Consider the following 65,111-nt stretch of genomic DNA (forward strand, 5'->3'; position numbering starts at 1 on the left):
CGGTGGTTCTCCTGCCGCTCCCGGGCATTAATGTAGCCCTGGTCCTTGTGCTGGTTCGCTGTTCGCTCTTCTGGCTTGCGAAGGCCAGGGCGGCGTGATGGACCAGCGGCGGGGGCAGGAGCCGGCGGTGGTGTGGCCGGTGGCAGAGACCGGCGTGGTATGCGCGTCTTCGGTGGACGCGGAGGAGGTGGTGGCCCGTCCGAGTCAGGTGAGGGAGGGCGATTATCTCCCACTGGCTCTGGCGTGGGTGGACGAGGTGCTCCCACTGACCCAGCTGCAGGTGGCTGGGCCGGTGCATCGTCATCGTCATCGTCCTCGCTGTCACTGCCCGCACCTGGTGCAGGAGTGTCCTTGGGCGGCAGACGGAAGTACTTGCCAAAGTCCTCCCACTGCTCGGCGGACACATCGTCCTCGCCCGCGCGCATCTCGTCAGGAGAGGGGGAGGCGTCGTCGAACTTGACGTGCCGGGAGATGATGACCTTCCGAGTGGCGATCTCGAGGAGCTTGTACGCCTTTGTGCCCTCAGACCAAGCGTAGCCTATGAGGATGCACCGGCGGGCGCGGTCGGCGAACTTGCCCTTCCGCTTCTTCTTTGGGATGAGCGGGTAGGCGGGGCAACCGAAGGGGTGCAGGGCGTGGACGTCAAAAGGGCGTTTGACCTTGCGCATGCGGTTGATGGGCAGTTCTCCCTTCTGGCGGCTAGCGGGCGACAGATTGATCATGTCGGTGGCATACTCCATCGCGTACATCCAGTACTTTCGGGGAAGCTTGGCCGCGCAGAGGTTAGCAATCGCCCGGGTGACCAGCGTCTGGTTCATGCGCTCCGCTATGCCGTTCTGCTCAGGTGTGTAGGGCGCCGTCGTCTCGTGGATGATACCGCGTCGCCGGAACTCGGCCTCCATCTTGTTCGAGCAGAACTCGCCACCGCCGTCTGTGCGGGTGAACTCAACCCAGCCGGGGAGCCACTCCCACTGCTCGATAGAGTCGCGGTGCTGATGCTCCATGTCGATGCGCCACTGACGGAGCTTCTTGTAGACCTCCGACTTCTTCTTTGTGAAGAGCGTGTAGACGCCCGAGGAGTAGTGGCAGACAATGACGATCCAGTAGAGATAGCCGCCAATCGCAGCGGGGTTGACGGGGCCACCAACGTCGCAGGAGACGAACTGGAGCGGGCGCGAGGCAGGCGTGGTGCTCCGCTTGAAGGGGAGCTTCTTCATCTTGCCCATGACGCAGGGCTCACAGAAGGACGGGATGCCGGTGAGCGTGTCGACCTCCCCGAGCTGCCCATGTCGGACCATGTTGCGCAGGCTCTCGAAGTTCGTATGGCCCATGATCTGGTGCAGCCGGTTGATGTCGATGGCGGTGAAGGCGCGCTCATCCGTGCCAATGGGCTGGCAGTCGACGTGATAGAGACCGTGTTTGCGCGTTGCGACACAGGCGATATCGCCGGAGGAGTCGCGGATAGTACAGGCGTTGTCCTTAAAGGACACGCGCAGACCACGCTTGGTGATCTGGGGCACCGAGATGAGCGTCAACGCGAGGTCGGGGACATGCAGTGTCTTCCGAATAGTAAGCGCACGCACACCGTCCGGTGTCTTAGAGGCGAAGCAGGCAGTGCCAATGCCTACTGCCTTGATGACGGACTCATTCCCGAGGTAGATGTTGCGTGGCGGGTCGAGGACACGGTAAGTGCTGTCGTCGAAGAGGCGCTCGTCGGGGGTCATGGTCTTTGACGCACCCGAGTCGACGATGTGCGAACCTTGGTGCCGCTGCGGTCGCTTAGGATCAGACTGGACATAGGCGGAGATCTTCTTGTAGGCACGGTGCGAGACGGTTACATGCGTGTCGTCTACGTCCGAATCCGAGTCTGAGTCCGAGTCCGAGTCCGAGTCCTTCACCTTATTCGCCTTCGCCTTCTCCGCCGCCCGCTCCTTCCGCTTCTTCTGCACCTTCTCCTTCTGCCCAATGATCGTCTTGCACTCCTCCGTGGAGTGCCCCTCGCCGTGGATGACGCAGGACGCCTTCGCCTTGGCCTTCTTCTTGCCCTTGTCCTTGGGCTTGCGCGGTGGGGGCGCGCGAGAAGAGGAGGCGGCGTATGCCTGCTCGTCGTCCGAGTCCTCCTTGCTGGTCACCTGCGCCATCAGCTTCGCCTCGACGTAGGAGAGGGTGAGGGGCGCGGCCTTGGAGCTGCCCGCGGAGATGCCGGATGAGACAATCTTCCACTTCTCCGAGCTGGGAAGGGAGGCGAGGAGGATGAGGGGGACGAGGTTGGCGTTGAGGGGGTAGCCAAGGGTGGCGAGCTGGGTGACCGACTGCCGAACGCGGTGGATGTGCGCGCTCATCGCCTCGCGGGAGACATCTCCATCGTCGCCGCCGGCGAGCTTCGCGCGGAAGATCTTGATCAGTTCGGTGACCGCCATCTCGCTGGTGTTGGTCTGCTCGAACTTCTCAATGAGCTTCTCCCAGAGTTCGCTCGCGTGCTGGTACTCGTGGAGCTCGAGGGCGATGTCGTTCGAGAGGTGCTCTCGGATGGTGGAGAGGGCGCGGGCATTCCGCCAAGACCAGGTCTCCCTCCGCGCAACTTGGTGAGTGGTGGAGGAGGAGCCCGATCCCGTGGATGCGGTGGTGGTCGCCGGAGCGCCGGGTGACGTGGACGGGGGAGAGGACGTTGTCGGCGTCGGTGGAGTCACCGCGATCTCAGGGGGAGGGGATTTTTCCGATCCAGTCACCACGGAGGTGAGATCGTCCCTGTTGAGGGCGTCGGTGACCCGGAGGCGCCAGAGCGGCCAGTCCGCCGCATCGGTGAGCGTCGGGACCTTGCTGTCCTTGGGAGCCATGGCGCAGAGTGGGATAGAGTGAGTCGCAGATCGAAGTCTTGCTCGATTTAGGCCACGGGGCTCATAACCTTTCACGAGCTAAATAAGCGCAGAGAGCGCAAGACCTCAGTCTTCCTGCGTATAGGATAGCGACTGAATTCATACCTAAATAAGCGCAGAGAGCGCAAGACTAAAGTACAGTCAGTATAAGTGAGAGTAAAGTAAGTAAAAGACATACCCTCAGTCTTCCTGCGTATAGGATAGCGACTGAGGGAAAAGGAAAGGTAGGTACACGCGTATGTACGGGGCCATCCGGGCAAAGCGTGGGGAAAAGTCATGTGATCTCAACTCTTGGAACTTACATAAGCAGTTCCAAGGGTTGAGGTCACATGACCTGGCTGAAGGTAGACTCGCCACTAAACACCACTTTTGACAGTATGGTCCTCGATGGCATTCGACACCTCAAAACCGGCGTACGGCTCGTGAACGCTGCTGTCTTAGTGACAGTCTTTGCGCAGGCTAGCATCAGCGCGGCGCGTCTGAAGGTCCATCACTTTCCCGCTCTCTTCTTTTTCTCGGGCTCAGCAGACTTGTACGTGCGTAGGGGGAGCGTATAGGCTTTGGGGACCCTTTGAGGTGCGTGGCAATGTCTCAATCGCGCGCTCTGTCATACTGACCGCCCTTCGATTGTGGCAGCATCTAGCGCGCGGTGAAGCGTGGCTGCCTGACCGCCGACCCGCGTGATATTCAAGCTGGACTATCGGCGGTCTCTCTCTTTTCGGTCTGGCTATACAGGATCCCAAATCGCAACTATCCATCGCCCAAGATCACCACGATCGCTTCGCCCATCCCCCCGCCGCTGGCACCATTATGCGGCGCCGCGGCCGTGAACAATCACCAGCGCAGCCCTGCCACCTCCCGTGATCCTGTAGCTGCCGATTCGGCTCGTCTCACGAGCGTCGTCGTTGTCATTAGTCGCGTCGTCGCGCGCTATGAACTCAGGCTCGGCAACATGGGTGCATATATTCGAGTGTACTGTATTGCAAAGGAAGATATAATGAATGCAGCGTGAAGCGTGATTCTATGCCAGAGCAGGGTCCTGTAGGCTACAATCAGGTCTAAGAGCGCGAGAACAGACAGCGATTGAGGCTGACGACGCGTCTGACACGGGTCGTTTGGCGGCGAGAACGCGCAGAATTTCGCTAAGTCGCACAAAATCGTGGGAAAAAGCTCGACTGTCCAAAAAGTGCTCGAGATGTTCCAGTCCCCGCTCCGCTCTTCTAATCGGGCAAGTATCAGCTTGCTTTGACCTCGGCTTCCGCGGAGCGGGGACTGGCTCGAGTCTACCAAAACGGCGAATGATGGCGAATGATGGCGAGACTACGTGCCGCATTTGGAACGGTCACGGTGACCAAGTCTGTTGTCCGGGTGTCTCTCACCGAGGTAACCGGCGCACCGCCGGGTTTATTGATTTCTTTACCGGTTCCTCTGTTATTATGTCAGCTCCTCAATTACATTGCTCTTCATGGGCGGCGTCTGTCCCCTAGCATACAGGACTAGCTACTCGGCGCCTCGTTTGCATGCGTCAATCCAATCCTCGATGCTGCGTGTCCTATTCAAACCCTCTAACACCTGTCCTCCTTTGTTAGCTGGTTTTTGCCAAAGTCAACAGAAGGCGCTTACTTCCTCCTCTCGCACTCTACTTTGCCAACACAGTCTCTGCCAAGCCACCACTCTCACGCAGCACTCCCCGCATACGATCCCAATGAGGTAGGCTTGCTCTAGCAAATGACCCACGGTTTGCTTATTCTGTTGGGCGAAGCCGCTGCTCAGTCACACACACCCATCATCAGACGCTCTCGCTCTTCACCTGGTCAAAGAAGAAGTAAATATCACGATCCTCTTCTCCCGTCATGACAAGGCAGTCTTTGCCCAGCTGCATGTGTTTGCCTCAGTTCCTCCTGTTGAACATTCGGCCTAGTCACGACATGTCACGTTGCGCCACATGCGCATCATATGACTCAGATGGACACACATGGACACATATGCTGGACTTGTCACATGTACGCTTTACTCAGCGTCTGCAGTCCTCTTGACTCATTGTATATTACTACGTATGACATCGTCGCCTCCCTGTACATATATAAGGAGGCTCCTCTGCCCCTGTAATAAAAGGTCTTCACCTACTCTGCGCATAGCCTCTAGCTAAGCTCTCTCTTATATTCAGGTAAGCTGAGTGGTGCGCTTCCCAGCATGCTCAACAGGTTATGAGCCCTGGTGAGCAGTGCCTGCGCCCTTGCTGGCAGCGGCACAGTGTCTGCGCCCTCTGTGGCTGCGACACAAGTCATTAGCGCCGTCACTGGCTGCAATGACGAGCACCCTCATTGCTTGCCGTCACCATGCCGCTCTAAGCGCAGGTGACACCATGCCGGATCGCGTTTACACGCTTGATCCGATGCACCCGTCTCTGAAGGAGACGATGGCCATTGGCATCATGCTCGATTCGCTCATTGGCGCCGTTCCTGGCCGCCACTATGATGTTCGATCTGATGCTGACGATCTATTCAGATCATGTCGAACTCGCTCTACCAGGCCACGTTCCTCTTCGAGGGGAACAACTTCACCCAATGGGTGGATGGCATGTCGTCGTGGCTTGAAGCCCAAGGGCTCGCCTACGTCCTTGAGGAAGAAGCTCCTTCTCCTCGGACGAACGACGCGGGCACAGTCGTCAACCAAGACGACATCACGTCGTGGAAGCGCGACGACGTCAAGGTCAGGGGCAGCATTAAATTGCGCCTCTCGCCTAACGTCAAGAGCAGCATCCCGACGGACAAGATGGAGACCGCAAAGTCGCTGGTTGAATATCTCCAGGAGGAGTATGGCAGCACTCAGATTGCCGACCTCTTCGGGTTCTTCCAGACGGCGTTGAACGCCAAGTTCAATAGCGGTCAGCATCCTGATCCCCAGATCAACGTCGTCACCAACACGTTTGCACGGCTCGCTGCCGACGAGATCGTCATCCCTGAGTTGCTCAAGGCAATGATTCTCCTGCATGTCGCTGGTATACAGTCTATCACCGAGTCTATCCTTCAGCGATATGACAAAAGTGATCTTACTGTTGCTGTGGTCCGAGAGGCGCTTCTTACGCACTACTCCCACAAGCAGACGATGTCTGGCTCTTACGTCCAGAAGTTCTCCAACGTCAAGCGCAAGCGCGATGATCCAAAGTATTCTGATCAGCAACAGAGTGAAAACTCTGCGCCCAATGGTGGCGATAAGGCTGAGAAGAAGAAGAAGGACAAACGCGGCCATCGCGGCGGGAAGAACAAGAAGGACAAGGGGAAGGGGAAGCAGCCTGAGCACGCGCATGCGCATGCCACGATCTCTGAGGTCGTCGGATCTGCTCGCATCTCGGCACTCACTCCATCTGTTGAGAATGTCAAGACGTCTCCCGTCACCCTCATCACTCCCGCCGGGACTAAGGTCCGTCAGGTGGTTGAGAAGCCAGCTGTCGCCGCCGATAAGGCAATCGCCGACACCCCCATCGCGGAAGGCGCGAAGAACGTCTTCGCCACCGCCAAGGAGCTTGACCTTCAAGTCACTCCTGAGATCTATCGCGAGATCGACTCAGTCGTCAACGCTGGTGGTTTCCCCGTCAATATGGACTGTACCGACGATTTTCCCACTCCGCGTGCGTCTTCTTCGAAGATGCAGATCGATGACGAGCCGCACCTTTTGCAGTAAGGTGGATTTAAATCCACCCCAACAATTTACGTACCGTCGATTGTAATCTTTCGCGACGTGAAATCGGCCCGATTCCCGAGCCCGGGCAGCCCAACGCAGGCGCCGGGACGTGCCCTAATAGGGCTCCGGGGCCGTGATGCGCCCCGCGCGTGGCCGCCGCGGCGCGGGAGCATCACGTGCGCGCGCCCGGACGCGTCGGGGACGCGCCGCGTGTCGCCGTCGCCGCCGCTGCGCGTCGTAGCGAGCGCGAAAAGATGTAAAAGCTGTATATTAAAGTCCTATATACTACGAATTGAGAGGGGGAGGGGTAGAAAAAGCAAAAAAGGGGGAAAAAGCGCGAGCGAAAATTTTCGCCCGCGCGCGACGCGCTCCCGCCGCTTGTATAGCGCGCGGGAGCTGTCAGGGGATATCCATGCCACCCACAAGCGCCCACAAGCGTGACTGGTCTTCAATCGGTTTGGTCTTGTTTGGTGTATGGTACTGATGGCATTTGCATGTGTTTACACCCCCATCAGTCATCACCTATGACTCATCCCTGGTGTGTTTCCCTTATATCTCCTTGCGGCGACCGTGCGTCCGCGCGTGGGGTCCTGTGAGCGCGGGCCCGAGCGGCAAGGTGGTTCTCGATGAGAAGGAGCTCGCGTGGCACGAATGCGTGACGCGCGAGTACTCAGCCCAGACGACTGCGTGCAAGGCGGCTCCTCTCGAGTCCTCCTTCGCCCTCGAGCCTCACTCGGCGCGCTTGGGCGACGAGAAGGCGATGAGGTTGTGAAGGTAAGAAAAGAGATGATATTCGTTAGGCGTGAGGCGCCGGTAAGGCGCCTCGCCTCGTGCTGTCTGATATAATGCGTACGTCTAAGGCCGCGAAGCGGCCGCGTAGAATTCGTAGGTACATCGTAGGGCGCGTAAGTATAAGTACATGATCAAAAAGGAATATACGTGAGCTTCTCATACTGACCCAAGGGAGGAACAAGCGAGGTTCGGGGGAAGTACACTCCGCAGCGTCCCTGCAAAGCCCCCCACTCCACCGAGCCTCGCTCCAACTACTGGAAGCGGCGCACGCGCTCCGGTTCAGGCGCGTCCGTCAGCGTCGCGATCTTCCTCGTCTTCAAAGAAAATCCGTAGACCTCCCGCAGCATGCGGCACCATTGCGCGGCTTCTGTCGACCCCGGGCATCTCTTGTCGCGGCCGTTGAGTGAACGATTGCGGGATAGGTTCTTGCGGTACACTCGCATGTGTCCAGCCCACCCTTCCGCCGTCCTCGGGACCTCCTTTCCCAGCTTCCAACGGTTTAGCAAGTCGATGAGGTAGTCTTCCTCCCAGTCCGTCCACTCGCCCGTACCCAAGTCCCAGTACTTGTGCTCAAAGCAGTGTGTCGGCGGGAGCATGTGACGAGGGTTGCCGTTCGCCTCTATAGGCGGCAGAGTCCCGATAGCGAAGCTTCGCTCTTCCGCCCCTACGTCGTCGTGTACGACCTGGAAGGTCTCGACTGAGTCCGGTAGGAAGTCCGAGTTGCGCGCAAAGATCCTCGTCTCCATGCTGACGCCCAAGCCCGCCTCGCGCCTCAGCTTGTTCGTCGCGTAGTGTCGCGCCAAGAAGCCAATCGTTCCACCCTCTTGGATGAATCCGGGGAAGTGAGTCTTCGCCCAGAAGGGTCCGTTCATCGCGTCCTCCCAGGTCTGGAAAAGGGTGTCGCCCGTGAGGCCATGCAGGTGAGAGGCGCGCATCCCGGAAGGGCGAGGTTGGCTGAGCCCGCGTGAGGGCGCCGGAATCGGGTCGCGCGGCAGGAAGATACGGAATTTGATACCGTGCTTGACGATGTAGTTGAGCATTCGCGCTGGAGTGATGATGTCGCGGATGAATAAGGCGTAGAGAAGGACCCGCAGGGCGTCCAGCGGCTCGGGGAAGTGGATGTAGGCCCTCTCGATGACCTCGTTGTCCCAACCAATTCTCGGAGCCCGCTCATCGTCCCCTCGCCTCTTGGCTGGCTCGGCGATTATGCTGAACATGAGGTCGAGTTGGTCGATGAGCTCTGACAGGACATCCTCGAACTCGGGGTCGTTGGGTCGGAAAACCTGCGTCGAGAGGCGGGTTGGATCCGCCAGACGGGTAGGTCCCCTCGAGGGGGAAGCACTGCGACGTGACGCAGTGGCCACGAGACGGCTGGACGTCGAGGAACTGGCGCCTCTTGAGGCGTCCCGCCTGGTAAAGCTGCTCCCGTTGCGCCTCGTCACTCGATCCTCGCTCGGTCCTGTGCGCGCCGCCTTCCAGTTGGGGAAGACCATCCGCCTGAGTAGCTCGGGCATCTCCTGAATATTCGGTGGAGTCGGAGGAGGGATGCACGCCGGGTCCTCCTCCATCACGTTGCCGAGGTGCAGAGGACTCTCCCCAAGAGGGTCGCCGCCCAACCGCGCGATGGTGGCATCCGCGTTCTCCTTGTCGACACGCTGCTTCTCCCTCCAGTCGGCCAGCTCGTACTCGTAGTACTCTCGCAGGTCGGGCGGTCGTTCCTTCCCATCCTCCACCGCCTCTTGGATCACCCGCGCTTCGTACGCCGCGACGAAATCGAACTCGGCGTCGGGGAGGAGCGGGTCTTGCAGACGCGTCCCGTCGGGCATGAAAGCTTCTCCTCGCTCGGGCGCGTAGGCGACCTTGAACAGCTCCCTGAGGACGAGGATGTCGTTGACGAACCATCCGGACTCCTTGTCGAACGCGCGGCCTTGAAAACGAAGCTCCTCCTCATACTCCCACGCTCCGTAGTCCACCGTGTATCCTTCCTCGTCTGGTTGGCCTCGGTACGGCTCGCGCGGGGCCCAACGGATGATGGCGACGGTAGGCGGGGAGGAGTTGGGTAGCGCGATCGCCTCGTAGTGGACAAGGTACCTCTCGATCATCTCGCGGTCACGAAGGCGGATGGGGCGATAGTTCTGGAAGGCCTCCAGGACGTAGGTCGTTCCCTCCTGGTAGGAGCGGGTCTCCATGTTCATGAACAAATTCCTCATCGCCTGATCCTGGAAGAAATTGTCGTACTGCAAGACTCCCGCCCGGTCCGTGCGTAGGAAGTGCGCCTTGGCCTCGGCGTGGAAGGTCTCGTCGTCCTCGATGGCCTGGCGCAGGTCCCAATACTGCTTCAGCACGTCCGGGTTCGCGCGAGAGAATCGCTTGTCGTGATGAAGCGCCTCCGACCACAGAAAATAGATTGGTACTCCATGATCGATCCAGAGCTCGAAGTTGGCCAGCGAGTAGTCCGTCGAAAGGTTCAGGAAGCAGCCCGCCTTTTCTCGGGAGCGGAAGGCGCAGCTGCGGACCATCTCCACCTGCCATTCCTCGAGAGCGGCTTCCCAGCCCTTGAAGGACAATGTCCACCACGCCACGAAGGCCGCGTTGTCCAGAGCTGCGAGCTGGAATTGGGAGATGCGGTCCAGGAGGGATGCCGGTCGACCTTCCCGCGCCAATCCTTCCTTGTCGCAGCGTGCGGGGCGCACTTGCGAGCCGTGGTAGAGGAGGAAGATGGCGGGGGCGGAGTCTCGCAGAGCCTCGACCATGGCTTCGAAGGCATCCGCACAGTAGGTGAGCTTATCGACGTGATCGTCGTCGATCCTGGTCGATCCCCCTTCGTAGACGAGGTTGTTGAGCGAAAAAGACATGAAGAGGATGTCGAGCGGGTCGTCGGAGGAGATCGAGCACATCGCCATGTAGCAGCGCCACACAAAGGGAGCGAACAGCCATCGCGGACCTCTTCCCAGGCGCCTGCTCGCGGCGTCGTCGAGGCGATCCCGCCGCGGTCCTGGTCCCAATAGCTCGATCCGCCCGCCTATGATCACCCAACGCTCTCCGCGGGTGCGTCGTACGTCCAGAGGCTTGGGCAGAGCCCTTGAGTCGTGGTGAAAGATGAAAAGGCTCATAATAACCTGCTCGCAGACGAATACGTGCGACGAGCAGGACTCGAGGGGTGCAAAGTCGAATGCGAGCAATGACCCGTACGAGTGGGGGAACAGTAGGTGAGTGAAAATAGGTATGCACAGAGGAATCGGAGGGCGGAGGAGGGAGGAACGGTTGGAGATGAGCGCGAGAGGCAAGAGTGCGCAGCGGTGAGAACGGCGACCTGGCCGAGCCTTCTCCGCCTTATCGATGCGAATCGGACTAGGGCGTGCGCGGTCTTTACCTCGGTTCGCTTCCCTTGCGCTAGGCCAGGCCGTGATTTCTCTTGTAGCTTCGCAAGTACTCGTCGGCGTTCCGTAGATCCGCCTCGGTCTGCCAAGTATCGTAGAACTCGCCAAAGCCCAGCCATCTCACCTTATACACTCTCTTTTTCTTGCGCTTGTCCCACTTGTGCGCGACTATCTTCTCGACCTCGAACTCGTCGCCGTCCATCGCGTCTCCTCGTGTCTCTGGCAGCTGCGCTCGCTTGACCTGGTCTCCCACCGAGCTCTCGTTGTAGCGCTTGAGGTGTGCGATGTTGAACACGGGGAAGCCGGGGTACTTGTCGCTCATATGAAGTCGGTACGTGTTTGGGCTGATCCTTTGCGCCACTTCAAAGGGTCCTATCCAGCGTTGCTTCAGTTTCGGCTTATTGTCGGACTCGATCCATTCGAGCGAGTGGGGGTTTACCAAATACCCTCTCGCCTGCCTTGAAGAATGGCGCGGGGCGCCGCCCTTTGTTGTAACTCTTCGCTTGCTCGTCCTGTGCTGCCGCGATGGCGTCTCGTGCCGCTTCTCTTGCCCTCTTCAACGTTTCGAGAAAATCCTGCGCGTCCCTATCAATGACTGCCGCTGGCTCGGTACTCGCTTCGAAGGCGGCGTCCAACGGAGAGCGCGGGATCTTGCCGTAGAGGAGTTTGAATGGAGCCTCTCCTGTCGACTTATGCACGCTCGCATTGTAGGCGAACTCCAGTAGATGGAGTATTGCCGCCCATTGCGTTGGGTCGCTGGCCACGTACGCTCTCAGCATAGTCTCCAGCTGCTTGTTGAGGACTTCGGTTTGACCGTCGTGTTGAGGGTGGTGCGCGGAGGAGAGCATCATCTTGGTCTTGAGCTGCTTCGCCAGTTCTTTCCAGAAGTCGGAGACCCATCGCCGGTCCCGGTCAGCGATGATGCTATTAGGCAGCCCGAAGCGCGCTACGACGTTCTTGGCGAATAACTCGGCGGTGATGATGCGGTTGACGTCCGGCGGCGCGGGGATGAACTGAGCGTGTTTAGTGAGGCGGTCGACTACGACGAGGATGGCCGAGAATCCGTGAGAGAGCGGGAGGCCGACTATAAAATCCATCGAGACCGAGTCGTAGGGCGAGAGGGGTATTGGGTTGGGTACTAGCGTTCCGTACTTGGTGAAATTGTCGTATTTTACCTTCTGACAGACATCGCACGAGCGACAAAACTTCTCCACTGCCGGTCCCATCCATTTCCAGTAAAATTTCCTCCTGAGCTTCGCCCACAGTTTGGCTGGCCCTCCGTGTGCGCTCTCCATGGGCTCCTCGTGAGCTATCTTGAGTATCTTTGGTACGAGTCGATCCGGGACGCACAGCCGGGGATGGTAGTCGGCGTCCATAAAGAAGAGCAGGCCGTCGTCCGTGCGGTGATAGCGTCGACCTGGTACTCCTTCGGCGCTCGTGTTGGCCGACTCCCATCTCGTCTTCCAGTAGGTTTCCGTCTTGTACGCGTCCACGAATCCCTGCTTCTCGTCCTCGTCCATGTGCAGCAGGATGGCCGGCAGCTTCTTGTATACTCCTTCGTACCCTTTCCCTGGCACGAAGTCGTCGTCCCCTAAGTCGGTGCCGTCGTCTTTGTCCTCGCTCCTGTTCGCCGTCTGTCCTTGGTCCTCTCCTCGCGGCTCCTTTTCCGCTTCGGCGGCTGGCTCGCGCTCGTCTTGAGGCTGGTCTCTCTGTGACGGGGTAAATTGCTCGTCCGCTCCTTGTGTGGCCTGGACTCCCGCCCCCTCGCGAGCTAGACGTCGAGCGGCCGCCCTTGTCGTCGCGAACGCCTCTGGAGCCCATTCCAAACAGTCCGCTAAATACGCCGCCTCGAAGGCTTTAGGTGCGGGTGCTCGTCGAGCCGCTTCCTCCTTCAATACAGCTGTCGCTTCGTCCGTGGAAAGGGCCGGACCATCTCGTACGACTGGCGATACGCTGGCTGGCGGGTCTCTCGGAATTCGGCTTAAAGGGTCCACGTTAGAATGGGTCCTTCCCGGGCGGTGAATAATCTCGAGCCCGGGCATGTACGCGGAGAGAGCCGTAGCAGGAAATCCGAGGCAAATGCCCATGGCTGCAGCCACTGAGGCCAAATGCATTTGGCATGGCTCTAGCCACTGGTGGCTGCTGCCACTGGCAAATGCATTGCTCCCAACTGCCATATATGGTAACTTGCAACCTATTTAGGCACTGTCTGAGTCATCACTGACAGATTTGTCAGCAGATGCCATCAGAAACTGCTTAAAAATGTTGCAAATCAAGAGCAAACATAGCAGGGTTTGAACTCCAGACCTTGTCCAGTTAGAGTGGTGCTCTAACCAGCTAAGCCATTGGATCTTGTTTAGCTAGCAGATATGTTGCACTATATCACCTTCCCTTAGCCAACCTTTCTAACCTCCCTAACCCTTCCTAACCATCCCCACTCTGAATGAGCCTTATTGGCAAACCCTAACCTCTAACCAACGAGACAACGAGACAGATATGACGTCCCTGGCCCTAACCCAAACTTCTAACCCAAAACCCTAACCCTGAACCCTAACCAAACCTTAACCTCCTAACCTCCCTAACCTTCCTAACCCTCCTAACCTCAAACCCTAACCTCTAACCAACCCAAACCAACCCCTAACCCTCCTAACCTACCCTTCTTCAACTTGAAATTTTTGATCAAAGTCCGAAGTTTTGTGTTTTTGCAGTGGCACCAGCCACCAGTGGCTAGAGCCATGCCAAATGCATTTGGCTTCAGTGGCTGCAGCCATGGCACTTGCGTATTACCTCCTTCTACTGGTGGCGGAGAATACCGCCCCCCATGTCGCTAGCCTCCTGTTGCTATTCTCGTAGGTCTTCGCCCACTGCAGGGCGCTATGGTCCGTAACGAGCAGGATGGACCCGCCTTCGATGTATGGCTGGAATCGTACTAGCCCTTCCTTCGCCGCCAGCGCCTCCCGTTCCGTAGTGCTGTATCGTTCTTCCGCGCCCTTGAAAGTTCGCGACCAGTAAGCGATGACTCTTTCCACGTAGACCTCCGTGTTCTCGAAGGGCGCCGCCCAATTCTGCGCGCACTTTGCGTCATCGACCTTCTCGGATAGCTTTGTGACCAGCCTGGGGGGTGGAAGCCCTTCCTCGTGCGCCTTTTTCAGTTTGTCGTAAAGCTTCGTCCCTTTCAGGTCCTTGATCCGGATCGCCTGTACCTGCTGCAGGGCACAACCCAGCGCTCGGTCTGACGCATCTGTGTATAGGCGGTAGGGCTTCCCCTCTTGCGGATGCCCCAGCACGGGTGCCCGCTGCAGCGCGGTCTTTGCTTGTAGGAACGCGTACTCCTCTTCAGGTCCCCAATCCCACGCGACGCCCTTCCTGAGCAGGCGGTGTAGGGGTGAACAAACATCGGCGTAGTAGGGGATGAACGCGCTAAAGTAAACCGTCATGCCTAGGAAGGTTTGGAGCTCCGACAGTTTGGTCGGCCGCGCCAGTTCAAGCACCGCCTTAACCTTCTCTTGATGAGTCGAGAGCCCCAGTCGCGATACCTTGTGGCCCAGAAGGATAATGGAGTCGTAGAATAGATGGCATTTGGAGGGCGACAGCGTGAGGCCGGCGTTCTCGACTGCTCCCAGTACCTGATCCAAATGGTCGATGTGCTCTTCAAAGGATCTCGAGTACACCACGATGTCGTCGATATAGACCAGCGCGAATAACCATAGGTAAGGCGAGAGGACCGATTGCATTACGCGTTGGAAGATCGAGGGCCCGTTCCGCAAGCCAAAAGGCATTCTCTTGAACTGGAATAGCCCGCGGTGCGTACGGAAGGCTGTCTTTTCCACGTCATTCGGGTCCATTTCCAGCTGGGTGAATCCGGACAGGGCGTCTAGCGAGGAAAGGACCTGTGAACCCGAAAGCGAGGAGAGGATATCCGCTTGCCGTGGAATGGGGAACTCGTCCGGCACCGTGACGGCGTTGAGTCGACGATAATCTACACAGAATCGTGCTTTGCCGTTGCGGTAGGCGATCACTACTGGGGCTCCCCACGGGCTGCGCGAAGGTTCTATGACGCCCTGCTCAAACCACTTGTCAATCTGTTCGTCTATGACTTCCCTCTTGGCTGGCGACGCGCTGTGCATGGGCACCGAGATAGGGGTCTGTCCTTCCTTTAGTCGAATGGTGGCTTTCGCCGGGTAGTTGCCTAGGCGCCCGTCCAGTCCAAAGGCCCCTTTCCTTTTTTCTAGCATGTCCCAGGCGCGCTCTCGCAGATGATCGGGCAGCGCGCCTACGTCCAGTGTGCGGCGGAATTCCTCGCTCGAGATGACTCTCGGATCGGGCATGGCGGCGGTCTTTGGCCCATAATCCTCCGCCTCTGAAGACTCCTCCTCCGCGGTACGTTCTTGCTTCCGTCCAGCCCAAGCTTCGTAACCTGACGCTTCGGGCATGTGGAACTTGCCCTTCGCGGGTTCGGGTCGCGTCCTCCATTCCTCGTAGTGCTCCTTGTCCGGCATGTGCAAGTCGGGAGCGACATCCTTCCTTCCCTGGCTGACCTCACTTTGCAGCGCGCATAGTTGAGCCATAGCCGCTGCATGTCGCGCAAGTTTGTCCCTTTCCGCGGAGTCCTTGGGTCGGTCGAAGAAGTCGCTCGCTTTGGCCGCGCGTCCGAGGACGTCCCCCACTCGAATCATACGCGGCGTGTCCGAGGGGTTCGCCACCGGGATGAACGGCGAGTCGGAGGATAGTATCGTGTTGGGAACCGCGGTAATTTGGTCTTCGCCCGACGCCAACATCAAATTTTCCACCACCCATTCCTCGTCTGCCTTGAACGGCCCGTTCACTCTGACCTTCACTACCGAGTGCGGAGGAAGCCTGACTTGCTGCTCCGACCGTACTAGGGAGTCGGCCAACCTTGCTTGCTCCTTCAGCTTCTTGCGGTGCCGCCGGATCCGTTTGAACTGCCCCCTTCTCGCGAAGCGGGGGGCGAGGAGCTCTCCTACGTATGACTTGGATATTTTCTCGAAGTCCTTGGTGCGCGAGACTCCTACTGCTGTGATGGGGTGCTCCCTGGCGCCGCCGAAGGTCACCACCGTTTGCCCTCCGCCGTCCTGCGAACGGCTGACCGAGATTTCGTACGCTTGCTGAAAGTCCTCTCCTAGGAGGATGTCCACCGTCATCCCGTCCACCACATACATGTCCGTTTCGACTTCGATTTCCGACCCATCGTCGCAGTCGAACGTGACAGGCAGGCGCGTTGTTCCTCGTATCGGCGTGTGGTCGCTAGTCAGCTGGAGCAAGTTCATAGGCTCCCCTTGCTCGATCCGCTTCGGCCCTTGCAGCTTGTCGTAGTAAGACCCGCTGACGAAGGTGGTGCTGGCACACGAGTCCAACCTCAGGTCGATGGTCGCATTCCCGCGCGCGCCTACTCTCCCTCGCACGCTGAGAACCGATATATTCCTGCTCAGTTGACGCGGTAGCGGCTTCCGCGGGCGTAGACGTATGACTGAGGGGTCGTAGGGCTTCGGCAGTACCAGAGCTCGGTTCGTATCCTCTTCCCACTCCCCCTTGAAGGCTTCCGTCGGTGGCGTGTCCTTTATCTCCCGTTCCGCGAGATTAACTTCCTCCCTCACGCCTCTGTCCGCCAGCCCCGCGTCATCTTCGGCTTCCGCGTATATATACTCAAGATCGTACAACGAGTCGACCGGCAGGCATTCACCCTGATGCCAGTACTCCTCGTGGATTTCCTCCACGCGCTGAACAAAGCAGGGCGTGGACGCAATAAATACCTCCCTCCTCGTCGGCTCCTCCGCCCGTAAGTCCTGGGTCTTACTCTCTTCCTCCCTTACCAGGGAGGGTTGAGACGCCCCGTCAAAACCCTGCTCGACGATGAGCACATAGGCGGTGTCATACGCTAGCTGCGAGGTTCGGTCCCACTCCGCTTGGTGTGCTTCCCGCGCATTGCGCTCTTGGTATTCGTCCCAATGCGGACAATCCTTATTCCAATGGTTGGGACTGCCGCACGCGAAGCACGGCCCCGGCGGAGGTTTCTTCCCTTTAGAGCGGACGTGGTTGGCTGGCGGAAACATCGGGGTCGCCTGCCGCCTCAGGACTTGCCGTTTGGCGACTGTGTAGGCGGCCGCGACCAGGTCAGACGATCCGACCGTTGACTTGCTTTCCGCGGCGGGGGCTCGCTCGCTCACATTCGCCGGCGCGGTTTCGCTCTCCTCCCAGCCTCCTTCGTCGTCTGAGTAAGCTTCCGCGTCCATCACTTGCTCTTGCCGAAGGGACGCCGAGTGCGAAGACGACTTCCACGCCGATCTTGCCTTACCCCTTTCTACTTCCGCCTCTGCTGCTCGGTTCTTTCTCCAGACGTCGAGGAGATCACTCGAGAATTCAATGATACGCCCCGAGAGCTCGTCCGTCGACCTCACCGTAGAAAAGGTGAGGACCAACTTCCACCCTTTCGGAGCCTTGCTCATGAGGAGCCGAGCCTCGGCCAACGAATCCTCTTCTGCGTATCCCAGGATCCTCGACAACTGGATGCGACGGTAGAGGTAGTCTTGTGGTGACTCTTTCGGATGTCGCGCGTCTCGGAACCGCTGCGTCATGAAGGTGGTGTCTAGGTCCTCCACCCAGGCGGGGCCCAAGTAGTGGTCGCAGATCGTGTCGATGTAGTTACGATAGCTCAATCTCATGTGGTCTCGACGAGCCTCACTCTGAGAGAGATACCACTGGTGCACCGAAGAAAAAGGGGTCAACCGAGTCCACAGCCATTCACCCAGAGCTCGTGGCAAATGTCCTCCATTACGCGCTAGTTCTACAATCGCTCCAAAGTACGATATGGCCCGATCCTTATTGCCGTCCCAGGACGGCAGGTCGGACGGCTTGATCACCGGATTGACGGAAGGGGCAGTCTCCCCATAGGGGATCCTGAGGCCTCCTGCGCTGCTCCCTCCTCCTCCTGGTGGACCGCCGCCTCCTCCTCCACGGATAGCCCGCGAGCGTCCTGCCCCCCTAGGGCGAAGCTGCCCGCCTGCGTTTGTCGTTGGCGGCGGTGGAGGAGGGGGAGGTGCGCCTGCTCCTCCTGCCTCTCCGTTGACGTCGTCGTCGTCGCCCTCCTCGTCGTCGAGCGCCCGCTGTCCGAGCAGGCCGAAAGCGGAAGGGCGGGAGACCTTCATCTTCTTTCCCGGCTTGGGTACTCTCCGGATCTCGACGAAAGGCGGGTCTTCTTCCCTCTCGACGGGTGGCGGCATAGGATTGAACTCGAGCGGGTTGTTATGCGTGGAGTTCGGTGGGACCGCGTGTCTCCTTCCTACGTCGTCGTAAAAGATGAGGAGGGGATTATCCTCTTCCTCCCTCGGCGGGAAGGCTTCTCGGATGGGGGTATCGACGTGGATGAGGTCGTCCAGGGGCTGGTCGAGGTAGCGACGCGTGTCTGGCACTCCCGTCTGCCGCATCGCCTGAGCGCGCGCGGTGGGTAGGCCCCCTAGCGCGATTCGGAAGCGACGCGCGGGGTCTTCTTCGCGTTCGATCTGTCGGTAGATAGTTGAGGGGGTAGAGGCCGGCTGCGAAATGGCGTCCGCGTTCGAGAGGTCGTAAGCGCGCATGGCTTCGCTCCAATACTTCTCGTACACTCGACGGGAGTTCATGATGCGGTTCGTAATGCCGACCCAGGCGAGCTGCAGGTCCTCGAGGGAGGGAGCTTCTTCCAGTCTCTTGAGGAAGGCGTCGCTGGGGTCGATCTGGTAGGCTCCTTTCTCCGTGGGCACTGCCGATCTCAGAGAGTCCAGCACTAGCTGCATCTTCCGAATCGTCTCCCGCACGGAGCGCAAGACCGAGACGCGGATAGTGAACCGCTGTTCCCCTCCCGGCCCCGATCGTCCGCAGTCCACGATCTCCTCGAGGTGGAGGTTGCCTCTCGTGCCGTAGTGTCGCACTCGTCCCTGCAGTGAGCGCATATCGGGGAGCAGAAGGGGGCTCACGTTCGTCATCTCCTCCTCGTACATGACCCTCACCAACTCCAGTCGTCCTCGAGCCGTGTCCCGCTCCTCGCGCTCCCGATCGTCTTGTGCCCTAACTTGCTGTTCGACTTCCTGCTCGTCCTGCCTTCGATCGTCCTCCTGCGGCATGTCGTCCTCGAGTAGGTTGGGTTGAATCTCGAGGAGGGATTGGTTGGTGATGGGGTCGTCTAAGTGCTCTACGCCGAGGGGATTAGGGTCCGACGAAGAGATTGGTGTCAGAGAAGAGAGTGAGTTGGCGGGGGAAGGGGGAGGTCCAGCGGTACCCGATCGTCCCGCCGCGTTCGGGGCCGGGATGACCGGCGCGGTTACCGCGCGTGTCTTGCTGCCGAGCCTGGTGCTCCTGCGGACTGCGAAGGGATACAGCTTGTATGAGTGAGTATGCGCTTACAGGATCCCACAGTGTCCACTTTGCGGCGACCGTGCGTCCGCGCGTGGGGTCCTGTGAGCGCGGGCCCGAGCGGCAAGGTGGTTCTCGATGAGAAGGAGCTCGCGTGGCACGAATGCGTGACGCGCGAGTACTCAGCCCAGACGACTGCGTGCAAGGCGGCTCCTCTCGAGTCCTCCTTCGCCCTCGAGCCTCACTCGGCGCGCTTGGGCGACGAGAAGGCGATGAGGTTGTGAAGGTAAGAAAAGAGATGATATTCGTTAGGCGCGAGGCGCCGGTAAGGCGCCTCGCCTCGTGCTGTCTGATATAATGTGTACGTCTAAGGCCGCGAAGCGGCCGCGTAGAATTCGTAGGTACATCGTAGGGCGCGTAAGTATAAGTACATGATCAAAAAGGAATATACGTGAGCTTCTCATACTGACCCAAGGGAGGAACGAGCGAGGTTCGGGGGAAGTACACTCCGCAGCGTCCCTGCACTCCTACTTCCCTTCTCCTCCTCTCCCTTTGGTGACCTCCCCCTTTCCCTTTCTCTTATTTATCCCTTCCCCTTCCTGGACATTGCCAGTACTCTACCTGTCCCCCACCACCACCACTGTATGGCGCCTTATTGCACCATCATCACTCACCGATCTTGTGACCTGATGACTGTAGTAGTTATCTCCTATCCCCTTGATTACTATAGCTACAGTATATATACAGGCAGTGGGCATCAGGAGATCCTTTGGGTTTGATCTCCTTGGTTCCCCGCTCGCCTAGGTGTGTTGGTACTTACTGGTTACTGTTCCCTGCTAATATACCTTGGTTCCCCGCTCGCCTAGCTTGCGCCCCTACGCCTGGCTCTTAGTTAACCTCTGGGAGTTCTCTAATCCAGAAACGCTCGTTGTTGGCTACGGTGGGCGTCGCCCATCGATGATCGCCCCATCCCCTCCTTGCCGCCTTGGGCCTGCCATACCCTCGGCTGCCTCCACCGCCTCCTAGCGAGCCCGCCTCCCTTGGTTTGGGTTGCGTCCTCAGGCTTGGTCTACGCCCGCGCCTCTGCAGCGGTTGTGGTGCTAGTACTCCGGGGAACGGCCCTCCCTGTACGCCGTGGCACCCCTCGCCTCTTCGCTCTGGTGTGTTTCCCCTTCGTCCCCCGGTGCGGCTTAGTCGGTCGTCCCCCTGGCAGCAGTGGGAAGTGTACCTTCGGGAGTACCACCCCTCGTCAGGCCTTCCGCTCCCATCGGCCCGTTGTGGGCTCACCTCCCCTCGCCTCGTCGGCCACTCGTCCTGGTCGCACCCCCCTTCCCTGACCGATGCCGCCACCCATCGTGTCATCCCTTCCCCACTGGCTCGGAGCTCATGCTCGCCGTGGTACGTCTGGTCTTAGCGCCGCTCCTTGCGCTTCCTCCGACGTAGGGCATCTCTCGGCGCCCTTCCCAGTGCACCCCCTTCCCACCTCGCCAATCGAGGCTACCCCCCTCGATCCCGGCGTTGCACCGCGCCCCCTCCTCCTTCTGATTGGTGTCGCCCTCCATCGATCACTGCCACCGGTCGCGTCTCTAACCGATACGCCTCTCCCACTCTCCTAGTGACGCCGCCCCCTCGTCACTACCCTCCACCTCGTGTAGGCACTGGCAGCGCTGCCTACTGGGCACCCTACTCGTGGGCACCCCCCATGTATGGTTCACGCATGGGTCCACTGCGTAGTGGTGTTCAGTACGCTTGCCTCCCTCTCTCTACCAAGCTACGCCCTACCCTACTCCCTCTTCTATCGTCGGTCACGACCCGCCATCACCGTCGATCCTCTCCCTCGTCCACCGTGACGCTCTTCACCCTTCTAGGACGTCACGCCTCCCTCTAGGTGGTGTGGCTGTCCGGGGACCATGGCTGCCTAGACGTTAGCCTCGTCTCCGCTACCGTCTCCACTCGGCCACTCCCGGCTGGTCCCCTTACAGGAGCGCAAGTGAATGGTAGGGAGGCAGAGGGGGATATCCCCCCAAGCTACGTGCACCCATTCGCGTCAAAAGACGCGTCCGCGGTGGCCACGTAGCAAAATGGGGGGAGGGAGGGGGTCGTAGTCAGGGTGGTGCTACGCGCTCCCGGCGCTCTCGAAGAGGGCAGGAGCACGCAAGCAGCGCGGGGGCGAGGGCATCACCCGAAGGTGAGCACCCGTTGCAGCCACGCAGGCGCGCTACGACCGCGGGGAGGATGAACTCGCCCGCGATCTGCGCGACTGCGCCTCCTCGGCTGCCCCGCGCGTCGTCAAGGCACGCACGCGGCGCGGGAGGACGTAGCCCCAGTGCCCCATACCCTTCCATCGAAGGATGGGTCGGAGGGGTTGGGCAAGAGGTGCAGGGCGCGCGGCAGGCGACATTTCCACCTTATGCTGTACCGTTATTACAATAGAACCCCGATAATTGTCGTGAACTCTATTGTAAAGATTCCGATAGCTGGTCGGGCGGCTCTATTCTAATAATCCCCGACAGTGGTTGTCGGCAATTCCTGACCCACCCTCGGGCCTCTCGAACAGGCCTGGCTCGCCGGATAGGCCTCCGAGCGGCGCAGGCGGCTCGACCGCGTGCGCATGCGGCGGCCATAGCCCCGCTCGCGGATGCTCCCGTGGCACGCGTCGGCTTTCGGGGTCTTCTCCCGACAGCGCGCCGCCGCCGCCACGTGCCGCCGATCGCTACGCGTGTTGCCGCCACAGTCGCGCTCGTCGCGGCACGCGGCACGCGCGTCGGGGTGGCTTCCTTCAGTACAAAAAGATGAAAAGAAAAAAGGTTCATATTATGTATGTAAGACGACGATGGATATGCTACGTGAGAGCGAGGAATATGCACAGGGCCAAAGCGCTGAGCGCGTGCGCGAGGGGTGGGGGAAGGGGAGGGTATGCGCACCGAGCGCGCACTAAACGTTCTGTACGCGGGAGATTACCCCGCGCATGCGAATCCACAATGAGGGTGAGGGGGTCGCGTAGGGAACGCAAAAAGCAGGGAGCGCGGCGAGCATTTGCTCGGGCGCGCTCTGCTTTGCTTGCCCACCTCTACGCACTCACGCGTCCCCACCTTGCATGCGTGGCACGAAGGGGAAAGGCCTCCGTTCCGCCTTCCGCATGCGCTGACCCGCGATCAGTCTCGCTCGGCCGTCCCCCTGCTCAGCCCGTCATAGACAAGCGAAGCAGTGGGTAGAGGGAGGTCTGACCCGCCCTCTACCATCGCGCGCGCGGAGGGGGAAGACGGCAGGTCGGGCGAGAACGGCTGCGCGCTCGCCGCGACCGCTAGCAACGCCGAGGGCGCAGCTGACTCCTGCACCTCTCGGCAGGCTGTGTCGCGCCCCCTCCCCCCAACAGCAGCCGCATCTGTCACTCCGCATGAAACCGCCAGACCGGCAGGATCAGATGAGTGGCGATGGGGTTGGGCCGAAGTAGGGGAGGGGAGGGGAGGGTGTGAAGTGGGGTGATGGGGGAGGGCAGAGGGCGGTCAGGCAGCCGCCAAGACTAGAGGGGATTTGTCCATGACGCGATATGCGTCCTCGGCGAGCATCCCGCGCCCTCAGACGATGTCTGAGGGTAGATATGGCGGGGGAGGAGTATTGCCGCCGTCGCATATAACGACCGCGCGCTACCCTCCCCTGCTTTTCAGAATGCTATAATACATTTGTTAGTAGTGTTCCAGTACAAGGGGTACGCGTACGCACCTGCTCCCCCCTCCCCCGCGCCTCGCGCCTTCCCGTAGTCGTTCGGCTTGTGCGTCCTTTTTTCGGGCCGCGATCGCAATTTTGATGCCTTATTAGCGTGTTCAGGAGTGTTAGTCGTCGTTATATAAGCGTAGGATGCGACGCGGGGTAGCAGAAGGGGAGATGGTGGGGGTTGTGGTTGAAGGACGCGTGTTCTTGGACGCGTCGGAGAACCGGCCCGGACAGTCGGTCCGATGTCCGAGCGTCGACATCATCGACGTCGACGGCCTCGGATTCATGCCGTCGAAGGTCTGAGGTCGCAGTGAAGGCAGAATATATTTCTAGATTTACTATACGCGCGATCCTGAAAGTTTTGTACCGATACGATTACCACAACCTATCGAACCTGAGTTCGGGGTGGTTTGTGCATGAAGACCTATGCACTCCACTCTGCAATCCTGGCGCTTCGACCTTGTTTCCCTTCCCCCTCCGTCGAACTTTCTCGGATTTCTTTGGAATAAACTGAATAGTGTAGGGGAAAGCTTCTAGTGTAAGCTTCGGTATTTTCAAGACTTTTATACAATGTGGATAAAGTAGAAACAGTGATATACTCTTGTTCAAAGGGTGTCTGGTAACAGGTCATATCTGAGTATGTTGCAATGCCCTCAGAACAGATCTCAGCCCAGATTCTCATTTTATGGTATGTGTACTTTAGCATAAAACGTTGAGGCACGGACAGAAGCTCCGCGATGTAATTATATACTCAATCGCTTCCTGGGGACGTGCCGTGATGCAACGCGCATGTGACGTGACACCTCTGTATTGTTCTTTTCCTCCCACCACCATGACCGCCTCTGCGGGCTCTCCAGGTATCCTGCAATAACGAAAGGAGGACATAAAAGGGCTCTACAGCCGCCTAGGTGCGTGTACTACGTGTTATAGCGCGTTCTCTACTGATCTACCTTCGTTTCTGCTGTTATTCGACCCGGGCGAGCGCGCTGAGACGCGTGTCGCCTGAGGCAATGTAGGGGGGACCCGCCACTGCCACCTCCGCCGTAGCGAGGCTTGGAGGGTCCCCTAGATGTTGTCTCAGGCGACGCGCGCCTACGCGCGCCCGCCACGCGCCGGCTGATCAACATGACCAAACAAAACGGTGATCGGCCGTTTGTGATCGCCCTCGTCGCCCTCGCCCTCTCTCCGCCATTCCCCTTCCCTGGCTGCCATGTCCGCGTCTCGCACGACCACCGACGCACATATCAGGCTGCTGCGCATCTCACAAGAGGCGCCGGATGAAGATGCGGCACACCTGATCGCCCTCGCCCCTCCCCTTCCCTCCCTTCCCCTCGCGTACCCACCACCAGCCGCGCTTTCCATGCGGCGCACGCCCCCCCTCTGTCTCGCCTATGCACCTGACACGTTGCTGCGCGCGCTTACGCGTGCAGGAGGCGCAGGCACAGTGCTCCACACCCCCTCACCCCCTCCCCCTTTCCCCCATCGCGGCGCGCGCTGCTGCTGCTCCGCTGCAGCGCGTTCAAGCGTCGCGAATGGGCGTGCACCTGCACCCGCGGTCAGAGCATACGACGCGCTTTTGCGCTTGCTGCCGCTGACCGCATTTGACGCGCGGTGTGCGACGCTTGACGCGTTGCCTGCCGCGCGTGCCTGGTCTTCCTACCCCCTCCTCGTCCCCCACATCATATATACAATGTATTTACTGATCTTGAATGATATATATATTCACCTGTTCGAAGGACGTGCGCGCTCACGCCAGCACGTGGAACAACGAGCGCTGCCCGCGACGGCGGCGATGATGCCGTCATGCGTCATCATCAAGCGGGGCACGCGACGCGAGCGGCAGAGCGCACGAGGCGTGAGAAGGCGTAACGCGAGCGACCGGCCGCATGCGCGCCTAACCCGGTCCTAGTCACCCCCCTCAGGCAGCTCGGAGACCAACCCGGCGAGCCAGGCCGTCCCGAAATGCCCGAGGGTGGGTCGGGAATTGCCGACAGCCACTGTCGGGGATTATTAGAATAGAGCCGCCCGACCAGCTATCGGAATCTTTACAATAGAGTTCACGATAGTTATCGGGGTTCTATTGTAATAATGGTACAGCATTAGCTGACATTTCGGCACGCCGCACGCGCCGGGTGCAGTCGGCTGCGTGCACGGCGCACCGACATGGTCGCCTAGATGCGCGAGATGCGTCTCCCGCAATGCGGAAGATCGCCGCGAAGGGGATTCTCCGCAATTGCAGGAGAGGGGGAGGGGGAGGTGCATTGTGAGGGTGAGCGGTGCTACCCGTCCGCGCTGGTCGCGATGGACAAGCGCGAGGGCAGCGCGACAGCCATACGGCTGTCGAGGGCTCGCTCACAACGTGTACCGCGTCATAAACGAAGTCCTCGCGCCCTCAGACATGGTCTGAGGGCCAATATGACAGGAAGCGGGGTGATCTTCGCCCCGCTTGTCCTGCTCGCACCCCTCTCCCCTCTCCCCTCTCCGCCCTCCACGCCGCAAGCAAGTATAGGTTAGTAATATAATAGAGAGCGGGGCGCGTTCACGCACCCAAAACCCGCCTCCTCGTCCGGCTCAATGGCCGTTGTCGTTGCCATTTTTGCGTCGGCTTCTGTGATGTGCTTGCCGGTGTGCGCCTCGGGAGCGACTATTCGAGGTGTTTGGAAGGTTTGGGAATGTGGGAGGGGTGCCGGAGAGGGATGGGGCGAATGAGGGGGGGGCGTGGTGGTGGTTGAGGATGAGGAACGCGCGTCCTCCACGCCTCGGATGACCGGACCGGCTTCCCGGCCCGTCTTCTCTGCGGTGGCATCGTCGCTTTCAAGGGCCTCGGATTCAGCCCGAAGGGCAGATACGCACGCAATCTCTTCGAAATATATTGCTAGATTTACAGTAGTCGCGATCCTGTGAGTTTCGTTTGATTAGGAGCATGACAAGGTGTCGAGATCGAGCTCGACGTGGGGGACCCATCAAGGACTAACTGATCCCCCCTCGAGTGTTCTTCGGGCATCGTATTGCCTGCTTATCGCTCATTTTCCCATCGATTTCCCTGGAACAAGCTGGGATGTGTAGGTTATGAGTAGTACTACCATCTTATGTACCCCAAGACTCGGGAAGTTACCTGCATGGAGCCTAAAACGTGCGAAAGCGTTCTAAAGTGCTTGGATTGATGGTATATGCAAGATTTCGAGTGCTTCAAGGTATCTCCTCCCTCTCCAAAGCTCATATATATACTTTGTTCTACTAATGATGTCTTTCTCAAACTTTTTTCGGGTCTTCCGCCTCGTTTGGCCTGTTTCCGAGGCCATTTAAGACGACGAAAAAGAGCCTCGGGTGCTCGGTCCGGCCTCCGCGCGGTCCCGAAAAACAACGGATACGGTCCTGAGGAACAACGTATCGCGCGATCACGACAGCTACCCCTTCCTCCGCCCGCCACCACGCGCCTCGCCACACCCTCCCACATCGCTCCCCTCTCAAGCCCCCTCCCATTCCATTGCCAAAACCACGTGCCCTCCAGATCAAGTCAATCCGAGAAATTCGCCAGAAATATGCCGCACGCGAGGGAGGGAAAATCCAGACGACACCGCGATATGGCGGCGCGCGAGTGGGAGGAAGAGGTGCGTGGGCGCGCACAGCTCTCACTACATTCATTTAATGTATGTCTACCATAGTCAGCGGACAGCGCAGGGGCACATACGACGTGCAAACGCGTCTGCCGCTCCCCTCCTCCTCCTCCTCCCCTCCTCCCTCCACCCCACCGCCCTCGGCCCTCGGTCGAGGGCGTATGAGCTTTGCACTTGACGAAAGGGCGTCATTTGCAAGCCTCACACGCCCTGCAGGCGTTCCCGCCGCTGGCCGACGGCGCTCGCTCGACCCCTCCCTGACAACCACCCTCCCCCTCCTCCCTCCCCCTACGCGTCGCTCTACGCCCTTGGCTGTCTAGCGCACGGCAAGAGCTGCGCTAGGCATTGCTTAGGCATGCTTGAGCGCGCTCGACACGCGCTGTTGTCAAGGGGGATGGGCAACATCCTGACCCCCTCCCCCTTCTCCACCCTCACCCTCCCCTTGCTATGTGACCACCACAGACGCGTCCCTCGACGCGAATGGGTGCACGTAGCTGGGGGGGATATCTCCCTTCCCCTTTCTACCACCCTCCTACGCTCTCGCGTGCTGCACAAGCCGCGGGAGCGCGTCGCGCGCGAGCGAAATTTTTCGCTCGCGCTTTTCCCCCTTTTTCGTTCTCTCCAGCCCGCCCCCTTATAATATGTAGTCTATAGCTCACATACACATTGTTTATATACATTTTCGCACTCGATACAACGCGCGGCGGCGGCGGCGGTGGCACGCGGCGCGTCCCCGACGCGCCCAGGGGCGCGCACGCGACGTTCCCGCGCCGCGGCGGCCACGCGCGGGGCGCATCACGGCCCTGGAGCCCTATAAGGGCAGGTCCCGGCGCCTGCGGCTGGCCGCCCGGGCGGGGGAATCGGGCCGTTTTGACGTCGTGAAAAATTACAATCGACGTTACGTGAATTGTCGGGGTGGATTTAAATCTACCTTACAGCATCAGCTGCCATGCCAGCGTCGGCACCGTCATAGACTAGACACCAGTCGCGCGTCTTCTTGAGGTACCGGAGGACCCGCTTGGCCAGTTCCCAATGGCAAGCCTTGAGGGCGGCGCTATAGCGGCCAAGAACCCCCACCACATAGGCGGTATCCGGTCGGGTGCCCATCATCCCGTACATGAGCGAGCCCACTACGCTCTGGTAGGAGACGACGGGACCCCCGGGGACCAAGGCCATATGAGTGTGCACCTCGTTATCGTTCGGGTCATTGGCGGAGATGCGAGTGCTTGTGGACATGGGAGTGCTGACGCCCGTGCAGTCCGACATGCCATACCGCTCGAGCACGGTGTCGATGTACTTCCTCTGGGAGAGGGAGATCGTGCGCCTGCCCGGGTGCCGGATGATCTCGATGCCCAGGAGGTACTTGGCAGGACCCAAGTCGCGCATCTTGAAGGAAGCAGTGAGCTTCTTCTTGATGCTGTCCATGAAAGGACGCGAGGTAGCGGCGAGGAGGAGGTCGTCGATGTAGACGACGAGGAAGCAGACCTGCTTACCGTCCCGGAAGATGTAGAGGCAAGTCTCTGAGTTGAGGCGCACAAACCCGAGTTTGTCGAGCTTGTTGTGGAGCGTCTGGTTCCACGCGCGACCAGCCTGCTTGAGGCCATAGACCGACTTCTTGAGTCGCCAGCAGTAGCCCTCCCGGATGTCCACACCAGTCGGGGGAAGCATGTAGAGCATCTGTAGCAGCTCACCATTGAGGTAGGAGGTGTTCACGTCCATCTGGTCAGTGTAAAGACCGAGGCGGACGGCGAGGGCAAGGATGATGCGGATGGACTCCAGGCTTGCAACGGGCGCAAAGGTGTCCTGGTAGTCAACTCCTTCCTGCTGAGTGAAGCCGCGCGCCACGATGCGCACCTTGTACCGCTCGATGTTCCCTTGAGCATCCTCCTTCAAGGAGAAGACATGCTTGGAGGTGATCGGCTTGACGCCCTCCGGGATGGGTACCTCCTCGTAGACGTTGTTCAGCTTGAAGCTGTTCAACTCCTCCGACTGCGCGTCCAACCACTTGTCGCGCTCCGGGCTCGCCATGGCTTGCTTCCAAGTGGTGGGAATCTTCCGCGCACCACTGCTCGACCGACCATCAGATGCTGCGCCCGCGAAGAGTTCGTCATTGAGAAAAGCGAAGCTCACTGACTCACCCTCTTCATCGGGTTGGCCCGGGGGATCCCCACCCCCCTGGGTAGGCGCTGGTGCAGGTTCTGGTTCGGGAGCTGGTGCCGGAGGTGGAGGAGGAGCTTCCGCCTGAGGCGGCTGCTCTCGACGTCGGCGATTGTCCTCGAGTTGCTGCTCGCGCGCGCGGATGTTCGCTTCGCGCTGCTTCCACTGCTGGGCAGACACCTTCCGGTGGTTTTCCTGCCGCTCCCGGGCATTGATGTAGCCCTGGTCCTTGTGCTGGTTCGCTGTTCGCTCTTCTGGCTTGCGAAGGCCAGGGCGGCGTGATGGACCAGCGGCGGGGGCAGGAGCCGGCGGTGGCATGGCCGGTGGCAGAGACCGGCGCGGTATGCGCGTCTTAGGTGGACGCGGAGCTGGCGGTGGCCCGTCCGAGTCAGGGGAGTGCGGGCGATTATCTCCCACTGGCTCTGGCGTGGGTGGACGAGGTGCTCCCACTGACCCGGCTGCATGTGGCTGGGCCGGCGCATCATCGTCGTCATTGTCCTCGCTGTCACTGCCTGCATCTGGTGCAGGAGCATCCTTGGGCGGCAGACGGAAGTACTTGCCAAAGTCCTCCCACTGCTCGGCAGACACATCGTCTTCGCCCGCGCGCATCTCGTCAGGAGAGGGGGAGGCGTTGTCGAACTTGACGTGCCGGGAGATGATGACCTTCCGAGTGGCGATCTCAAGGAGCTTGTACGCCTTTGTGCCCTCAGACCAAGCGTAGCCTATGAGGATGCACCGGCGGGCGCGGTCGGCGAACTTGCCCTTCCGCTTCTTCTTTGGGATGAGCGGGTAGGCGTGTTGGAGTTGGTGTGCTTGGACCGGCCCAAAAGGGGATATTTACCTATAGTCACGTATCACGCTGTCACTTAGCCTTGTCTCTGACCGTCATCTTGTGGTCTGTTGTTTGTGTCTGCGCCCTCCCATCTCAACAGGTTATGAGCCCCGCGCTCTAGTCTTTACCCAAAAACCCCCCAGACCTCTCAGAACTCGCTTTTTTCTCCAGAAAAACCCATTCTCTCTGCGGTGACTGCCGACCGCGTGGGGATGCTCGTGAGCGGGAGGTAGGCGACGAAGTGGTTCTCTACTGAGAACGGGCGTGCTACGCTTCGACTCCGAAGCGGGCAGTGCCCAGGCAGACGCGAATCCGCGTCTGCGATCTAGTAGAGGTGGGCCTCTTCGCACCTAAGGCCCCTGCTCGATACGTCGGGGACGTCGAGTAGGGCTGGGTAGGTTGAGTGAAGAAGGTAACGTATATTCGTAGAGGGCGGCCGATCAGCGCCGCCCTCGCCACGTGCGTAAGTACGATTATCTAAGGCGCTACGCGCCGCGTATGTACGAGTCGTATCGAGTCCGTATCCGGTCGTAAGTGAGATGGTCGTAAGTATCCTAAAGTAAGTAAGAGAAAGGTAAAAAGAAAAGATAGCCCCCTGGGTCCATGCCGCGTTGCGGGGGAAGAGTCCCTCCTGTCCGTCCCATTCGCCTCACAAAGCCCCCCACTCTTCGCCTGCGACGCGCCACTCAGCGAAACTGGCGAAGGCTCTTGATCGTCAACGGCTTCGCGAGGTCAGAGATCTTGCGGTACTCCAGCGAGATGCCGTAGGCCTCCTCCAGCTTTGCGCACCACTGCTCGCACTCGCTCTCCATCGGGAGAGCCTCCTTGCGCGCTTCCTGGGGCCGGCGTTGCTTGTAATGGTGAGCCCAGTCGCTGGCGTGGCGATTCCACTGCGCCTGCGTACGGAGGATAGTCTCGCGCCCCGTGCGCCAGCGCTGGATGACCTCGTTCAGGTACTCCTCCTCCGCCGTCAACCATTCGCCGGTGCCGATGTCCCATCCCTTCGAGTCGAACGTGGCCGTCGGAGGCACCACATAGTAGGGGTTGAGCTCGTCGCGCTGGTTCGCGACGCGACCGCCGATGACGGCGAGTTCCGTTTCCCCGGCCTGGTCGCTGACCACGAAGTAGTCGCTGCCGAACTTGCCAGCCGGTAGCGGCCGACTGTTGCGTGCGTAGACTCGAGTCTCGGCGCTCACGCCCGCGCCCGCGACGTCCAGGTACCTCCTCGCGTAGTGGCGCACAACGTAGCTGATCGTGCCCCCTTCCTGCAAGAACGCGGGGAAGTGCGTCTTCGCCCACATTGGCCCGCTGAGGATCGCTTCCCACAACCTGAAGACCTCCGTCGGACTGGAGCCGGCGAGAGGGGTGAAGAGGGTGGTCGAGGGCTCCTCCCGCGAGCCGGCTTGCGCCATCGTCGGTATGGGGTCCCTCGCGATGAGGTAGGTGACCTTCATGCCCTTCTCGAGGACGAAATCGAGGAAGTGGATCGGCGTCCGGAGGGAGCGGTGGAACAGGGCGTAGAGTATGAGTCTGACTCGGTCTTGCCAGCGGTGGACTTGTAGGAATCCCTTCTCGACGAAGTCCTTATCCCAGTCCAATCGAGGGCGCCGGACGTCGTCGCGTACGTACGTGCCTCGCGGAGCAGTCAAGACTTGCCCCAGTTCCTCTAGCTGCGGGTTGAAGGCCTCCAACAGCGCCTCCCAGCGCTTGCTGTCTGGCGAGTAGAGCTTGCTGGAGACGCGTCCGGGGTCCGCCAGGCGCGAGCTTCGCACGGGCGAGGCGCTCCTCCTCGTACCCTGCCACACGCGACCTGATGAGGCGACGCTGCTGGCCGGAGTGCTGGAGCCGCACTCGCTCTCCTCCTCCCAGCGGGTCTGCCGCCCCCGTCGAACCGTGATCGATTCCCGCGCGGCGATGCGCTCCGACAAGGGCTGTCGCCAAGCGGCGGCGGACTCTCCTGTGACGGGGTCAGTGATGCGTTGTTCGAGAGGAGGGCGCGTCGCGGGAGCCGTCGAGTATTCCTCCTCCTCTTCCGAGCCGCTGGTCTCGCTCATCTCGACATCCTCGGTCGCGCCCGTCGATCCCCTTGCCCGACCCGTTCCCGAGCTCTCCGTCAGCCCGCTGATGACTTCCTCGTAGACCCACTCGATCTCTCCGCCCCATCCTACCTCCCAGTCATGATACTCCTGGTACTCGCGCGGGCGAGGCTTCCCTTCGTGCACCGCTCTAGCCACCAGCTCCCTCTCGTACTCCTTGAGCCAGTCGTCCGCCTGTGCGGGGAAGACGACCCTACTTCCATCCAGCGAGTACGACTCGCCCGGCCTGGGGGCGAAGGCCGGCTTGAAGAGCTCGCGTAAGGTGAGGTAGTTGTTGTTGATCCAGCCCGAGTTGATATCGAACGTGTGCTCGTCGAAGAGGTCGTCTGTCGTGGTCGGGTCGTCCAGGCCTCTGTCCATAAGGAACACGTCTCCTGCCGCGCCCCCATCGATGGCCCTCGGTGCCCACCTGGCGATGTCCACTCGAGGGAACTGCCCCCCACGCGAGACGGCCTCGTAGCGCGGCAGCAGTAACTTGATGAGAGGGGGATTGCGAGCGGCGTATGGCCGGTAGCCTTGACAGACCTGGACCGAGTAGGCGGTCTTCGGGTCGTAAATGGGGATGGGCGAGTCGGTGAGGATAGACTGCGCCAACGGACGGCGTATCTGGAAGAAGTCGTCGTAGGCGAGGACCGCGGGCTCGTTGACGCGGTAGTGTTCGATCAGTTCCTCACTGGTAGCGCCCGCCACTGCCCGTTCGCGGTAGTCTAGGAGAACGTCGGGCCGCACGCGCACGAACCGGTCGACGTACGACATGGCCTCCGTGAAGAGGTAGTAGACCGGGACTCGATGCCGTATCCACTGCTCGAGGTTGACGGTCGTGTAGTCGACCAGGAAGTTGAGGAGGCAACCCCTTTTCGGGCGCTTATCGAACTGGCAGAGCTTCACCACCTCGAGTTGCGGCGGGCTGAGCGCATCCTCGTATCCTTTAAAAGAGAGCGTGTACCATGCGACGAACGAGATGTGATCGAGTGCCGCCACGCAGAAGTCGTGAACGCGGTCGATGATCTGACCCGGCCTTCCCTCCTCCTCGATGCGTCGGAAATCGAAGTTGGACGGTCGTATGCGCACGCCGTCCTTGAGGAAGAAGGGAAGGGGGGTGTTGGTCCGGAGGCGCTCGCCGATCTCTGCGAAGGTCTTCGCGCATTCGAGCATTCTTCCCGCCCTTTCCGGCTTGACCCGACAGGCGCCTTCGTCGAACTGCAGCTCCATGACGTCTGGCTTCCATAGGACGGGCGCGACCGGGTCCTTGTCCGAGAGAATCGTGGTCGGGGCGTACGGACACCAGACGAACGGAAGGAGGAGCCACTGTGGTCCTAGCCGGTCCTGGCGCAACGAAGGGATCTGGAAGCGTTCGTAGCGGGGGCTCCTGAGGAGGGCGTCGTAGTCTCCACCTATCGCGACCCAAGTGACGTTGTGCTCGAAGTGGTAGACGGCGATCGGAGGAGCGTCGGCGCCAGGGGGAAAGAAAAGATAGAAGGACATGTTATACCCGCGAAACGCCGAATCCGACGAGAAGCAGGACTCTAAAGGAGGCAGCCGGCTCCGACTACGTCCTCTTCAAGTGGTGGAAGAGAAATGAGAGGAAGAGAAGGAAATTGATCGCGTATTATTCCGAGGCGGGCACGCGCTAGCCTCGCGTGACGCCTCGTGCGGTTCTGGAGCCGCCGGCCCAGGACTCACTGGGTTCGAACCGCTCGATCCTACAATAGATTATAGCGCCTCTTGTACTTCCTGAGGACCTCGTGCGCGTTCTTGAGGTCCTTCGCCGACTGCCAGGTGTCGTAAAAGGGGCCGTATCCTACCCATCTGACTTTATACATCCGCTTCCGCTTCCTCTTGTCCCACTTGTGCTCCACGATCTTGTCGACCTCGTATTCCTCGCTCGCCATTTCCTCCCCCCTCGTCTCGGGTAACGTCGCCCTTGGCTCATCCTTTGGAAGCGGGTTCTCGTGATAACCCTTGAGATGCTGAATATTGAATACGGGGAATCCAGGGTACTTGTCGTTCATGTGGAGTCGGTAAGTGTTAGGGCTGATGCGCTGCGCGACTTCGAAGGGGCCAATCCACCTCTGCTTCAGCTTCGGCTTCCCTTTGGACTCCACCCATTCCAGAGAGTGAGGGTTGACTAGCACGCGCTCGCCCTCCTCGAATATGGGCGCCGGCTTCCTTCCTTTATTGTACGCCTTCGCCTGTTCCTCTTGCGCCATCGCGATCGCGTCCCTCGCCGCCTGTCTCGCGATGTCCAGTTGCTCGAGGTAGTCCTGCAGGTCCTTGTCCGAGTACGGTTCCGTCGGCTCTCTCCTCGCCTGATATACTGCGTCCAAAGGCGACCTTGGGATGCGCCCGAACAGCAGTCGGAAGGGGGCTTCTCCGGTGCTCTTGTGTACCGCCGAGTTGTAGGCGAACTCGAGGAGGTGCAACAGTGAGGCCCACTGAGTCGTATCGCTGGCTACGTACGCCCTCAGCATCGTCTCGATAGTGCGATTGAGCACCTCCGTTTGGCCGTCGTGCTGCGGGTGATGGGCTGACGACAGCATCATCTTGGTTTGTAGTAGCTTCGCCATTTCCTGCCAGAAGTCCGAGACCCACCGAGGATCCCTATCGGCTATGATACTGGAAGGTAAGCCGTATCGGGTGGCGACGTTCCTCACGAAGACTTCCGCGGCTGCTTGCGCGTCGAATTTTGCTGGTATCGGCAAGAACTGGGCGTGTTTCGAGAAACGGTCGACTACTACGAAGATGCCCGTGAATCCTCGCGACTCGGGGAGGCCCGTGATGAAGTCCATTGAGACTGAGTCGTAAGGTTGCGGCGGGATCGGGTTCGGTATGAGCGTCCCATACTTCCTAAAGTTGTCGAACTTGACTTTCTGGCAGACGTCGCAGGACTTGCAGTACGCGTCTATAGTCCTTCGCATGTGCCTCCAGTGGAACTTCGGATGTAGTTTTGCCCAGACCTTCGCGGCTGCTCCGTGGGCGCACTCCATTGGCTCTTCGTGCGCTGTGCGAAGAATACGTGGGACTAGGCTGTCCGGCACGCACAGCCGAGGGAGGAAGTCCGCGTCGAGGAAGAATAGGAGCCCGTCCTCCGATCGGTAGAAGCGGCGCCCCGGCGTGAATGTGGTTGAGTCCGAATTTGCGTTCTTCCATCTCTGTTCCCAGTACGGTTCCTTCTGGTAGGCGTCCGCGAACTCCTTCGCCTCTTCCGGCGCCATTCTGATCAATATTGCGGGTTGCCTCTCGAATACCCCTTCATAGCCTTCGCCTGGCTTGAAGTCCTCCTCGTCGCTCGACTCCTCATCCTCGCGTCCTGGCTCGTTGTCTAGCTCGTGCTCGCTCTTGCTCTCTTGCGCTGCTCTCGCCTTCTCTTCGCTGGCCTCTTTCGGGAGCGGGTTCTCTTTCCCTTCCTCCGCCCCCCCGCGAGCTGGGCGACGAGCTGCCGCTCGAGTTGTTGCCGCATAGGCGCTTGGCAGATCTTGCAGGCAGTCCACCAGGTGTGCGGTCTCGAACATCCGCGCGGCGGGGGCTCTCATCGCTGCCTCCTCCCTCAACTGTGCCGCCGCCTCGTCCGTGGACAGGGCAGGTCCTTCATGCCGGGCTGGAGATGTGTGTGGTGGCGGCGCGCGTGGTATTCGGCTTAGCGGGTCCACGTTCGAATGAACGCGGCCGGGTCGATGTATAATCTCTAGACCTGGCCTATACGCAGAGTACACGGCGCCCCATGAGGCTAGACGCCGGTTATGGTTCTCGTACGTCTTCGCCCACTGCAGCGCGCTGTGGTCGGTCACCAGCAGGATCTTTTCGCCCTCGATGTACGGCTGGAATTTGACGAGCCCTTCCTTCGCGAGCCGTAGCAGGAAATCCAAGGCAAATGTCCATGGCTGCAGCCACTGAGGCCAAATGCATTTGGCATGGCTCTAGCCACTGGTGGCTGGTGCCACTGCAAAAACACAAAATCTCGGACTTTGATCAGAAATTTTCAAGTTGAAGAAGGATATGTTAGGAGGGTTAGGGGTTGGTTTAGGTTGGTTAGAGGTTAGGGTTTGAGGTTAGGAGGGTTAGGAAGGTTAGGGAGGTTAGAAGGTTAGGGTTTGGTTAGGGTTCAGGGTTAGGGTTTTGGGTTAGGGTTAGGGTTAGGGCCAGGGACGTCATATCTGTCTCGTTGTCTCGTTGGTTAGAGGTTAGGGTTTGCCCATAGGGCTCATTCAGAGTGGGGATGGTTAGGAAGGGTTAGGGAGGTTAGAAAGGTTGGGTAAGGGAGGGTGATATAGTGCAACACGTCTGCTAGCTAAACAAGATCCAATGGCTTAGCTGGTTAGAGCACCACTCCAACTGTACAAGGTCTGGAGTTCAAACCCTGCTATATTTGCTCTTGATTTGCAACATTTTTAAGCAGTTTCTGATGGCATCTGCTGACAAATCTGTCAGTGATGACTCAGACAATGCCTAATTAGGTTGCAAGTTACCAGATATAGCAATTGGGAGCCATGCATTTGCCAGTGGCAGCAGCCACCAGTGGCTAGAGCCATGCCAAATGCATTTGGCCTCAGTGGCTGCAGCCATGGACATTTGCCTTGGATTTCCTGCTACGGCTCCCTTCGCGGCCAGCGCTTCGCGCTCCGTGGTGCTGTATCGCGTCTCCGCCCCTTTGAACGTTTGGGACCAGTATGCGATGACGCGCTCTACAAATACCTCGGTTTCCTCGAACGAGTCCGCCCACTTCTCGGCGACGCGGGCGTCGTTGCACTTGTCCGAGAGCTTCGAGACCAGCCTGGGCGGCGGCTTCCCTGCTTTGTACGCTTCCTCGAGCCTGTCGCACAGCTTAGTGCCGGCGAGGTCCTTTACTTTAATGCCTTGCACTTGCTGAAGAGCGCAGCCCAACACGTAGTCCGACGCGTCCGTGTACAGGCGGTAGGGCAGTCCTTCCTGCGGGTGCCCTAGGACCGGCGCCCTTTGTAGAGCGGTCTTCGCCTGTAGGAACGCGTATTCCTCCTCCGGTCCCCACTCCCAAGGTACGTCTTTCCGCAGAAGCCGGTGCAGGGGAGTGCAGATGTTGGCGTAGTATGGAATGAAGGAACTGAAGTACACTGTCATGCCGAGGAAGGTTCGTAGTTCCGACACTTTCGTGGGCCGGGCTAGCTCGAGTACCGCCTTGACTTTTTCCAGATGCGTCGAGAGGCCTAATCGTGACACCCGGTGTCCCAGCAGGATGATTGAGTCGTAGAATAGATGGCACTTCGATGGTGAGAGCGTAATGCCCGATTCTTCCACGGCTCCTAAGACTTGGTCCAGATGATCCAGGTGCTCCTCGAACGATTTGGAGTAGACTACTATGTCGTCTATGTAGACGAGGGCGAACAGCCATAGATAAGGGGCTAGGACGGATTGCATTACCCTCTGGAAGATGGAGGGTCCGTTGCGTAGTCCGAACGGCATCCTCTTGAATTGGTATAGTCCTCGGTGAGTCCGAAACGCTGTCTTCTCCACGTCCTTGGGGTCTAATTCCAGCTGCGTGAAGCCTGACAGCGCGTCCAGCGACGATAGGACTTGCGCTCCTGATAACGACGCCAGTATTTCCGACTGTCTCGGGATGGGGAATTCGTCCGGGGTGGTGACTTCGTTCAGTTTGCGATAGTCCACGCAAAATCTGGCCTTCCCATTGCGATAGGCAATCACCACTGGGGCGCTCCACGGGCTAATCGAGGGCTCAATAACGCCCTGTTCAAACCACACGTCTATTTGCTTGTCGATCACCTCCTTCTTTGCCGGTGAAGCGCTCCTCATCGGTTCTGCTATAGGCGCCTGCCCCTCCTTCGTGCGGATGGTAGCTTTCGCCGGGTGAGCGGTGAGCGTGTCAACCTCCCCAAGCTGACCATGACGGACCATGTTGCACAGGCTCTCGAAGTTCGTATAGCCCATGATCTGGTGCAGCCGGTTGATGTCAATGGCGGTGAAGGCGCGTTCGTCCGTGCCGATGGGCTGGCAATCGACGTGGTAGAGACCATGTTTCCGCGTTGCGACGCAGGCGATATCGCCGGAGGAGTCGCGGATAGTACAGGCGTTGTCCTTGAAGGACACGCGCAGACCACGCTTGGTGATCTGGGGCACCGAGATGAGCGTCAACGCGAGGTCGGGGACATGCAGTGTCTTCCGAATAGTCAGCGCGCGCACACCATCCGGTGTCTTAGAGGCGAAGCAGGCGGTGCCAATGCCTACTGCCTTGATGACGGACTCATTCCCGAGGTAGATGTTGCGCGGCGGGTCAAGGACACGGTAAGTGCTGTCGTCGAAGAGGCGCTCGTTGGGGGTCATGGTCTTGGACGCACCCGAGTCGACAATGTGTGAACCTTGGTGTCGCTGCGGTCGCTCAGGATCAGACTGGACATAGGCGGAAATCTTCTTGTAGGCACGGCGCGAGACGGTTACATGCGTGTCGTCTACGTCTGAATCCGAGTCTGAGTCTGAGTCCGAGTCCGAGTCCGAGTCCGAGTCCTTCACCTTGTTCGCCTTCACCTTCTCCGCCGCCCGCTCCTTCTGCTTCTTCTGCACCTTCTCCTTCTGCCCAATGATCGTCTTGCACTCCTCGGTGGAGTGCCCCTCGCCGTGGATGACGCAGGACGTCTTGGCCTTGGCCTTCTTCTTGCCCTTGTCCTTGGGCTTGCGCGGTGGGGGCGCGCGAGAAGAGGAGGCGGCGTATGCCTGCTGGTCGTCCGAGTCCTCCTTGCTAGTCACCTGCGCCATCAGCTTCGCCTCGACGTAGGAGAGGGTGAGGGGCGCAGCCTTGGAGCTGCCTGCGGAGATGGCGGACAAGACGATCTTCCACTTCTCTGAGCTGGGAAGGGAGGCGAGGAGGATGAGGGGGACGAGGTTGGCGTTGAGGGGGTAGCCAAGAGTGGCGAGCTGGGTGACCGACTGCCGGACGCGGTGGATGTGTGCGCTCATCGCCTCACGGGAGACGTCTCCATCGTCGCCGTCGGCGAGCTTCGCGCGGAAGATCTTGATCAGTTTGGTGACCGCCATCTCACTGGTGTTGGTCTGCTCAAACTTCTCGACGAGTTTCTCCCAGAGTTCGCTCGCGTGCTGGTACTCGTGGAGCTCGAGGGCGATGTCGTTCGAGAGGTGCTCTCGGATGGTGGAGAGGGCGCGGGCATTCCGCCAAGACCAGGTCTCCCTCCGCGCAACTTGGTGAGTGGTGGAGGAGGAGCCCGATCCCGTGGATGTGGTGGTGGTCGCCGGAGCGCCAGGTGACGTGGAGGGGGGAGAGGACGTTGCCGGCGTCGGTGGAGTCACCGCGATCTCAGGGGGAGGGGATTTCTCTGACCCAGTCACCACGGAGGTGAGATCGTCCCTGTTGAGGGCGTCGGTAACCCGGAGGCGCCAAAGCGGCCAGTCTGCTGCGTCGGTGAGCGTCGGGACCTTGCTGTCCTTGGGAGCCATGGCGCAGAGTGGGATAGAGTGAGTCGCAGATCGAAGTCTTGCTCGATTTAGGCCACAGGGCTCATAACCTTTCACGAGCTAAATAAGCGCAGAGAGCGCAAGACTAAAGTACAGTCAGTATAAGTAAGAGTAAAGTAAGTAAAAGACATACCCTCAGTCTTCCTGCGTATAGGATAGCGACTGAGGGAAAAGAAGGAAAGAATACACGCGTATGTATGGGGCCACCGGGGCAAAGCGTGGGGAAAAGTCATGTGATCATGTGACACCAACTCTGGGAATGTGACACAGTGATTCCTGGAGTTGGGACTGGTCATGTGACTCCGGGTGAAGGCAGACTCGCCCTACTGACCACTTTTGACACATCTATCCAACAAATCGAGGAGCTGGAAAACCAGCCGTGGTCTGAAGTGGAGGAGCTTGAGCTTCGTGCGATTGAAGCCACACTCCTTGATTCATTCACGCCTGGAGGTCCCTCCACAAGCTGTACTTACAGCGCTTTGCGCTATTTTGCGGAATCGCACGCAGCGAACTGCAGCGTAACATGTTTGGCGGCCGCCTCCCGGCAAACTCCACCACCCAAGGGGGGTCCGGGATTGCAGAAAATGACCGCGGGTCGACTTTCAGCTTAAGGCCCTTACCCCTCCCCCCCTCCCCCCGCACGTGACCGCCGGCATATGCCGAAATGACGCTCGCGGAGCCTCAGCCCTCCCACCTCCCCAATAATCCGCTAATTCTTCCAATTTCAGTCAGAGTATACATGTATTGACGTTGCTATCGCACTCAAAGCCCTTCTAAACAAAATGACAAAGTTCAATAATCAAAGCACGTGGCTCGTACCCTCAGGCTCAGATGTCCCAGGCCACGTGCCTGTGCCGCCAAGCCTCGCTGGGGTGGTTGGGGAATCCTGAAGAATCAAAAGAAGCGAGAAAATACTTGTATAGGTTGAATAAGGCCTATGGACTCCGTATATGTGCTCAGAAAGGCACGCATCACTAAAACTCTAGGAGGGTTGACTTTTAAATTAGGGCCTCCTCAGACCCCCCCTCCCCCCCCACCCCTGGTGCGCTATTTTTAGTTCTGGACCCCCTTGCCACCACCCGCCCGCGCGCTGTCCCCGCGCGTGCACCGACCTTTTGATCCTCTTTATTGCTACTCCTGTACTCTATAGTCCATCGGTGCCCATCAGTGACCCCAGCCGCCCGAAAACAATGCTACCAAAGAGCCGGTCACTGTGACTGTCAATGTGAAGCTCTATACGTACGCGCCACCAGCAAAAGGCAGCAAAGCAAAGCCGAGGAAGGAATCGAAGAACAAGAAGTTTGATCACCTCTTCGAGAAGGGGGAAAGCGCGCACATGAAGCTCATCAAGGAGATCCTTGCCGTCTTCAAGATCACGCATCTGAATATCAGTGAGAAGCCTTGCATCCTGAAGCTCAGCGCACCGGGAGTTCGCGCGTGCGTATCAAGCATCATCGCCGAGGTTCATACCATCTCAGCATTCTTTTCATAGTGAAGCGTGTGCAATCAGCCTGGAGGATGTCACAGAGTATGACTTGTTCGTGGACAAGATCAACGAGCAGGCCTATCCCCCAAACAACGTTGTGTGAAGTGTTCCCACCATTTCCGCGTTCATCAATATGCATGACCTTGAGAAGAAGTTGAAGAAGGTATGGGAAACACCTCTATCCTTGCATTCCAAGTGGCTGATCTCCCTGAAAGGTCCGCAAAAACAACACTAATACGTCGGATGACAGCAATGCAGACTCGGAAGATGACGTGGATGTGGTATGTCATATTTTGACTCTCTCTTCAGAGTCTGGACGGCCACACTTAGCGGCTGAGCGCTAAGTGTTGAGAAATAATAAACTAGGCACCGGGGAGCGTCCGGCCCCACCGGGTCGAACCAGATCCCGAAGAAACATGATCGCGCGTGATTACAGCTGTGATGTTGGCCGACGGAAGTATCCGACGGCGGTGAACTGTCACACCAGTTTGTGACAAGTCGAACTAACAGGCCGCGCTCAGTCCACAGTCCCTTGTCTTTCGCTTTTTCGTGCACCACTGCCCATAGGGGCCGTTGCCCAGCATGCCTGCCACCTCGCAGTCCAGCTTCACCCGCAATGACAACGATAAGTTCATCAAGTACCTTCGTGATCATAAGGGAGAGGCCGGCGATGGCGGCAACTTCAAGAAGGTGTTCTGGCACTCGATGGTGCCATACATGGAGCAGTACAGGACGCGAGGGGCCCCGAAGTCTGCCACTTCTTTGAAGAACAAGTGGAACTGGGTGCGTTGGCCTCTTTTTCATCTCGCTAGCGTGCGCGGCGCTGATAAAATTCTTTTCCCGTATCCCTAGCACCGCGCGCAGTACAAGGCGATCAAGCTTATCCAGTCGCCGTCGGGCTGGGGGGCATACGATGAAGAGCAGGGCGCCGGCGTGAACGCGGATACTCAAGATTCATGGACCGAGTTCACGGCTCGCCACCCCGAGTGCAAGCCATACGCGCGCACAAGAGGTATCCGTGGTTTGACGAGGTAGATAAGATCATTCCCACCACCGTCCCGGGCGCTCACGTCTTCACGCCTTCCCAGGTGCGTTTTTTTTGCCGTCTTTTGCTGCGATCGATCTGATCAATGTCAACAGGGTGCGAGCTTGGGCGACGATCAGCCCTCGCAGGACGCGGATGCGGATGCCGACGCCACGATGGAGGAGGAGGAGGAGGAGAAGGAGCTGCCGCAGGCGATGGGCGAGGAGGAGGATGATGGGTTCGTGATCATTGAGTCTGATCGCCACAAGCTTTTGGGCTCGCAGGTACGCAGTATGTTCACGCTGTCAGTACACCGCTAACACCCCGCTTAGAACGTCAATACCACGACCTCATCGTCACACAACACTGCCCCCAAGCCCTCGTCATCGGCCGCCACGCATGGCTCCACTGCCGCCGCGGCCACCACCTCTTCGAAGCGCCGCCAGCCCGCGTCGGCCTCCTCGGCCCTCAAGCGCACGTCCCGCGTCCCTCCCAGCGTCACCGTGATGCAGGGGATGGTCGACCAGCTCAGCGCCTTCAACACCACCTTCCGCGACTCGTTTGGGCCGCCCCCGTCATCTGGCCTGCCCCCCACCCCCGTTTGTCGTCGTGACTGTGCAGCATGTGTCGAGGAGGAGGATTGGATGACGGCCGAGGCGCAGGCCTTTTTCTCGATGATCCTCGAGAAGGACACTCCGGCTATGGACACCTACATGGGGAAGAAGGGGGAGGAGTCACGTAAGGCATATGTCAAGCTCAAGCTTCAGGAGCACTCGTACTGGAGCCCTCCGGAGAAGGATGTGATTTCCAATATGTTTTCTTCTGACTTCTAAATAGCTTATAGTAGACATCGTTCGTTGCTTTAGGTACTTGTAGGTCACACTCTTTTAATACTAGTAATCATGTTGGTGTCCTTCAAACATTCTGGTCACATTGGGTGCGAAGATATTCAAGATACGCGTGGTCCCCTCGCGCCCTCAGCTCTGCAATATACCCATCCCACATGTCTTGCGCAATGTGGTCACACTTAGCACGTCTGCCCGCGAAGTGCGTCGATCCGCCAGACGACCATGTTCTTCATTCCCAGCCTCTATCCCTGGCTGCTCGTCTTCGAGGCTGTCGCCTTCGGCCTCCGCTTCCCGAAAGATCCTGTCCAAATCCGATGGGTCCCACTTCATGATGAAGTTATGAAGTGCTGCGGCGGCTGCTGGTATAAGTGCTTGCCAGTCAAGGCTGAACTTGACCGGGCGAGTCAGGACAGCAAAGCGTTTCTTGATGACGCCAAAGATATGTTCGACGATGTTTCAGGCCTGCGCTTGGCGAAGATTGAAGAGCTCTTCCTTGTTCTCGGGCCTGAGTACCATGAGCTCATGCATGTAGGAAGGAGGAAATCATGTACCTTTGACCAACACGGCCCCATTCATGGAGGTGGTACCGAGTTTCTCAATAAGGTATGAGAAGCGAGTCACAAAACCCGAACCCAGCATCAGCCAGGTAGTAATGGCCATTCCGCACAGGTAGGTCGCGAAATCGAGCTTCGTTGTACATCGAGGAGTCAGCGGCAGCACCTTCCCACCCACTCATAATGTAGACAAACCTGAAGTCGAAGGATGTGCATGCAAGGACATTCTGCGAAATTGTTCCTTTCCGATCACGGTGGCTGTGTCTCTCCCTGGCCGTTGGTGCAGAGGCGATGTGGCTGCCATCTACAGCGCTGTCGCAGCCCTCAAAAAAAGGCCAGAAATTCGGATTGTCGTGTAGGTAGCTGTGTGGCTGGTCCCCATCCTTTGGCAGCTGCACGTGCTTCGTGTAGAACGGGGGTGAGGATACGGCATCGAGGACAATGCAGAAGTAGCTTTGTGGTAGTCAGCACGCAGCCAAACGGTCAAGCACAGCTGAGCCTACTAGGAAATCGTAGTATGGGAGTGCTGGAAACGCTCTCCAGTGTGGCGCGTATTCAATCCAGTCACCATCATATACAGGAATATAGCAGCCTGCTCTTCAACGGTGATGCCATAGCGGGAATCCTGCAGGCCACAAGTACGACGCAGTTCATAGACGAACTCGATGAATACTTCCAGCCTCATCCCGAGCTCATTGCGTATGCGATCAGGATGACCTGTCAGTAGCTCTTTCACCCAGGCTGCACCGGTCAGTGCCGAAGTGTGATATGGTTGATTGTAGTACCAATCAGAGGTGAACAGAGCTGTTATCATCGCCACCATCTGCATGTACCACGCTGCAATGACCGCAGGTACCGTGCGAGGGTCGTTCGGAGGCATAGAGCAAAGAACACGGGTGCGCGAGGGGGCGGGAATCGTGTGACAGCACTGTGTGACACGGGTTCGACCGATGTGACAACAAGTCCACAACGGACATCTCCGAACATCACTCGATCACGTTTCTTCGGGATCTGGTGGGACCCGGTGGGGCCGGGCGCTCCCCGGCGCCTAGTTTATTATTTCTCAACACTTAGCGCTCAGCCGCTAAGTGTGGCCGTCCAGACTCTTAGCGATTGCTCATTGGCATTAGGACAAGGTGGGTGCCAAGACTGACGCGGTGACCAGCAAGGCCGAAGCCCTTTGCGCAAAGTATCTGAACCCTCATGACATGGGCTGCACGTTCATCGATGCGAAGGGGGGCGGGGAGGCCTTTGTGCTTACTCCCCAGATGCTCAAGGACTGGGCGACGGAGATTGTACGTGGTGCTATGATGTAATATTTACGTTATTGACTTTGTCTCTTAGAACAATGACTGGGCAACACTGTACCGGCCATCGGACACGCTCCTCCAGTCATGGTACAAGAAGATACGGCCTTCTCTGGACCCAGACCGCGAGGAGGCGGAGCGGCAGGAGGCAGCCGCGCAGCTTGCTGCCCGGCCGCTGACTGTTGCTCGTCAGCACGCTCAGTTGGAGGCGTTACAGACTCTGACGTTGCTTGGCGGTCTGGCTGGTACATCCCCCCGCGGAAAAAATTTGCGGCCCAGTCGGGGACCCTTGACCCAAATTTCGATAGATATTCTGCCTCAGTATATTGAGTGAGTTGGTGGCCTGTTGGGTGTGAGGGTAGTTCCCCTTCGGCCCTATCCCACGCGACGTATACTGTACAGCGGCATCGCAAGGGGGACGCCACACGTGATGATCAAAAGTGACACGTGTGTTTTCTCCCACGGTTCGACTTTCATCGCCGGTGGCTACAATGAGCGAATGTCAGCCATTGTGATCACGCTCGTTCAAGAGCTCATTTACTCTTCTTGTGAATTCCACAATCCACCTGTATGCTGACACCTGTAATAATCTTTTGCATGGCTTTTCATGCCACCTCGGATTTTTCTGGTCGGTGTCATGAAGTAGTCCTCGCTCATTGAGAGGCCCCAGTATCAGATATCCCAGCTCTTAGCGTGTAGTCTATATGCTTATAGTACAGTCCTATAGATTACACGCTTTTTATAGCCATCCCTGTATTGAGGAATGGATAAATCGAGAAAAAGTAGGTTTTTGTTCCTGCCATCATAATGCGGTCATTCCTGATCAGAGATATCTATGAGTACCAACTACACCATCACATCGTACCCATCTATCTACTCCAGTCCTTGGGGAGGTGATGCACTTATTTCTTGGCTCGATACGGCTCGACGAAATCGGGGCTCCCGAGAAGGACGGGTTTTCCCACGCATCTTGAGCCCTTCACTGACACGGGCCCTGTCGCGAGGTACGTTCATAGGTGTACTACCTATTTGTGTAGCAAGCCTCTTCGGGGTCATGACCTTGGCTCTACGAACGGAGAAGGAATCAAGAGCCAGACCGCAAATTTTTTCCGTGGGGGGGTGTAGACTTGGGCTTGCAGGTGCTGCCCAGATCGTCCTTCCACCCACTCCGGCTACACCGGTCAAGCCCAAGCCAGCTCTGCCCATCAATACGCCATTGAAGCTGCGCCGTTTTCTCGCTTATTGCACTGATCACAGGATCCCGCAGGCGCTTGACTACAAGCACGGCCTTGCTGTCTGTCAAAAGTGGTGCGTAGGAGGGCGAGTCTGCCTTCTTTCCAGTGACGCGCCACAAAAGGTGCCCCTATTTGTAGATACAGGCGACGTGGCGCCTCATTCCCAACTTCCCTCAGTCGCTATCTCCCTAGCAGGAAGACTGAGGTCTTGCGCGTCCTGCGCTCTTTTAGCTCGTGAAACTGTCGACCACGTTGGCCCTGATATCCTGCCCAAGGTCCCCAATGAGAAGTTGGTTGGCATACCCTTCCGGGACAAGATTCACGTGAAGGAGCTTGCCGAGCAGTGGTGGGCTAGTCCCGATGCTCAGGATGATGCCCAAGCAAAGCGCGCGTGCGCGGAGACTAATCCCGATGCGGGATGGAGCCGTACTGGCCATCCAAGGCTGGGATCGCTTCAGGGAGATCCTGACAAGAATGTCGCATACCACATTACGTGGTCCGACAAGGAAGGCTCCTGCTGCACGTATGGGCCCATGCTTGCGCGCGCCGATCCTTTCAACGACTGGAACGCAGGAGATCCGATGCGCATTGTCGAGTACCGCAACGAGGCAACAGGTGAATTCGAACTTATTCCTGATGGGTTCAAGCCTGTGTTTGCGGGAGAAGCTGGTACACCCAATGATGACGGTTACTAGATTTCTGTAGCTAGAAGTTGTACCCTGATGCCTTGAAATATCCCTGAGCCTTTTGCCATGTGATGGTTGTTGGAATCGGTGTCTACGCGCTCTCTAGCGCCTATGGTATTTTTCTGCGATTTTACGGACTTTTTCCCGGTACTGTACGCTTACCTACAGTCTTGCTTATGCGCTCGCGCCTTATTGCCGAGCGCTACATATTTCCTCGGCATTTGCCGGTCCCTCCTGCCTAGAGCGGCACATCCGAGTCTTTTCTCTTCCTGACTCGTTTGCTGTCGCTCTAGGTGCGTAGTTATGCGTTCTGTACTGATGAATATACACCTGACTCGTTTGCTGTCGGTCTAGTGTGATCACTGGCTCGATTCTGCCTCGGACAGGTTATGAGCCCCGCGCTCTAGCTGCCCCAACCAGCCAGTTCCACACCCCGACTCAAACTCGCCGCTGTGCGCGCGTACCAGCTGCGATTCCCTCCGCTCGAGCGGCATTCGACGCGCAAGACCCTCCTCTACCTTGTGCCCGAGCCGCGCTCCGCGAAAATCGCCAGTACCGCCGCTATCGCCGTGCGAAGTCCAGCACCTCCGATCACCGCAAATTTACACCCTCCCTCATATTCGCCGTCGCGCACGCAGTTCGCGTCCGTTCCTCTCCAAACAACTTCTAGTCACTCCGCGCCCTTCTCCCCTACACGTCGACCCCACTCTCGTCCATTTTCGCCGGTTCGATCGTCCCCAACAATCGTCTCTTTGCGCCATGTCGAAGCGTGACTCAGACGGCCGCCCCATCCTCACCCGCTTCAACTGGAGCTGGTGGGACAGCGAGATCCAGCCCTGGCTGTCCAGCAAGGGCCTCTGGCGCTATGCCAAGGGCGCTGTCACCAAGCCCAAGCCCAAGGACGCCAGCGCGGTTACTGATGCGGAGTACCGCACCCTGGAGGAGTATGAGCAGCGCTTGGAGAAGGCTGCTGGTGAGCTCTGGCTTGCCATGGAGGAGCCGCTTCGTCCGCAGTTCAAGGACAAGCGCAGCACGCCCAAGGACCTGTACGACACGATGAAGGCCCGCCTTCAACATCCAGGAGGCCGGCACGCGCTTTGCCGCGCTCTGTGACTTCTTCGACGTCAACCTGGGTGACGACGCCGAGGCCACCACCGCCCTCACCGACCTCCTCTCGCGCGTTGACGAGGCCATGACGCGCGTCCAGTCCCTGCGCCCCTCTACCGGCTACGACATCGACAAGATGGACCTCGAGCTGAAGGCGATGGTCACCATGCGCGCGCTCGCCGCCTCCCCCAACCCGCAGCACGCCAACATGTACACCTCCCTCCTGCTCGACAAGGCGCTCACCTACGAGACGGTGAAGGACATGATCGCGCGCGAGTTCGCCTCACACCGGATGACGGCGGACAGCACCCCCTCGCAGCCAACCGCGCCGGGTACACGCCCGAGTGCACCACTGGCAGGACCTATGTAACTACACAGTCCAGCCCGTATGGGCTCCGTGTTCCTACATCTGCCATAGAACGGCTGGCTACAAAGTGCTGAGTTTGTAGCTACACACTGTAGCTACATTTGCCAGGGCCCTTCGTAGGGGTCCTGGCCTACTGTTGCTCGTCGTCGTCGCCTCGGCAAATGCCGGGTCGCGTGACCCGTCGCTCGAATCGCTGCCGCAGCGCCGACCGTCGAGCTGCGCGTTCCCGGCGAATGCCGGGCACGCTCGCGCGCTCGTCGGGTGCGCGGACGCCGTCGACGCGCGATTGCGCCGCGTGCGCGCTCACGCGTCAGCACAGGCGCGTAACCGGCAAATGCCGGAACGGGCCGGCGGTCCGCGCGCGCCCTCGCCGCTGCCGCGCGCGGGCGAGCGTCGTTGCCGCATGTTCTCCCGCCGCCAGCACTGGTCACTGCCGTGCTGGCTGGCCCGGCGCATCGCATCGCAGACGACCGTCCCTCGGCCCACGCACGCGATACGCTCGGTGACGTGGCATCGCCACGTCACCTAGCAACCATGCTGTGCGGGTGGGCGGACGCGTCACGCCGCAGGGCAGGAGCGAAGGCGACGCGTAGAGGGATGCGTCATCTGCGGGAAGGGAGGAGAGGTGGTGGAGGAGGTGGTAGGGGCGGGCAATGCGCGAGGGCCGGCCCTTCCGATCGCACCCGGTGACGCGCTGTTGAGCGCGTGGTGGAGGGGTGTCGTCGTCGGTGGCGCCCGGGTTGAGATGAGAAGGGCGCGCGGCCTGCCGGGCGACGCGCATCGATCGCGGCTGCGGGCGGATGTGTTCCGCCGGGTCACGTGACCACGGAGGTTCGGCGCGTCCAGCCGGCTTTCGCCCTGCTGGTGGCGAGACCGTCTTTGCGAGTGTCTGCGAGTGTCTGTGAGGCTGAAGAGCCCATCAATAATGAAAAATGTGTGTGGTGTATAGTGTATGATTTATAGGCGATCAACAGGCCATAATAATGAACACTGTCACGAAAAATTGAGATATAAGGGTATATATGCGACTTTTATATGATTTCCTTCGTGGCTGGGTATGTATATGCAACGCGAAGGAAGATGATCATCTGGAGGAAGATCCCCTTGCGTCTCCAAAAGCCATGGACAGCACGGTTCACCACGACTTGAGCGTTGCCGCATCGCGTCAGTCGGACCGAGGGCCGGCTCAAGCTCATCTTGGTCGTTGTCAATGTTTATAGCTGCTGCAACGTACGGCACCGCCGAAACAATCCAAGAGACGTTTATAGCGGCCCGAAAAATGGTGGCTCTCAGCCTCATACCATGAAGTCTGTGCATAGAATAACTCAGAATCACGTTGCTCACACTGATTCAGAGCAAATCTATTGCACTTGTGCTGCAGTGCTGCTGTGGTGCCGTTCGAGCAGCCTGTGACCTCCAAGTCCGTGCGGGAAGTCAGGTACATAGTTGATGTCGCCTGAAGTGTGCTTCTACGCAATCATGTGCTCAAAGGAGGGCTTGTGGACATGGTAACCGAGGAATCAATGCAGCTGATATCATGAAGCTCATCACGAGTGGCTGAGATTTAGCTACATAGCAAGGGTCCCCCTGCGGGTTTCGGTACACGGCTCCGTGAATACATTTATATCGGACACATCCCGCGTAAATTTATGGCAATCCCGTACTATGGAGCCCTTGTAACGCTCTCACAGATGTTGAATCACACGCTCAAAACTATAAACTTTGGATATATGCTGCTCTACAGGTGTTTATATAGCACTAAAACTAGCAAGCGCATACAATAGTATCTTCAAGCCATATTATTTGTTTTAGATCTACGTAGCTCACGCAAATGAACAAAAGATGGGTTGCGCGAGCGCGAGGAGGTGCGTTGTCAGCATTTGCCGAGGCACGTGCCGCGGGACGTGAATTCCGTCCGCAGCCGATATCCATCCTTGCCCTCGACCACCACCATCTCCATCGTCGACCCCGTCGACCGCTGCGGGCGCGGCTGGCTTGCGTCGAGCTGGACGCGAGTAGCATGCGCCTGCCCTCCTCACCTCGCCTCGCCGCTTTTCAGCCGCCTCCATGGCCACCGCGCGCTGAACAGCGCCACGGTCCCGGTCCACTCCCCACGCCCCGGACGCCCTCAAGAGCCCTCACCCACCATACCCCATACTCCAAAGCCCCCACCGCCGTCGTCGCTCGCGCCTCGGCCGCGCTGCTGACGTGGTCGCCATGGCAACATGGCGACCATGTCAGCGTCAGCGCGGCGTGTCCACGTTGCACACCCTACCTCGCCGCTCACCCGTGCCGTTCATGATGTCCGTGCGCGTGAGCGGTGATGGGCATACATGCTGGCATGCCGGTCATGCTGTAGTAGCATGCGCCGGCGCGGCGTGAGGAAGCGCGCGGCAGCGGCGAGGGCGCGCGCGGACCGCCGGCCCGTTCCGGCATTTGCCGGTTACGCGCCTGTGCTGACGTGTGAGCGCGCACGCGGCGCAATCGCGCGTCGACGGCGTCCGCGCACCCGACGAGCGCGCGAGCGTGCCCGGCATTCGCCGGGAACGCGCAGCTCGACGGTCGGCGCTGCGGCAGCGATTCGAGCGACGGGTCACGCGTCTCGGCATTTGCCAAGGCGCAAGCGTTCGACCCGGCGATGGCGCGCGCCACGAGGCGCGTCGTACGGCGAGCAGCGACGCGGCGAGGAAGCGTGGGAAAGTACTCGAGCGCGAGGCGGAGGTGGCGGGGCGGGCCGAGGCGGCGGGATGGCGAGCGGTGCGGGCACGTGTCGCGACAGTGAGGAGCGCGCGTCGGGGCGATAGCAGGCGGAGGGCGGGCAACGATGAGCGCGACCCGGCATTTGCCGAGGCGACGACGACGAGCAACAGTAGGCCAGGACCCCTACGAAGGGCCCTGGCAAATGTAGCTACAGTGTGTAGCTACAAACTCAGCACTTTGTAGCCAGCCGTTCTATGGCAGATGTAGGAACACGGAGCCCATACGGGCTGGACTGTGTAGTTACATAGGTCCTGCCAGTGGTGAAGGACAAGCACCGGCGCGCGCTCGAGCCGCACTCGCAGAAGTGCATCTTCTTGGGGTACCCTCCCGGGACCAAGGCCTGGTTGTTCTACAACCCGGCCACCAAGAAGACGGTCATTTCGTCGCATGCGGTGTTTGATGAGCGCTACATGCCGGGGACGTCGCTCAAGAGCCTCAATCTCATCACTGCGGCAATTATAGACCGAGGTGAAGGCCCTCCGGACTTTGGGGATTTTGCTGATCAAGGGGGTGATGTGCCGTCGCCTCCTAGTCATCGTCATAGCGCGGATGACGATGATGTCGTCTCTTATGATGATCAGCCACCTCCCCCGTCCGGACAGCCCGCTCCCGCTGGTCCGCAGCTACAGACACCGCCGCCTACATCGCCGCCGCGCGCCCCCACCACGCCTGAGCAGCCATCCACGCCGCTTCAGCAGCCAGCTGAGCCTACCACGCCGCCTAGTGCGCGTCCGCCGCCGCCATCTGTGTTGAGATGGGAGGGCGCAGACACAAACAACAGACCACAGATGACGGTCAGAGACAAGGCTAAGTGACAGCGTGATACGTGACTATAGGTAAATATCCCCTTTGGGCCGGTCCAAGCACACCAACTCCAACACTCCCACCTGTGCGCCAGACCGCAGAGAGACTCCCACCTAATCCAGCAACTCCCACCTAACCAGCCAAATCCTACCATCACGTGTACAGCCTAGAGACTCCTCCCCACGATCCACCGGCACCGGAAAAGTCGAAGGCATCATCGTCGGCGTCATCGGCAGATGGCAGCGGTGGAGATGGCGAGCGAGAGGCAGCGGGGGAGGGCGAGCGACGAGCTGGGATAGTGTACACACCATAAGCCGACTGGGCGAGGTGCTGGTGTTCGCCCTCTGCCTCCATGACCGCGAGCGAACTGACCATGTTCGCGTTGAGATGCGCGCGGTCCGAAATCTTCTGCCGGATGGCCTCGGGCATGTTGTACATGCAGAAGGCGGCGATATGACCTGCACGCCCGCACCGATGGCAGGCGTCACCATTGACGTTGCACCAGCGGTAGCCCTTGTCGTCCACCCATCCTCCAGTCAGGTCAGCCTGATGACCATCAGGATGCCGCGGTGCACGCGACCCTCGTGCCGCATTTGCGGCCAGCAGCGGGCTGGGAGAGTACTCCTCCTTCTTGACGACGTCAACGTTGAGCGCAGGGGAAGACGTCAGGGTGGAGATAGCGTCGTCGAGCTTGGGCTCGGTGGTCTGCGCGAGGAGGATGGTGGTAGTGGCGATGAAGGCATGGTGGACGTTCATGAGGATGACGTCCAGAATCTCGGTGTCCGAGATGGTGATACCCATATCCTTCAGGACCTGCGCCTTGGCCCTCACCTCGACGATGAACTGCTCAAGCGACTGGGTGGGGAAGTCATGAGAGCACTGGTAAAACGCTTTGCGTGCAGCAACGCGCCGGGCCCTGGTCGAGGCAGTGTACTTCGCCTTCAGCGCCTTGTACAGCGCCTGGCCACCACGTTTCCCTGGCACCCCATCCTTCACATCCTTCTCCAGCATCCCAGAGAGGACATACCCGATGGCGTTGTCCAGTGCTTTCTTGGACGAATCGAGCGAAGAGTCATCCACAATGTGGTCAGCACCAACGCCAGTGCAGAAGTCGATGAAAGCCTCTGCAAACGAGTGCCAGTTGGCCTCGCCTCGCAGCTTCTCCGACTGCTGGAAGATAGTGACAGCATAGGAGGGGAGGGAAGACATGATGAGTGGTGGATGGTGCAGATAAGACCGATCGATCAAGTGAAAATTTTTTGAGAATGAGAGAATGGGTTTTTCTGGAGGAAAAAGCGAGTTCTGAGAGGTCTGGGGGGTTTTTGGGTAAAGACTAGAGCGCGGGGCTCATAACCTGTTGAGATGGGAGGGCGCAGACACAAACAACAGACCACAGATGACGGTCAGAGACAAGGCTAAGTGACAGCGTGATACGTGACTATAGGTAAATATCCCCTTTGGGCCGGTCCAAGCACACCAACTCCAACAATCTGCGCCCCGCCCGTCCCGCACTGCGCCGCCTAGCAAGGCCGCGCTGAGAGGCAGGCAGGAGCGCGCGCAGGAGCAGCAGCCAGCGCCGCGCCCTGAGCGCAGTCCGTCCCCTGCTTGGGAGACAGTTCGGCCGTCTACCTCGAGCGGACCGCCACCGTCGCGTCTGCCTCGGGCAACCAAGCCGACCCATAGCTTATCCGAGCGCGAATTGACGACTCGCGCTTGGCAAAAGCAGCCTGCGCCGCCTTCTACAGGCCGCGCTACATCGTCTACACCCGCGCCGCAGCCGCAGGTGACGTCCCCTAACCGGTTTGCGCCGTTATCCGGCCAGATTGAGGAGGTGGATGAGGAGGAGGAGGAGCAGGAGGAGTGCAGGGAGCAGGCGCAGGATGAGGAGGCGCAGGACAGAGAGCAGGCAAGGAAGGAGATGATGGATTGGGCTGGGAGTGATGATGAGCTCGCTTTGACTGACAGCACGCCTATCCCAGGAGCGCACGTTATGCAGGCCGGCCTCGACTACGTCTTCAGCGGCATCACTGAGGAGGACTGGTCGGTTGAACAAGCCCTCAACTACGCCCTCTCGACCACGGTCGCGTCCGACGCGCAGCAGGGCGAGCCCAAGACGTTTGCAGAGGCGCTGCTACGTCCCGACAAGGCCAAGTGGATCGAGGCTGCGTTTGACGAGGTGCAGGCGCTGGTGGACAACGGCACGTTCGAGGTGGTCGAGCTGCCGCCCGGCAAGCGCGCTATTGGCAGCCGGTGGGTGTTCAAGGTCAAGCGCAATGCTGATGGGTCTATCGAGCGGTACAAGGCGCGCTGCGTTGCGCAGCGCTTCTCGCAGCGCCCCGGCTTCGAGTACACCGAGACGTTCGCCCCTACGCCCAAGTGGGCCGCCATCCGCGCTATCCTCGCCCTCGCCGCCATGGACGACCTCGTCCTCTACTCCATCGACATCAGCAACGCGTTCTTGAATGGCGACCTGGCCGAGGAGATCTACATGCGCCAACCGCCCGGCTTCAAGCTCGGCATTGATCCTGACAAGGACTATGTCTGGCGCTTGAAGAAGTCGCTCTATGGGCTGAAGCAGGCGAGTCATGTCTGGCACGAGACGCTGAACAGGGTGCTTGTAGAGATGGGCTTCACGCGCATCCTCTGCGACCACAGCGTGTGGGTGTACGGTCGCGGCGACGCGCGCATCCTCGTGCCCGTCTTTGTGGACGACATGACGATTGGGTGCAAGACTGACGCGCAGGCGCTCGGTATCATTGGCGAGCTGAAGAAGCACTTCAAGCTGCGCGAGTTGGGTCCTACCACCTGGCTGCTGGGCGTTGCCATTGAGCGCGAGCGCAGCCAGCGCACGCTGTCTCTTTCGCAGCGCCAGTATGCCGTGGACGTCCTAGAGCGGTTTGGCATGGCCGACTGCCACCCGGTCACCACCCCGCTCGACCCCTCGCACAAGCTCAGCGCCGCCGATGCTCCTGTCACGCCGGAGGACGTCGAGTTCATGTCCACCCGCGCTAAGGAGTATGCCTCTGCCGTCGGCGCCATTGCCTGGCTCGCCCTCGCCACTCGTCCCGACCTCGCCTACCCGGTCTCAGTCCTCGCTCGCTTCACCGGCAACCCCGGCCGCTCGCACTGGCGCGCACTGACCCACCTCTTCCGCTACCTCAAGGGCACGCTTGACTACAAGCTGACCTATGACGGCAAGACAATGAACGCGCGCTCCGAGCTCTTCTACACCTACACCGACGCGGACCACGGCGGTAACCCGGACAACGGTCGGTCTACCAGCGGCCAGATCGTCATGATGGCGGGTGGAGCGGTCTCCTGGTCGTCCAAGCTGCAGACTATAGTCGCGCTTTCGACCACTGAGGCAGAGTACGTTGCGGCGTGCTCTGCCGGCCAGGAGATCCTGTGGATGCGCAACTTCCTGACCGAGTGTGGCTACTCGGTCAAGAGCGCACCCTCCACCCTCTACATTGACAACAACTCGGCGCTGCAGGTGGCCAAGAACCCGGAGCATCACGGGCGCATGAAGCACCTGGACCTGCGCTTCTACTGGCTGCGCGATGAGGTGCATCGCGGCAGCGTCCGCCTTGTCCATCTGCAGACAGCGGACATGCCGGCTGACATGATGACCAAGGCCTTAGGCCGGGTCAAACTGCAGCACATGGCAACGCTCTCTGGCCTTGGAGTTGGGCGCTAGGACGTGCTCGATCAAGGGGGTGTGTTGGAATTGGTGTCTACGCGCTCTCTAGCGCCTATGGTATTTTTCTGTGATTTTTCGGACTTTTTCCCGGTACTGTACGCTTACCTACAGTCTTACTTATGCGCTCGCGCCTTATTGCCGAGCGCCACATATTTCCTCGGCATTTGCCGTGCCCTCCTGCCTAGAGCGGCGCATCCGAGTCTTTTCTCTTCCTGACTCGTTTGCTGTCGCTCTAGGTGCGTAGTTATGCGTTGTATCTCGCTACTTATGAATCTGACTCGTTTGCTGTCGCTCTAGTGTGATCACTGGCTCGATTCTACCTCGGACAAGCTCGGGCGACGATGTCAACGACTGGGCGGCGCAGCTGGAGCGCGTGGGTGCCTCACGCGCACGCGCGGGCCTCTTGTCTCCGCTGACTCCCACCAACGACGACTCTCCTGGGGCGGGTCGCGGCCGCCAGTTGTCCAGCCGCGGCGAGCCATCCCTGCAATCAAAGCAGGCGCGGGCCACCAGCTCGCCCAGGACGATGGCAGACAATGAGCTGTATGTCCGCGCTGCCGAGACGGCGGAGGCATATTGGGAGCTAGAGGAGCACTACACGGAGCGGTTTGCGGAGGAGGCCGAGCGCTACCAGCAGGTGGAGTCGGCCCCTGCCGCGAGCAGGGCAAAGGTCAGGGAGTATGAGGCGTGAATTGCAGCGCTGCAAGCTCAATGTGAGTGTTCATTTTCGCTTCTCGGGGTTTCCTCTTGGGTGGGCGGGCGCATATATGCGTGTGTATGCGCTTTCCGACTGCATATATGCGTGTTTTGTCCGAGGTAGAATCGAGCCAGTGATCACACTAGAGCGACAGCAAACGAGTCAGATTCATAAGTAGCGAGATACAACGCATAACTACGCACCTAGAGCGACAGCAAACGAGTCAGGAAGAGAAAAGACTCGGATGCGCCGCTCTAGGCAGGAGGGCACGGCAAATGCCGAGGAAATATGTGGCGCTCGGCAATAAGGCGCGAGCGCATAAGTAAGACTGTAGGTAAGCGTACAGTACCGGGAAAAAGTCCGAAAAATCACAGAAAAATACCATAGGCGCTAGAGAGCGCGTAGACACCAATTCCAACACACCCCCTTGATCGAGCACGTCCTAGCGCCCAACTCCAAGGCCAGAGAGCGTTGCCATGTGCTGCAGTTTGACCCGGCCTAAGGCCTTGGTCATCATGTCAGCCGGCATGTCCGCTGTCTGCAGATGGACAAGGCGGACGCTGCCGCGATGCACCTCATCGCGCAGCCAGTAGAAGCGCAGGTCCAGGTGCTTCATGCGCCCGTGATGCTCCGGGTTCTTGGCCACCTGCAGCGCCGAGTTGTTGTCAATGTAGAGGGTGGAGGGTGCGCTCTTGACCGAGTAGCCACACTCGGTCAGGAAGTTGCGCATCCACAGGATCTCCTGGCCGGCAGAGCACGCCGCAACGTACTCTGCCTCAGTGGTCGAAAGCGCGACTATAGTCTGCAGCTTGGACGACCAGGAGACCGCTCCACCCGCCATCATGACGATCTGGCCGCTGGTAGACCGACCGTTGTCCGGGTTACCGCCGTGGTCCGCGTCGGTGTAGGTGTAGAAGAGCTCGGAGCGCGCGTTCATTGTCTTGCCGTCATAGGTCAGCTTGTAGTCAAGCGTGCCCTTGAGGTAGCGGAAGAGGTGGGTCAGTGCGCGCCAGTGCGAGCGGCCGGGGTTGCCGGTGAAGCGAGCGAGGACTGAGACCGGGTAGGCGAGGTCGGGACGAGTGGCGAGGGCGAGCCAGGCAATGGCGCCGACGGCAGAGGCATACTCCTTAGCGCGGGTGGACATGAACTCGACGTCCTCCGGCGTGACAGGAGCATCGGCGGCGCTGAGCTTGTGCGAGGGGTCGAGCGGGGTGGTGACCGGGTGGCAGTCGGCCATGCCAAACCGCTCTAGGACGTCCACGGCATACTGGCGCTGCGAAAGAGACAGCGTGCGCTGGCTGCGCTCGCGCTCAATGGCAACGCCCAGCAGCCAGGTGGTAGGACCCAACTCGCGCAGCTTGAAGTGCTTCTTCAGCTCGCCAATGATACCGAGCGCCTGCGCGTCAGTCTTGCACCCAATCGTCATGTCGTCCACAAAGACGGGCACGAGGATGCGCGCGTCGCCGCGACCGTACACCCACACGCTGTGGTCGCAGAGGATGCGCGTGAAGCCCATCTCTACAAGCACCCTGTTCAGCGTCTCGTGCCAGACATGACTCGCCTGCTTCAGCCCATAGAGCGACTTCTTCAAGCGCCAGACATAGTCCTTGTCAGGATCAATGCCGAGCTTGAAGCCGGGCGGTTGGCGCATGTAGATCTCCTCGGCCAGGTCGCCATTCAAGAACGCGTTGCTGATGTCGATGGAGTAGAGGACGAGGTCGTCCATGGCGGCGAGGGCGAGGATAGCGCGGATGGCGGCCCACTTGGGCGTAGGGGCGAACGTCTCGGTGTACTCGAAGCCGGGGCGCTGCGAGAAGCGCTGCGCAACGCAGCGCGCCTTGTACCGCTCGATAGACCCATCAGCATTGCGCTTGACCTTGAACACCCACCGGCTGCCAATAGCGCGCTTGCCGGGCGGCAGCTCGACCACCTCGAACGTGCCGTTGTCCACCAGCGCCTGCACCTCGTCAAACGCAGCCTCGATCCACTTGGCCTTGTCGGGACGTAGCAGCGCCTCTGCAAACGTCTTGGGCTCGCCCTGCTGCGCGTCGGACGCGACCGTGGTCGAGAGGGCGTAGTTGAGGGCTTGTTCAACCGACCAGTCCTCCTCAGTGATGCCGCTGAAGACGTAGTCGAGGCCGGCCTGCATAACGTGCGCTCCTGGGATAGGCGTGCTGTCAGTCAAAGCGAGCTCATCATCACTCCCAGCCCAATCCATCATCTCCTTCCTTGCCTGCTCTCTGTCCTGCGCCTCCTCATCCTGCGCCTGCTCCCTGCACTCCTCCTGCTCCTCCTCCTCCTCATCCACCTCCTCAATCTGGCCGGATAACGGCGCAAACCGGTTAGGGGACGTCACCTGCGGCTGCGGCGCGGGTGTAGACGATGTAGCGCGGCCTGTAGAAGGCGGCGCAGGCTGCTTTTGCCAAGCGCGAGTCGTCAATTCGCGCTCGGATAAGCTATGGGTCGGCTTGGTTGCCCGAGGCAGACGCGACGGTGGCGGTCCGCTCGAGGTAGACGGCCGAACTGTCTCCCAAGCAGGGGACGGACTGCGCTCAGGGCGCGGCGCTGGCTGCTGCTCCTGCGCGCGCTCCTGCCTGCCTCTCAGCGCGGCCTTGCTAGGCGGCGCAGTGCGGGACGGGCGGGGCGCAGATGGCGGCGGCGGACGCGCACTAGGCGGCGTGGTAGGCTCAGCTGGCTGCTGAAGCGGCGTGGATGGCTGCTCAGGCGTGGTGGGGGCGCGCGGCGGCGATGTAGGCGGCGGCGTCTGTAGCTGCGGACCAGCGGGAGCGGGCTGTCCGGACGGGGGAGGTGGCTGATCATCATAAGAGACGACATCATCGTCATCCGCGCTATGACGATGACTAGGAGGCGACGGCACATCACCCCCTTGATCAGCAAAATCCCCAAAGTCCGGAGGGCCTTCACCTCGGTCTATAATCTCCGCAGTGATGAGATTGAGGCTCTTGAGCGACGTCCCCGGCATGTAGCGCTCGTCAAAGACCGCATGCGACGAGATGACCGTCTTCTTGGTGGCCGGGTTGTAGAACAACCAGGCCTTGGTCCCGGGAGGGTACCCCAAGAAGATGCACTTCTGAGAGTGCGGCTCGAGCGCGCGCCGGTGCTTGTCCTTCACCAGAACATAGGCCAGACACCCAAAGACGCGGAAGTAGCCAACATCCGGCGTCTTGCCGGTCCAGGCGATGTGTGGGGTGGTGTCGCCAGGCAGAGCGGAGGTAGGAGCGCGGTTGGCGACATGGTTGTAGGCGGCTATAGCGTAGGCCCAGAACGAAGGCGGTAGCTTCGCCTCATAGAGCATCGAGCTAGCGCCATTGGCAAGGGTGAGATTAGCACGCTCAGCAACGCCGTTCTGATGCGGCTCATCTGGCTCTGTGATCTCCAACCGCCACCCCTCCTTCAGCGCCGCGTCCTTCATGACGTTGGAGATGTACTCGCCGCCCCCATCGCAGCGCAGTACCTCCAAGCGCTGTCCGCTCTCCACCTCAGCAGCTGCCTTGAACTGCTGGATAGCAGCCCAAGCGTCGCTCTTGCGCTTCAAGTACGCCACCCAGCGGCGCCGCGTCTTGTCGTCTATGAAGGTGATCCAGTAGAGGTTCGCCCCCTCTCTGGATGCGACCGGCATAGGACCCTTCAAATCGGTGTGAACCAACTCCAGGGGACGCGTAGCGCGCTCTCCTGGACTGCGCGGTACCGCCTTGCGCGTCTGCTTCCCCATGATACATGGCTCGCAGATCGGGTCCGGCGCCTCCTTGCTCTCAAACCGCATGCCCCTCACCAGCTTGCGCTGCCGCCGCTTTGCGATGTCTCCATGATTGACGTGCGCAAAGCGGCAGTGCCAGAGCGCAGCGTCGAGCGGGAGCGTGGTAGAGGTGGCGCGCTGCGCGCTGTGCGCAGGAGGAACGACGACGTAGCCGTCCAAGTAGCCCGTGTTCGAGTCATCCACTGTAGCGGTGCAGACGAGCACCCCAGCGCGGTAGACTTGCAACGCGCTTGTCCTTGATGCTGACCTCGTACCCCTTGTGCGCAGTGAGGTGGTAGATGGATAGTAGATTCGAGGTAAGCAAAGGAACATGAAGGACGTCAAAGAACACGATAGGTGTAAGCAACTTCTCCCCATCCACCGGCTGGTACTCCACCGACCCGATGCCCGCCGAGTAGACGATCGCGCCGTTCGCTAGGCGAACAGGAACACGATGCGGCGAGTAGGTGACGAACCAATCTCGCCGCGGCGTCATGTGTAGAGACGCACCTGTGTCGGTGTTGAAGTTAGCCGCAGCCTTGGACTGGAGCCACTCCTTGAGAGCGGGGGAGGAAGTGAAAGCGCTTGCCTGGCCAGCAGACTCGACGCGCGCAGCAGCGGCGGAGGTAGACGGCGTCGACGACGACGCATCGGAGGGACCGGAGGAGGGCGCAGAGGACGCGCCAGACGCGTTGGCGCCGCCCTTGTTCTTCTTCTTCTGCTGGCGCTTCGAGGTAGAAGCAGCGGCGGCGGCCTCCTCCTCCTTCTTCCAGTCCGGCTTGAACTTGGGGCAGTCGCGGATGAGGTGCGGGCCCTTGCAGTTGTAGCACTCGGGCGTGTACCCGGCGCGGTTGGCTGCGAGGGGCGTGCCGTCCGCCGTCATCCGGTGCGAGGCGAACTCGCGCGCGATCATGTCCTTGACCGTCTCGTAGGTGAGCGCCTTGTCGAGCAGAAGGGAGGTGTACATGTTGGCGTGCTGCGGGTTGGGGGAGGCGGCGAGCGCGCGCATAGTGACCATCGCCTTCAGCTCGAGGTCCATCTTGTCGATGTCGTAGCCGGTAGAGGGGCGCAGCGACTGGACGCGCGTCATGGCCTCGTCGACGCGCGAGAGGAGGTCAGTGAGGGCGGTGGTAGCCTCGGCGTCGTCGCCCAGGTTGACGTCAAAGAAGTCAGAGAGCGCGGCAAAGCGCGTGCCGGCCTCCTGGATGTTGAAGGCGGCCTTCATCGCGTCATAGAGGTCCTTGGGCGTGCTGCGCTTGTCCTTGAACTGCGGACGAAGCGACTCCTCCATGGCAAGCCAAAGCTCGCCAGCAGCCTTCTCCAAGCGCTGCTCATACTCCTCTAGGGTGCGGTACTCCGCATCAGTGACCGCGCTCGCGTCCTTGGGCTTGGGCTTGGTGACAGTGCCCTTGGCATAGCGCCAGAGGCCCTTGCTGGACAGCCAGGGCTGGATCTCGCTGTCCCACCAGCTCCAGTTGAAGCGGGTGAGGATGGGGCGGCCGTCTGAGTCACGCTTCGACATGGCGCAAAGAGACGGTTGTTGGAGACGATCGAACCGGCGAAAGTAGACGAGAGTGGGGTCGACGTGTAGGGGAGAAGGGCGCGGAGTGACTAGAAGTTGTTTGGAGAGGAACGGACGCGAACTGCGTGCGCGACGGCGAATATGAGGGAGGGTGTAAATTTGCGGTGATCGGAGGTGCTGGACTTCGCACGGCGATAGCGGCGGTACTGGCGATTTTCGCGGAGCGCGGCTCGGGCACAAGGTAGAGGAGGGTCTTGCGCGTCGAATGCCGCTCGAGCGGAGGGAATCGCAGCTGGTACGCGCGCACAGCGGCGAGTTTGAGTCGGGGTGTGGAACTGGCTGGTTGGGGCAGCTAGAGCGCGGGGCTCATAACCTGTCCGAGGTAGAATCGAGCCAGTGATCACACTAGAGCGACAGCAAACGAGTCAGATTCATAAGTAGCGAGATACAACGCATAACTACGCACCTAGAGCGACAGCAAACGAGTCAGGAAGAGAAAAGACTCGGATGCGCCGCTCTAGGCAGGAGGGCACGGCAAATGCCGAGGAAATATGTGGCGCTCGGCAATAAGGCGCGAGCGCATAAGTAAGACTGTAGGTAAGCGTACAGTACCGGGAAAAAGTCCGAAAAATCACAGAAAAATACCATAGGCGCTAGAGAGCGCGTAGACACCGATTCCAACAGAGCTCAGCGGGGATGCTTTCACGAGCTAAATAAGCGCAGAGAGCGCAAGACCTCAGTCTTCCTGCATATAGGATAGCGACTCAATTCATACCTAAATAAGCCCAGAGAGCGCAAGACTAAAGTACAGTCAGTATAAGTAAGAGTAAAGTAAGTAAAAGACATACCCTCAGTCTTCCTGCGTATAGGATAGCGACTGGGGCAAGGGGGTCCAGAACTAAAAATAGCGCACCAGGGGTGGGGGGGGAGGGGGGGTCTGAGGAGGCCCTAATTTAAAAGTCAACCCTCCTAGAGTTTTAGTGATGCGTGCCTTTCTGAGCACATATAAGGAGTCCATAGGCCTTATTCAACCTATACAAGTATTTTCTCGCTTCTTTTGATTCTTCAGGATTCCCCAACCACCCCAGCGAGGCTTGGCAGCACAGGCACGTGGCCTGGGACATCTGAGCCTGAGGGTACGAGCCACGTGCTTTGATTATTGAACTTTGTCATTTTGTTTAGAAGGGCTTTGAGTGCGATAGCAACGTCAATACATGTATACTCTGACTGAAATTGGAAGAATTAGCGGATTATTGGGGAGGTGGGAGGGCTGAGGCTCCGCGAGCGTCATTTCGGCATATGCCGGCGGTCACGTGCGGGGGGAGGGGGGGAGGGGTAAGGGCCTTAAGCTGAAAGTCGACCCGCGGTCATTTTCTGCAATCCCGGACCCCCCTTGGACTGGGGGCAAAGAAGGAAAGAATACACGCGTATGTACGGGGCCACTGGGGCAAAGCGTGGGGAAAAGTCATGTGATCATGTGACACCAACTCTGGGAATGTGACACAGTGATTCCTGGAGTTGGGAGCGGTCATGTGACTCCGGGTGAAGGCAGACTCGCCCTACCGACCACTTTTGACAGACGCGCGCGGCATCGCCGAGGGCTGCAGAGGGGCCACCTCTGGCGCTGCCGGGGCAGGAGCCACCGCGATTGTGGCGGGCGCCACAGGCGCACCCGCCACACTCGCCTTTGCCATCTTGCGCGCAGCTGGGGCAGCTACAGCAGGGCGAGCTCGCGTAGAGCGACACAGGGGCACCGCCCTGTTGGTCTGCAAGTCATCCGCCAGCTCAGCCTGTGGGGCCTTGCCCTTCTTCCCAGTTGCAGTCAGCATGGAGAAAAACCCAGAAAAGAGGAAGGGACACGTAGATAACACAAAGAAAAGTCGAAAGAAAGTCGAAACGTTACACGTGAGACGACTACGGTAAGACATAGGTGATGCAGATTTGACCAATGTCACCTGACCTTGTGTGACAGGCCCTAGATCAAGCGCATTGTTCCCACGGTTGAAGGGCGCTGCGAGATCGCCTGTGTTCGCAGTATATGACACGCGACTCGCAATCTGGTAAACGGGATATGTACGCGATAGCATTCTGAATGTTCATGAGAAGTTTCGTAGCATAGTGGGTCGGACTGAGCATTGAATTGTTTTCACCAAATACTATGCCTTTGACGTGCTTCAGCTGCTTCGTTGCATCTCAATGGGCTGTTTAGGAAGCCTTCCAAGTTCAATGAGTATGTAGATGTACTAGTTGTGATGTCAGTAGCATAAAGTCAAGATTACATGATATGTTCGATGAAAATACGGCTAGAGAGCGCTGCAACAGACATGCAAAAGAACAAGAGGTAAATATGGCCCACAGGCTTGTCATGACAGAGTACGGGTGAGGTGAGCAGGAACAATGGCAGGAGAGCTATGATAGTGACGAAAGCAGGAGCATGGTAGACAAAACTTAGCGCTTCTTGGCCTTCTCGGCCTCCGAGAATTGATTGAGAATATCTTATGGAAGTGTTCGGTGACCGCGGTACTTCTTTGCTGCCCAGGCTGTGATACGACCATCTGAGCCCCTGCGGTACGTGTCAATAAATTTCCAGGCATGCCTCGCATAGCTACAATACTCCCCTCCACAATTAAATTTCACACTCTGGCCCGGTGAACGATCACGTGCCTGATGCGCGCGCGCGTTCCGGGCGGTCCCGTAAAACACACCTTTACAATCTACACCTCGATGGTGTTGGGATTGGTGTGCTTGGACCGGCCCAATGGGGAAGTCCGCCAAATTAGGTAGTCATTGTTCCTATTGTACTCTTTGTCTCGAACCATCATCTTCGTGTTTGTGTTTGTGTCTGCCGCCGCCTTTTGCTCTCAACAGGTTATGAGCCCCGCGCTCTAGCTTACTCTACACCTCCAAAACAGTCTCTCTGCTTGCTTAAACCCTCATAAAACCTTCACAAAAATTTCCTGTTATCTGATCACCCTCTCTCGGCTCATCCACCATGTCTGTCATCTCTCCTGCCCTTATTAGAGGTCTGGACAATGTTCCCAAGCTCATGGGAGAGGCCGATTGGCATGCCTTCAAGGAGCAGCTGGCCCGCTTCTTCCGCGCTATCCAGGCTGGGTATATCACCGAGGACCCTGCTGCTGCAGTGCCTGAGGCCAAGAAGCCCCTCGATGCGGAGCTCGAGTGGCTGCTCTTTAGCAAGCTTGGCCCAGACCCCATGGCTCTGGTCAAGGAAGCTGAAGGGGGCAAGGCACTCTGGAAGGTGCTGAAGGAGAAGTACGAGAAGGCCACACCCTGGAAGCGCATGCATGCTCGCAAGGCATTCCAGCAGTGTCGCCATGACCCCTCGCACCCCATCGAGACGCACATCGCCAACGTCAAGGCGCAGAAGGCCATCCTCACTGGCCTAGGCGTCACCGTCTCTGATGACGAGGTCATGGACGTCATCCTCATCAATCTGGATGACTCTTTCGACCAGATACGTATCAACATCCTCTCCCAATCCTCCCTCACTCTCGACGTCGCGATCAGCATGCTCACCTCGAACTCTGGTGCGGCGTTCAACGTCAAGCAGGAGGAGTTCACTCCCTCGCTCCTTGCTGTCAACGCCGCTCGCGCTGGCCGTAGCCGCCAGGAGCAGGAGAGTCTGTCGGACGAGCGCCAGAATGACCCCACTACATTCTGGATGGACGACAAGGGATACCGCTGGTGCAACGTCAACAGCAGGGACTGTCACCGTTGCGGGCGCTCCGGCCATATCGCCGCCTTCTGCATGTTCGCCATGCCTGAGGCGATCAAGCAGAAGATCATGGACAAGGTGCACTTCAATGCGAACATGGCTGCCTCTATGGCGGAGCTCGACGCGGAGGCCGAGCAGGGGTACCAGATGGAGCAGGCTTATGGCACGTATATTGTTCCTGCCCGTCGGTCGTCCCCCTCTCCTCCTCCTTCTCCGCGTCCTGCTTCCCCCGCCCACTCGTCCTCGGCCACCACCCCCGTTCACCAGGGTTGTCCCCCTCGCTCGTCGAAGAACAAGCAGAGGAGTGCGCCGAAGATAATGCTCTTCACGTGATGGATATAGGAGGATGCGAATTTGGTGGGAGTTGCAGGATCCGGTGGGAGCTTGGTTAGGTGGGAGTTCTCTTGTGGTCCGGCGCACAGGTGGGAGTGTTGGGATTGGTGTGCTTGGACCGGCCCAATGGGGAAGTCCGCCAAATTAGGTAGTCATTGTTCCTATTGTACTCTTTGTCTCGAACCATCATCTTCGTGTTTGTGTTTGTGTCTGCCGCCGCCTTTTGCTCTCAACAGATGGCT

At 59.3% G+C, this 65,111-nt stretch overlaps 21 protein-coding genes across 21 annotated transcripts; 6 read left to right on the forward strand and 15 right to left on the reverse strand.

The window, feature by feature from the left end:
• Positions 1-7,603: 7,603 nt before the first annotated feature.
• Positions 7,604-10,465, reverse strand: SCHCODRAFT_01207156 (uncharacterized protein; the record flags this gene model as incomplete). The annotated part of the gene is made up of 1 exon (XM_050341240.1): positions 7,604-10,465. The coding sequence occupies one exon, from the start codon at positions 10,463-10,465 to the stop codon at positions 7,604-7,606; it is 2,862 nt and encodes a 953-aa protein (XP_050197667.1).
• A 280-nt stretch (positions 10,466-10,745) lies between these two features.
• Positions 10,746-10,934, reverse strand: SCHCODRAFT_02517858 (uncharacterized protein; the record flags this gene model as incomplete). The annotated part of the gene is made up of 1 exon (XM_050343384.1): positions 10,746-10,934. One exon carries the CDS (start codon positions 10,932-10,934, stop codon positions 10,746-10,748), a length of 189 nt encoding a protein of 62 aa, XP_050197668.1.
• Positions 10,935-12,009: 1,075 nt separating this feature from the next.
• Positions 12,010-12,294, reverse strand: SCHCODRAFT_02464014 (uncharacterized protein; the record flags this gene model as incomplete). The annotated part of the gene is made up of 1 exon (XM_050342637.1): positions 12,010-12,294. A coding segment is annotated over one exon (285 nt), but the record flags the coding sequence as incomplete, so codon positions are not given.
• Positions 12,295-14,718: 2,424 nt separating this feature from the next.
• On the reverse strand, positions 14,719-14,967 carry SCHCODRAFT_02450881 (uncharacterized protein; the record flags this gene model as incomplete). Its single annotated transcript, XM_003026004.1, has 1 exon — positions 14,719-14,967. A coding segment is annotated over one exon (249 nt), but the record flags the coding sequence as incomplete, so codon positions are not given.
• Positions 14,968-15,005: 38 nt separating this feature from the next.
• Positions 15,006-16,803, reverse strand: SCHCODRAFT_01176987 (uncharacterized protein; the record flags this gene model as incomplete). The annotated part of the gene is made up of 3 exons (XM_003026003.2): positions 15,006-15,149; positions 15,271-15,675; positions 15,766-16,803. The coding sequence occupies 3 exons, from the start codon at positions 16,801-16,803 to the stop codon at positions 15,006-15,008; spliced, it is 1,587 nt and encodes a 528-aa protein (XP_003026049.2).
• Positions 16,804-17,055: 252 nt separating this feature from the next.
• Positions 17,056-17,625, reverse strand: SCHCODRAFT_02475209 (uncharacterized protein; the record flags this gene model as incomplete). The annotated part of the gene is made up of 1 exon (XM_050342735.1): positions 17,056-17,625. A coding segment is annotated over one exon (570 nt), but the record flags the coding sequence as incomplete, so codon positions are not given.
• Positions 17,626-20,278: 2,653 nt separating this feature from the next.
• SCHCODRAFT_02641936 (uncharacterized protein) lies at positions 20,279-21,056 on the forward strand. Its single transcript, XM_050346246.1, has one exon. It carries the CDS (start codon positions 20,778-20,780, stop codon positions 20,961-20,963), a length of 186 nt encoding a protein of 61 aa, XP_050197672.1. The 5' UTR covers positions 20,279-20,777; the 3' UTR covers positions 20,964-21,056.
• SCHCODRAFT_02693259 (uncharacterized protein) lies at positions 20,379-20,691 on the forward strand (the record flags this gene model as incomplete). Its single annotated transcript, XM_050346848.1, has 2 exons — positions 20,379-20,541; positions 20,572-20,691. Exons 1-2 carry the CDS (start codon positions 20,416-20,418, stop codon positions 20,689-20,691), a joined length of 246 nt encoding a protein of 81 aa, XP_050197671.1. The 5' UTR covers positions 20,379-20,415.
• Positions 21,057-25,299: 4,243 nt separating the features above from the next.
• SCHCODRAFT_02517554 (uncharacterized protein) lies at positions 25,300-25,668 on the reverse strand (the record flags this gene model as incomplete). The annotated part of the gene is made up of 1 exon (XM_050343376.1): positions 25,300-25,668. A coding segment is annotated over one exon (369 nt), but the record flags the coding sequence as incomplete, so codon positions are not given.
• Positions 25,669-30,081: 4,413 nt separating this feature from the next.
• Positions 30,082-32,976, reverse strand: SCHCODRAFT_02517896 (uncharacterized protein; the record flags this gene model as incomplete). The annotated part of the gene is made up of 1 exon (XM_003026001.1): positions 30,082-32,976. One exon carries the CDS (start codon positions 32,974-32,976, stop codon positions 30,082-30,084), a length of 2,895 nt encoding a protein of 964 aa, XP_003026047.1.
• Positions 32,977-33,212: 236 nt separating this feature from the next.
• Positions 33,213-33,407, reverse strand: SCHCODRAFT_01060687 (structural insights For Mpp8 Chromodomain interaction with histone H3 lysine 9; the record flags this gene model as incomplete). The annotated part of the gene is made up of 1 exon (XM_050340958.1): positions 33,213-33,407. A coding segment is annotated over one exon (195 nt), but the record flags the coding sequence as incomplete, so codon positions are not given.
• Positions 33,408-33,464: 57 nt separating this feature from the next.
• Positions 33,465-33,749, reverse strand: SCHCODRAFT_02460100 (uncharacterized protein; the record flags this gene model as incomplete). The annotated part of the gene is made up of 1 exon (XM_050342604.1): positions 33,465-33,749. A coding segment is annotated over one exon (285 nt), but the record flags the coding sequence as incomplete, so codon positions are not given.
• Positions 33,750-34,460: 711 nt separating this feature from the next.
• SCHCODRAFT_02463539 (uncharacterized protein) lies at positions 34,461-34,748 on the reverse strand (the record flags this gene model as incomplete). The annotated part of the gene is made up of 1 exon (XM_050342635.1): positions 34,461-34,748. A coding segment is annotated over one exon (288 nt), but the record flags the coding sequence as incomplete, so codon positions are not given.
• Positions 34,749-37,134: 2,386 nt separating this feature from the next.
• Positions 37,135-37,377, reverse strand: SCHCODRAFT_02517936 (uncharacterized protein; the record flags this gene model as incomplete). Its single annotated transcript, XM_003026000.1, has 1 exon — positions 37,135-37,377. A coding segment is annotated over one exon (243 nt), but the record flags the coding sequence as incomplete, so codon positions are not given.
• A 2,400-nt stretch (positions 37,378-39,777) lies between these two features.
• On the forward strand, positions 39,778-42,289 carry SCHCODRAFT_01110848 (uncharacterized protein; the record flags this gene model as incomplete). Its single annotated transcript, XM_003026075.2, has 10 exons — positions 39,778-39,892; positions 39,954-39,988; positions 40,124-40,383; positions 40,439-40,483; positions 40,538-40,595; positions 40,648-40,713; positions 41,000-41,215; positions 41,285-41,463; positions 41,521-41,740; positions 41,789-42,289. 10 exons carry the CDS (start codon positions 39,778-39,780, stop codon positions 42,287-42,289), a joined length of 1,695 nt encoding a protein of 564 aa, XP_003026121.1.
• An 811-nt stretch (positions 42,290-43,100) lies between these two features.
• On the reverse strand, positions 43,101-43,432 carry SCHCODRAFT_02480378 (uncharacterized protein; the record flags this gene model as incomplete). The annotated part of the gene is made up of 2 exons (XM_050342781.1): positions 43,101-43,311; positions 43,362-43,432. Coding segments are annotated over 2 exons (282 nt in total), but the record flags the coding sequence as incomplete, so codon positions are not given.
• A 6,616-nt stretch (positions 43,433-50,048) lies between these two features.
• SCHCODRAFT_02716569 (uncharacterized protein) lies at positions 50,049-50,585 on the forward strand (the record flags this gene model as incomplete). The annotated part of the gene is made up of 1 exon (XM_050347061.1): positions 50,049-50,585. A coding segment is annotated over one exon (316 nt), but the record flags the coding sequence as incomplete, so codon positions are not given.
• A 487-nt stretch (positions 50,586-51,072) lies between these two features.
• Positions 51,073-52,508, reverse strand: SCHCODRAFT_02641940 (uncharacterized protein). The gene has a single exon (XM_050346247.1). The coding sequence runs from the start codon at positions 52,331-52,333 to the stop codon at positions 51,278-51,280; it is 1,056 nt and encodes a 351-aa protein (XP_050197679.1). The 5' UTR covers positions 52,334-52,508; the 3' UTR covers positions 51,073-51,277.
• Positions 52,509-60,889: 8,381 nt separating this feature from the next.
• On the reverse strand, positions 60,890-62,629 carry SCHCODRAFT_02517439 (uncharacterized protein; the record flags this gene model as incomplete). Its single annotated transcript, XM_003025997.2, has 4 exons — positions 60,890-61,173; positions 61,576-61,600; positions 61,649-61,748; positions 62,364-62,629. 4 exons carry the CDS (start codon positions 62,627-62,629, stop codon positions 60,890-60,892), a joined length of 675 nt encoding a protein of 224 aa, XP_003026043.1.
• Positions 62,630-63,792: 1,163 nt separating this feature from the next.
• On the forward strand, positions 63,793-64,209 carry SCHCODRAFT_02477014 (uncharacterized protein; the record flags this gene model as incomplete). The annotated part of the gene is made up of 1 exon (XM_050342750.1): positions 63,793-64,209. A coding segment is annotated over one exon (417 nt), but the record flags the coding sequence as incomplete, so codon positions are not given.
• A 231-nt stretch (positions 64,210-64,440) lies between these two features.
• On the forward strand, positions 64,441-65,014 carry SCHCODRAFT_02641943 (uncharacterized protein). The gene has a single exon (XM_050346248.1). It carries the CDS (start codon positions 64,483-64,485, stop codon positions 64,867-64,869), a length of 387 nt encoding a protein of 128 aa, XP_050197681.1. The 5' UTR covers positions 64,441-64,482; the 3' UTR covers positions 64,870-65,014.
• Positions 65,015-65,111: the final 97 nt, after the last annotated feature.

The sequence above is a fragment of the Schizophyllum commune genome, assembly GCF_000143185.2.
Source record: "Schizophyllum commune H4-8 unplaced genomic scaffold SCHCOscaffold_13, whole genome shotgun sequence".
Lineage (NCBI taxonomy): Eukaryota > Fungi > Basidiomycota > Agaricomycetes > Agaricales > Schizophyllaceae > Schizophyllum > Schizophyllum commune.

What these genes read in the sequence shown, in the direction of transcription:
- SCHCODRAFT_02641936 (XM_050346246.1), top strand. Translation starts at nt 20,778, where the DNA reads ATGTATGGTTCACGCATGGGTCCACTGCGTAGTGGTGTTCAGTACGCT.
- SCHCODRAFT_02641940 (XM_050346247.1), bottom strand. Translation starts at nt 52,333, where the DNA reads ATGTCTTCCCTCCCCTCCTATGCTGTCACTATCTTCCAGCAGTCGGAG.
- SCHCODRAFT_02641943 (XM_050346248.1), top strand. Translation starts at nt 64,483, where the DNA reads ATGGACGACAAGGGATACCGCTGGTGCAACGTCAACAGCAGGGACTGT.